General features: G+C 33.7%; 2 non-coding genes across 2 annotated transcripts; one reads left to right on the top strand and one right to left on the bottom strand.

Moving 5' to 3' along the window:
- Positions 1–21205: 21205 nt before the first annotated feature.
- On the top strand, positions 21206–21279 carry TRNAA-GGC (transfer RNA alanine (anticodon GGC)). The gene has a single exon. It is a non-coding gene; the product is annotated as a tRNA-Ala (tRNA).
- A 41427-nt stretch (positions 21280–62706) lies between these two features.
- On the bottom strand, positions 62707–62779 carry TRNAT-CGU (transfer RNA threonine (anticodon CGU)). Its single transcript has one exon. It is a non-coding gene; the product is annotated as a tRNA-Thr (tRNA).
- Between the last annotated feature and the right edge of the window lie 9310 nt (positions 62780–72089).

The raw sequence follows: 72089 nt of genomic DNA, 5'->3' as shown, positions 1-72089 counted from the left end.
TAAATGGCTAAAATAATTTAATTATAGTTTAATTTAAATTTAATTAATAACTAATGTTGAAAAAAAAAAGAATTTTTTTAACCCTTAAATGCATGTACTTGCCATTTGGAAACACACTCATATTTGGTCATGTAAATGAAATCAAAACACAAATTTTAGCTTACTGCATAGTGTAACCAATTGGAGGCATTCTGTTTACGTATATATAGTTTCGAAAGTTTCCGTGTAACACTAACGGAATAACGGTCATTATTGTGAGTGACGTGTAGGGTGTCATTTGTGTTTACAAATTTTTGATTTTGTGTTTGTTGTTATTTTAATGTTTTCAAAGTTTTAAAATTGTTTGAACAAGCTTATAAGGTATGTATTATTACATAAAATTGTCATTACACATTTGCCTAGTATATTTTTTTTGCATAATGTAGCCATTTGGCAACAATAATATTTTTTTAAACATTGGAATAAAAACTTAGTTTAGATTTTTTTAGTATTTTCCCTGTTTTACTTGATGTCAATTCTAATGTATTTTTTGACTTGAAAATTTTTTTTTTAAATCATGCATTTAAGGGCTATTTTTTTTAAAACACTACCTAAAACATTTCATAATAGTAACAATGCGAGTAAGGGAAAGAACCGATATTTGTTTTTCAAATGAAATATTAGCGGTAAATATCTCTCAGACGGAGTATATACAAAGAGCATAACGGAAATTTTCAGATGAGGACCTTAGATTTTAAAGCATTTTAAGTTTAGATCTCGCTGCATGTGGAGGAATAGAAAGTACAATTTCCCTTTCCGCCGATGTGAAAGTATTCGAAACATCTAATTACGTAGAAGAAGACCGTTGGAGCAATAAATTTTTATCCTCTGAAGAGGTATAATATTTTAGAAGTAGGGTACTTGCAGGACAAAAAATGGCACGATGTTTATCTTCGACATTATCTACGATCTTATCTCGGTGCAACGTCGTTTCCACCGTCTGCTCTCACTGTTCATATTTCTTTCCCCGCGACATCGAGGGTTGCCCGCTGGCAGAGATTCCTTTTCAGTTTGAGCGAGATTGTTGAAGTGTTAGAAGTACTGAAGATCGTAAACTTACCGTAAATAAACCGGGGAATAAAATTTAAAATAGCCGGAGTTGTTTAATATCTAATGTTTACTAAGAATAAATAGAATCCAATATTATGAGTTCTTATCAATGGGCACTTTCCAGGAAGGGAATTCAGTTTTGCAGATAACTAATACAACGGATTCCCGATTAACCAGGGTAATAATGGGGACCGATGTCTACGGTTAATCCAACAGCAGTAAACAAAACACAGAAAAAAGGAGTGACTTATATTATAAATAATAAAAAGAATATTGTTAGCAACTTACCTGTACTTTTTAAACAGTTTAATTTGAAGAATAACTTTAACGTAAATTAAAACAGAATTCAGAACAAGAGCACACATAAACCAGAAAGAACTATGCTTTTGTTTATATTAGACTTGTATTTCTATGGAAAATAGAAGATTAATAGCTTGTAGAGACATCAGGTTATTTTGAAGCAAGAGGCAGATGAAAAAGGAGCAATGCCTTCGCCGGGACTCGAACCACGGCCCTCTCGAATACGCTTCGAGCGTGCTGGCCTCTACATCCCGAAGGCATGCTAAGAAGGCGGGAGAAATACCTTATATACTCCTCCTTTTAAAGGGCGACTGGGGTTTTAGGGGACCCAATCGCCAAATCCTGGCGGTGGAGAATCATCATCCACCACCTTTTTTAGTTCGGGCGCCACTGCACAGACATTAGGATTTTTGGAAGCAGATGATGTGAAATGAGCAGTGCCCTCGCAGGGACTCGAACTACGGACCTCTCGAATACGCGTGCTGACCACTACATTAAACGTAAGAGTAGGGAACCACTTAAAGCATTTCATCAGTTATCACTGAAACGTGAATTTTAACATTATTATTTTATGATTAATTAAGAAAAATGAGCAAATCCTCATTTTTCTTAATTATCAAATCAAATCTTGAAAAACAAATGCTCAAAATTACATAAAAAATCTGATGTGACTAGCACATGACGTCCCACCAATTACATGTTTTAAAGAGCAACAACCTTTAAGTAAAGGGTCACTTCCGATTAATTATTAGTAAACGAAATCTACTTATTGTTCCACTAAATAGAAAGTCTGTAATACGAAATTTTGGATTATATACTTTTAAGTATAATTGGCCATGTATAAAAATTGGTTTCTAAATTTATATCAACATAATCAATGGTGTCTTCCTGTTTCCGCAGTTTTCAAAAGTTTTTCTTCTTCTGCGAAATTTTCAATCTTCATTACACTCCCCTTTCTTCAGAAGCTATGTAAGGTTAGCCGATGGAACCTTGACCAATCCCGAAATGTGAGAAAAACCATAAATTATAGATGAAGAAAAGCTAATCAGCATTTTCTGAAATTTTACATTATAAGTTGTATTATTTCACCATTTTTAGTATATGTTTTCCCTTCTAACTTTACGTAATAGAGAACAATAAAAAATCGCTTTGTATAGCTGCGTGTTTCAAACATTATACGAGCTCTAGAGTTTCAAGATGCATTTTTCTGACAAAGGAATTTAATCTATGATGCCATCCTTTTGCAATATTATTTGTCCTGTGTATAGTAGTTCCTCATTCGTATCGTTACGATGTCATTTTCAAGCCAATAATTTCCAAGTAATTATAAAATCCCTCTAATCTTGTAGCACATGCTGAATTTTTTTGTATAGAACGCCAACGTGTAAGGGGCGCTGATGTGAGTTTTAATTTGTTCACCCATGTTGCTAATACTCGTTTATAAATCCAAGTCCTAAACCTTTCATTTCCATGGAAGGAAAACGCTTCGTTAGCTTAATGATAACTGCAACTTCAAAATCAGTCAGAATTTCTTTGGGATTCAAGCCAATAAGTTTTAATCAAACGAAATAATTTCTCATAATTCTGCTTTCGTTTATGGGGGAGTAAGCAAAATAGCGCAGGAAAAACATCATTCTCATTGCAGGTGCTACCAGTATTAATATGGATAATGTAAATTTGAGAAAAAAGCTCGAACCATAAGCAAAGAAGGTAACTTTCCTTGTGATTTAAAAAAGCTTAATTATATAGTGCAATTTTAAAAACTAGAATATCAGTTAATATATCAATGCCTTGATTGTATAGTTTTTCTTTTTACATTTTTATTGTGAATTTGGGAAAGTGCAGTATTTTATTCTGTTGAAGAACAACAGAAGAAAATAATATTGCTTTTGTCTGAAATATTTATTTTTTACTAAAGAATTTGCCGTGTCAGATTGGTCTGATTGAAATGTTTCTTCTAAAGTGATTTCATCGTTGGTTTTAAGTGTGCTCTTGCACTTCTTAGTTCCTTCATTTATGCATATCCAATAATCTGCATTTTCCTTACTTCTATGCTGAATCCGATACTGATAGCCTTTATAAAGAGCTAATGATTTTTTTTCTTTTAGGGACAACATCTGCGTCTAAAACATCTGTCTAAAACATCTGTCTAAAACATCTGCGTTCATTAAAACAAGAAAGGAAAATAGCAGATAATATTATAACAAAATTACAAATAGAAGGAAGCTAAAAGTTTCGAGAAGCAGTCTAAACTCAAACACGTCTTCAACCTAACAATATCGAGGTAAAGACTCACTTATTCACAAAGAAACAGTCCAACTCATCTTAATGACTAATTGTGACATCTCCAGAGTAGAAGGTTGAACGGGTGTAGTCGTCACCATCGATGGTGATGGTATAGTGCGCTCTCCGATTTCGCGGCAACAGGAATAATTTTGAAAACTGCAGAAACAGGACTAACTGCCAAAGTATGAGGAATGACTCAGCAGTGGTTTATGAATAATTTTTGATAACGTGCGATAACTTCTGATATAATAATTATATTTATATGTATATATATGTGTACATATACACATACTTATATATGATTATTGATAACATAAATAAGAACTTATATTAGTATATTTTTAATTAATTTAAATACTTATAACTAACTACAATGATATTTTCTTAAACTGCTGAAAACAAATTTCATGTACAGCTAATTTTGTCCTACTTTTGTTTTTTGTTTTTTATTTTCTTCCCTCCCCCCCAAAAAAAATTTCTGCTGTTTTATTGCATAGCTATACAATTGACGCTATTATCTTTCTCCGCTACCATTATTTCTTTTTAAAAATGTTTCTTCTACATGATTTTGCTTCTTTCTTTTATCTATCGCTGTGGAATAAAATGTAATAAATATGGTTACAGGTCAAAACAACGCAAGGCGAAAACGTCGTGGTACGAGACACCGTAGGAGAAGAGAAACCAAGGAGAAAACACCGTAGCTCTAACACCGTGGTAGGCCCACCAGCGGCCGAGCGGTAAAGTCGCTGAACACTGGTAGTTCGGTCCGAGGTTCGAATCCCGCGAACGGGCTGGCTGTATGGGCGTTTTCGTGGTTTTCCCCATGTATAACGTGTATACGAGACAGTTTCCCTTAGAAAGTCCTCCACGAAGGCATCCCTCCTCTCAGGCAGATAGCCCTAGTGTGCTTTGCCATAATTAAATACACGAAACACTAACACCGTGGTATAAAACATCGTCATCGAAAATAAAGTAGAGCCATAAGGTTTTTCGAAGCAGGAAACATAAAAATATGTAATGCCCTCGTCTGGTCTGTAATTCTGAACCTTCGATTGCCAGCCGGACATGCTTTGTGAGACAGTTATGATACTAAATTAATGGAATCAGATAAACGCTTTATAAAAATACTTCTAAAATGAAATATCATATGACAGTATAAGAAAAAGTTTTAATTGCTCTATCATTTTTTCATTTTCTATACAAACTAGTTTTTAATATCGGAAAGATACTAATTTATATTGATGCGCTAAAATATTTTTAAGATACCAAAGCGAATTCTTTAATATCTTTCTTTCTTCCAAAATGAGGTAAAATATCTAATCTTTCGAATATTTTTCTTTACACAAGCGAGCCATTACTCGCTCAAACACAATCTCCGGTAATGATTTCTTGATTTTATAAAGTTGATAAATTAGCCAAATCTTGCAACTCGTGTCTTCAAGACCCGTGTAAGGTATTTTAAGATCGTGAAATGCTTGGAACTCTTAAGTCTGTCAGCTTTTGGTAACTTTGTTCGAGGAAGGAAAACATTTAACCGCGGAAGTCGCATACCGAAATAACTCAAGTAACCTGATCTCTGGTTGCAGCAATGTGTGGAAAACGAGAGCAACATGTTACCGCATATTTGAACTAAAGTATGATTGGGATGCATTAGTCACGGAATGTATTCTCATTTATAAATAGAGAAGTAGATTTTGAAGTTTTATATCTTGGTAAGTGATGTTTTACATTCCTCTTCTGCTCTGAGATTGCGATGCAAGCTCCGATTAAAAAAAAATGGAATATAGTACATTTATCTCTAACAGAAAAGTAAAATTTTCACACTTTTTAAAAAAATTATTAATTACTGTTTTTTTCTAAAACTTCAGAGAATATGCAAATCTTAGTTTTGTGAGCAGATGAATTTTGAATAATTAAATTCTTACTTTAATACTTTAATTAATACTTTAGTTGTCATTCAAAGCACAGATGGAAGACAATATTTCAAAAGCCCAACGCTTAGGGCTTCATAAATGCAGCATTTCTTATAGATAGATTGCTTTAATTCTATAAAGACACTGCTAGCAATTAAGAACACCTGATTTCAGGGGGAGAAAAAAAGAAGAAGGATTAAAAAGGCTAGAATGATTGGCTTTGGGTCTTAAATTCATAAATAGAAAGAATTAATAGACAGTCTATGAACAATATTATGTTTGCTGAAAAGGAGCACTTAATATCCATGGATCTAATAATGTCTAGAGCAGAGATTCCGAAACGTTTTTGTCCCATAGACGACTTGCCAATTTTTTTTGTGTGTGTTTTTCGTATACCTCTTTTTAGGGGGTCGTACCAAACAGACAGGCAGTCTATTTATTCACGAGCGTTCCAAAACAAAGGGAAACCGAGGATAAAGTTTCACCCAAGATGTTTTAAAACAGTTAGGTGAAACTAAAATGTATGCAAATGTCACATGACAAGTGCGAAATTTACCTGAAAGCTATAGCTGTTAGGTGAAATTTTATACTGGCTGAGTGGTTTTGGAATGCTAATACTGAACTTTTAAAAATTCATCAACATCAAACGTATTTTTGACAGGTGACACAGAGCTACTGACTTTCATGGTGTTTACTGTAGAATGTAAATATTTTCAATAAAAAACGTGTTACGTTTTTATTTATACCCCTTATTAATCAAAACGGCGGAAAATACAAATTGAGTAAAATTCTTATATAAAATAAGTATAAAAAAAGTCAGTGCTTTTAATGGGAGGGATGAACCTGATGCTTAATAGCAGCTTTTTATTATTTGGCCTCAAATTTATTAGGCTTAACCTTAAATCTCCTAGGAAAGGGATTTTTTGTTTGTTTGTTTGTAACAAGACTGGAAGTGGCGTTTAAGCTCATTTTCACGAGATGGTACGAAGATAGAAATGCTATTAGAAACTTTCTTGCGGTAATTCATAATGCAGGATAAGTGCTGATATCCCTTTCTTACCTGCACATTAAGCTCTTTCGTCGTTCCAATCAGTTGTTATAACATGTCATCTGATTCTTCAGTGACACCGTATGAATTGATTATACCCTGTGGTATTTCCATAGTCAAAACATCCTCTACGTCTGTGTGAAGTCTAAGTCTATCTAAGTCTACGTCTAAGTCTGTGTGAAGAGAATTTAAATGCTGAACGTAGGCCGAAAAGTCATCATCCTGGTAGTTTGTCTGTAATCAATTTGGAAAATGGGAAAATTCCCATCATCCAGTGTCTTGATTCGTTACTCTAATTCTGGCAAGAAAATTTACAGTGACGGTTTTTATTAAATTTAGATTCTCACCTTGTAACTGCAAGTTAACCTCCTTGAATTTAGTAAACAAACCTGTTAAATAAGCATTATCTTGCTTCATTTGATTAACTTTTCTTTTAAAGTGAGATCTTTAGCATCCAAAATCTCTAAAATAGTCTCAAAAAGTCAAAACAAATCTTGTCAAAGGAGAGCCAGCGTACTTCAGTACGAAGAAGCGAAACGACAGTTCGATGACAGTTCTGATCATTTCTTCCCACAACTGTGCAAGTAAACTAGAACATATCGTGCTGCTCCGAATTTTGTTTGTTGCTTTTAGGTCAAACTGAAGAGATTGATGCAATCTGCCGCTCACATTTTTAGCGCTAACATGTTGTCGATGGATGACGCAGTAAATTCCACACCCCGTATATATTTTGTTTTAAATGGCTCATAAAACCCGAAGGCTCCCAAGCATGGCAGGTGCTCCATCTACTGTTGCAATTATATTTAACAAAGGTGTAAGGTTCTTATTTAAAATAAACAGTTATTTATAATTTCAGCCTTTATTTTAACTTTTCCTTTCCGTTTCCTCACCAGAATACAAATGAGGTAGAAAATATTTAAACTGAGGGTTTGGGGTTTTAAGACCAAGCGTGTTTCTGGCTGCGAGTCCACTCTACGTTTAAATCCTGTCAACTCTGATAGTTGTAATTATTCGCTTTTGTGTTAGTTCTCTTCCGACACTTTAACGACCTGGTTAAGTTACTGAGCCAGCTGATAATAATATTTAATTAAGCAGTCATTCTCTGCTGTTCCAATTTAGCTTAAATTTGATTGTTCTGTTTACTTTCATCACCACAAGCTGTGGCTGATACTGTTAGAAAAAGGAAGTGCGTTTATGTTCAAAATTCAGTTTTAATAAAAAGGTTATTTAAAACATTCTAACGACTTGTAAGCGATAATTCGCTTCATGTCTGGTGGGGTTATTACATTAATTACCAGTTTTGCATCAAATAAAACCCCTGAAGTTGCGCCAGAGCAAATAAAGGAACACGTGGGAAGACAAGGCAGCATTTATTCTGATCCTCTCCCTAAGATTATAGGCTCCATCAGCACCAGGAGATCCAGTGGCAGATTTTGGGTTCGTTGTAAATATGATGCGAGCGCTTATGAAACCAAAAACTATTTTTGATGGAAGAAGTTCGGTAGTGACCTTTCTGGAACAACCAGATTCTTACTTTCTACTTTATCCGGTTCTGGAAGTACAGAAGGTCACCATAGCAACCGCTGTTCTTCGGAGGCAGGCTATGAGCTGGTACAAAGCCATCGGTAAATTTTTATTGGGTGAGATTATAAATTCCAAGTATTTAACACCGCCTTCTGAAAGTATTCCTCATTCCCTTTGGTGAAAGATAGGATGAAATTAGGAGCAGAACTGTTTGGTAGATATTAAACTAAGATCGAAGAGTTGACGGAGTTTATATTGAGGAAAATAAAGGTAATAAACTCATATGGGAAAAAATATCGATGTGTAAGTTATCCAAATAATACAGCCTAGGTTGTGGCCTCAAATAAGGGTTTTTGTGGAACTACAAAACTCGAGTACATTAGAATAGTTCTTTGAGCTCGCGGTGAAGTTCGGAAGTAGGTGAGTATCAATGAGTACACCAGCAGTGGGATGCGGCAAGAGATTGAACGCACATTTTCGTAGATCTGTAGCAGAAGGAAGCCCACGTGTTGATGGCAGAAGATGTTATGACAATCAGAAGAAATTTTTTCCCGCTAATGGCGACAGCCAAGATAAATCACATAAGAGGAATCTTGGGAAAAATTATAAGAATTTAAACAAGTCAGAGGGATTGAAACACAAAGAGTAATGTCAGCCCAGAAAGCAAAAAATCCATCCCAGATTCAATTAAATCTAGTGTTGATAAAAAATGTGTCCCTTTCAGTAATTAAAATTTTATTAATAATGTACCAGCATTAATTCATACACAAAGTAGCAAAACAGTTTCCTGGCAGAAAATTTTTAAGAGAAAAATGTTAAATGGTATAAATTGTTTGGTGTTGAAGGAACGAGAGTGATCGCAAGGCAAACACTGAAAAATGCGTAGGGAAAGTGACCTTACATGTGCAGGTAAAGAACGAACACCAGAAGATGGTCTTCCTTTTAGTGAAAATTCTACAGGCGCAGGTAACATTGGGGATGGATTCTTAAAAGCTGTGGGGGCGAAAATTAATTTTCAGCATGCTACTGTGCAATTGGACATGAATAAGGTGGTGAAGAAAGAAGTCCAGCCCCCGGCTTTAGACTTGAAGGAATTGAAAACGGACGAGGAAGCGAGCAGTCAGTAAGAAAATTTTCAGATTGATTTGATGAGGAGCCTGGGTTGACTGAAGTAGTAAATCACAGTATAAAAACGAGACATCTCAACCCTTCCGAGCAAAACTCTAAAGCTATGATAAGGTCAAAGAAGAAATAATTGAGCAACATATTGCAGAAATGCTGAAGTATAATTTTATATTCTCTATAAGTAGTCCCTTCAGTTTTGTATCGCATGCTCTGAGACGACGCCCCTGATAATTAAATAATGTAATACTGCCTTGGATTTAAAAAAAAAATATGACAACAAAAAATACAGTAAAAGTTTTCAAAGTAAAACGAAAGCTATTATAAAGCTTAAGCGTTCAGTAGACTAATTACATTTAAGAAATACACTTTTGAGCGTCTATTTATTCAATTTTAGTATAACCAGAAGCTACTGAAGCAAAATACCCCTTTCAAAATTTCAATATATTCTATAACAAACTTCTAAAGGTGTGATACTTCTAAAGGTGATATTATATAACGAACTTCTAAGTAGCGATACGCAACGCGAACGATATTATACATAATAGGTGAATATGTGAAGTATTAAGTGAAACCAGGTCCAAAAGTACTTTAACCTTTTGACCAGTTATTATCAGTTTTCTGTTTTCACAATGACTAGATTTCATTTACTCTCAGCACTTCAGCAGATCGTAAGAATGCCTACATTATTGACTGCATACAACTGAGAAAGGAAGAAGCATTAATGTGATTTGACTTAATATATGATTTAGTTATATGGCATTCAGTGATTGGCAATCGCATACTTTCTTGCAGTATCTGGTCAATGTTTGGATAGTTGTTTCAACGCCGGATAGAGTAGCCAGTGTGAATACCTTAAAATTAACGGCCAGAAAAATTAATTTTTGCTTCGGAAGGTTATGTTGAAAGTTCAAGCAGGACAACAGAATTCTAGTGCCGTCCTTTAGCTATAAATTTTTATTTTATTTTTATTCTCCATTTTTATTCTATTTTTTATTCTATAGTATGGCTATTTAGCTCAAAATCCAACTTCTTCATAAAACGGAATTTCGGTAAAGTAGCAGGCTAGTTATTTAGGTTTGTAATAGAAATAAATTACTTTACAGCTTTTACAATATGAATGACGCGAAGAAATCATTCAAAATAAAATAAAACGATATTGAAAAAGGTATTTCTTTAAAATAATTTTCTAATTACGGTATTCTTGTTACTCTGGATAAATGAATTTCCAAAATTATTACTTGCAAGTAGACATTGAAAGCTAAGACACAGTATTATTAAACACATATCTCTTCGACATTTTTGAAATTTTTACTGTCGTTAGACAAGTATGCATCCCTCAAACAATTTTTGTTCCCCGCCTGAAACAGCATTTCAATTATTGGAAGGCATGCAATATTTCAGTGCTTTGGCTTTTAAGGTACTAGATTACGTCAAAAAGATGTTTTTACTTTTTATTACAGGAGTATCCAGAGATACTGTTATCTAGGCTTCGGAATGCAGAACCACCCACATAATTCGTTTGTCTTTCGCACTACAGATAATTATCAAGCCCAACAAATAATAAGCTGATACAGGTTGTAATTCTGAAGTTTTATTTTATATGCGTTCAAAATTATTGATATCAAATTTTATATGACTCTTTTTCTCCTTCTATTGAAGATTTAAGTAAAGAATTCAATAAATAAAAGGAAACTGCCTTATTCTCCATTGTCAAAAAGATAAAGATTGAAATATTGCAAGATATTTAGAGTGAAATGTTTCAGAAATATGTTTAAATATAAAATTTTCTAGGTTTTTAGATTTTAATCTTATGTATCATTTTACAAAAAGTCAGAGAAAGGAAAAATAAAATATTCAAATAACGAAGTGAAGTTTAAATTGCACGGAATTATCCCCACAATCGTTGCTAAATTAAACACGAATCAGCTTAAGTAGCGCTAATTCGTCCCAAAGACGTACAATTAACAACGCGAATTAATTTCATATAACTCAGGCACTTAGGTATAAAAGAAGAACCACCATTTCTCCCAGCCAGAAAACTCTGGAGAAAGGGGGAAGAGATAAAAAAATAAAGAAAGACTTCTGAGGGATAAACACCATCTACGTTTTCTTAACTGAGCTTGATTAGATAAAACCGATAAAACGGAAAAACATCCTGCAATTCGCCTTCGATGTTTTAAAGGCTCTTTCAAGGGACGTATCATTACGGTAAGAACCTTCGCTACGTAAAAATTTACGCCTTCGGAGCGTAATAGGTTTCAATTGAAGAGCAGGCACAAAGTAGCCACTAGAGTTTCCCAATCCGATCGTTTTGGGCCTGCTTTCTTTTTTCTTTGCCCTTCAATTTACGCGACCCCCCGTAAAAGACAAGCACATTGCGAGTATTACGGTCTTATTTACGGCAATTAGGTTAAGGCCTGCAAACAAGGGAAACCGATGTATCGAGGGTGTATAGCCTCTCTCTTTATATAAGCCCCTTGCAGAAGACTCGCCCCCACCCCAGGAAGGGCTTATCGACCTAAATAGGGAGGGAGGTGGTTAAAGGGAAAATTGAAGCAAGTGTTTGTGGCAAGGGAGGGAATCACTGCTGTGTAGCGCAGGTGGTCAGCATAGGAGAATGGGCTACAACTTGGTTCGCTATTATAAGCCATTGAGGAGCGGTGAGATGTGGGAAGGAGGTAAGGGGATGGAGTGGCATTTGGACATCGAAAAGTGAAGCGAAACTTTTTCCACTGAAATATCAGACTCTGAAACATTTCCGGGTTGCGGAAAAATTGGAATATGGGGAAATAGGCATTGGAGTAAATTTCTTCAATGCAAACAACTTCTGTACGAGAGAAAACTTTAAACGTCAATCATGACTTTTTCTGCTGACACTTAATTTTAAAAATCAATAGATAAGTGACACCTTTTGTTACATACGTGGGTAAGAAGTTTATCTCGAAATCCCGTTTTTCAATTTTCTCTAAATTTTATCAGCGTAATAATCATAGTATTTTTTTCAAATATTAGCGGATTGAAATAAAGATATTCTGGATTATACATTTATTGAGCAATTATATATTGTGCGCCAAGATACAAAATTTCGCAAGTATCTAAACTTTCAGCATGAAGCATCGAAGGATATTTTTTTTAAAAAAGTAAAATATAAGAATTTAACAATATTGTTTTTGCTGGAAGATAAAATGAACAAATTGAATTTAAAATTTGAATGAGGCACGAAAAACCATTTTTGAACACTGCAGAAAGCTGTCTTTAAGTTTAAAATTTGCAATGATCACATTTTTGTTTATTTATTCCATCCTTATAAGTGTCTTTTGTTCCAAGACAGCTTTCTGGAGTACTAAATCAGTGATTCCCAACGTGATTCTTGCGGACCCGCCCAGGAGTCCTTGTGACTGCTGAAGGGATCTGTGACAAATTAAAATTAATTTGGGGGTGCGCGGACAAAGTCGGGATGTCCGCAAAAGGTTTAATATAAAATAAAATAACTGTGACGTCTTGAGAAAAATAAATTGTGTCCCTCTTCCTAAAGATAACAGTATGAGTGAGCTGAAGAAAAAATGCAGACAATAGACATGAATAGCGCTGAATATTTAAAATATGCTTTATTCCAATAGTAGGATATAATTACCTAAATGCCTTATATTTAATAAAACTTTGTCAAACGATTCAATGAAGCTTAAGGAATGTTTGACAAGACTCCATATCGACAAAAAAGAAAAAGACTTAATACTTTTTAAAACTATCAAAGAAAAATATTTGAAAATAACGTTTTTGCGAAAAGAACCAGATGACGATGGACTGCGTGCTTCTTAACATTTCTTTACTGATTGCAAAGTCAGAAAGCCACACATCATTGGGGAAGACCTTGTTCTATCAGCTGTAAATGAGGTATTACGCACTGTGCTGCACAAACCAGCTTCGAAGCCAGCTTTTTGAAGTTTCATGTATTTTTGCGTTGCCACGAACTGAGAACAGAATTAATTGAATGAGAAATATATCTCTAATGAAATTCAAGGAAATAATTTTAAATGAACAGCAAGAAGTGCGTATAATTTAATATTCCGTACAAGAAAATTATGTCGTGTACACATCAGATTTTTTTACTTTGCAGTTATGTAGGGTTAATTTCACCTAGGGGTCATGGTCAGGTTTCTGCTATAAGGTTTGGTTTATTTGCCAAGCATTCTAGGGCTATCTGCCTTAGGGAAGGGATGCTTTTGTGGAGTACCTTTTTAAAGGAAACTGGCTCGCGTACACGTTACACATGGAGAAAACCACGAAAACTATCATGCACTGCAGAATATATGCTGTTTTGTTGACTAAAGTGAGGATAGCTTAGTGAGTAAAGTCTTATATGACCTGGCAGTTGTCCTGTCCCAGTGTGTAATAAAGCGCCTGTGACTTCCCTTGGGCATATAGCATATAGCCGTTATGTACTCTATTGCCACAATCAAATAAACCAAACCAAACCATTCTCGCCTTAAGAAAAAATTCGTCAACAATCTGGCGTACAAACATTTGAAGACTTAACATAATGTCAATAATGCCATTGGCAGTGAGTGAAAAATGAAGATAAACCAAAAATTTAACTGTAGTACATATTTGTACTACTGTAATTATACTATTCTCGTTTAGTATGAGAGAGCTCAAGTATCATGAATACTTATTCAACTGCATGGTGTTGCTATTTGTCAACATAAACTTAGATTACATGTTACTGGCGACTATCTCTTTAATTGAAAACCTCACGCATCTAGGTAATGTTTACATGTGTTCTTAGTTACATGCTTTATTTGTATAGAAGCAGCAGAGAGTATTACTACATCGTATGCATGGTATTCGTAATACAGAGGCTGTTCCCACATTTTTTAGACGATTTTGGTAAGCGGTAATAAAAACTCGTTTGCTGCAAAAGAAGTAATTGCAATTATACTGTATTTTTAAAAGTCAAAATTATCGTATGTGGCTTGAAAGTTTTGTTTTTATTCAAAATGGCGAATTTAACAAAGCAGTGGTTCGAAGGCTACATTTACGCTCTTTCCAAAGAGAAATATGCATACTCCGTTATCTAAATACGATGTGAGAGTCATGGATTTTGTGATATCTAAAGCGTCGATAGGTAATATTATCAACAAAAAAGGAAAAAAACGTCAAATTGGAGCCTCAAGTGGAACAAAAATTCAAGTAAGTATACAAAGAAAAAACGGACATCTTCGACTATTGCAAAGGTACGTTGTTTAATGTTAAAAGAAAATCCCTCTAGTCAAAGGACAGTTGCAAAATCATTGAAATGCTCGGTGTCCACTGTAAACAAAATGATAAACGTTGATTTAAATCTTAAGAAAGCGAAAAAACGCAATGTGCATCATCTTCTTCCAAGGCATATCGCTCAACGCAGGACACGCTACAGAATTCTATATGAGAAACATTTATCCGAAGAAAAATGAAAACCAATTGTCACAATAGATGAAGCATGGGTGTATTTAAATGATTGTAACAAAAATATAGCCATTTATTATCATAAAAAGGAAGAAAAAATTCAAGTACATGGTTCAAAGAATCGAAAGAAAGTTTTTCTAAGGGATTCATGATTGCTGCTGGTTTTTCTTATAATGGCAAGTTAAAAATAAAGAGAGTGCCAAAAAATGTCAAGATTAACTCCAAATACTATCAGGAACATATTTTATTGCCAATTTTTCTGAATGAAATACCATCGCTTTACCCACAGTGCCATCAATCTTTGAAACTCCATCAGGACAAAGCTAGCAGTCACACATCAAAATCCACTGTAAATTTCTTAAAAGAAATGGAACAAAAAACTGGTATCAAGGCCATACCCTTCATTGTTATTCCTACTAAATCTCCCGATATGTCACCTATGGATTTTTATGCTTTCAGACTTTTAAAAATTGCATTATCCAAACCTTGTCCCAAAACCCTAACAGGACTCTGGAAAACTGTTCGGGAGGAATGGGATAGAATACCACTTCTGCCTCTTCAAAAGGCATTATTATCCTGGAAATTGCACTGTCGAAAGATAGTTCAGGATAAGAGGTGTCAAATAGAACATTTAAAACACAAGAATTTTATGTAATTTAGTTTTGTGACTACAATATACATTGTCTAAAAAAATGTGTGAACAGCCTCTGTATTTGATAAAAATACCGCTTTGTAACACTAAAAAGAGTAATTTCAGGTTATCTGAATGAGGACGAATTTCCGAAATCTGATATAGCCACATTTATTGAAAATTTCGGGTAAAATTATTTATACGAAAAGGACAATTCATGCATGCCTGTGAGAATTTCAGATTCTGCAAAAATACAATATTTTCCACATACAATGAAACCGTACTTTTATGTAAGTAAAAATGCTAAAAATATTTATTTAAATTTGTATTTTCAGTTTACTTTGATTACTTATAATTATTAATAATTAAATTCAGTGTCAGATTTTTCAAACACGAAATTGAATATCGATAACATTATAAGTTTAAAAATATGGAAGAATCATTATTGTGGAGTATTTATTTCAGTTTCATACCCTAAATTCAGTCCTTCAGTTATTAATTTGAAAAAGAATTAGATTCTTTCAAACGACAGAAAGTATTCTGCATTTTTTTATAATGTTCACGAATCATTATTGCTGGAATGGATAATAAAGACAGTTGATTATTTTCAATTAGTTACTTAGTTAACTAATATTCAGTTCTGTCGCTGAAAATTCGCATCGTGTTTTTTCTTCAATGCCGAGTAGCAAACGAAAATTTATTTATGTCAACGTGCTTCTATAGCAATGAATGATTTATTCATTAAGTTCGGATTCCTTTAATGTGGATTGAGATCGGTATTGTCCAGAACAGCTGGATATTTTAATTAGCCTTTCCTACGAAAAACCTTTAGCTTAATATTATTCACATTCTGATGATAAGTATAATTATTTTTAAAGACTTTTCTTAAAAATAATGTTAGGAATGAATGTATAAAACAAGAGTGTGGTTACTTAGAACCCAGTAGAAATAATACTGCTAAGATTTATAAATAATTAAAAGGGTCTCTGAATTACAAATACATCACTTGTAGTACACTTGAATTACAAATACATCACTTGATCTTTAAATATTTATTGCCTGCAGTAACAGGTCTGTTCCTTAAAGCTTGCGTCGGCATATTTAAAAATTTCCACTACATTTTACATTAAAAAATTTTAACAAAATAAACACACACACACACACACACACACACAAAAAAAAAAAAAAACTGAAAGCTTTCAGATCTTATATTACGCCCACAGGGACGTTTTTTAACGTTTTCTGTGTTACCTTTATTTATTAAATATCATGTTCTTCGCACTTAAGCATAAAATTCAATTCAAGAGCAAAGTCGCAAAATAATTGTAAAATGAGCATATCTTTAGAATTTCCGATACACAGTCTCGCGCGCTAGAGATCTTTTTTTTTTTTTTTTTTTTTTCCGTACAGTGCTGCTATTGCTCGCTTTGAAACCGTTGAGTTTCTTGTTCAAAAATTCGTTAAAAGTGTTACAAAATATGAAATAGATAAAAAAACAAATTCCAAATTCCAAATTTGGGTTTTCATATGCCCATATTCGGAGGAAGATTACGTTATTTAAAATTTGATGGCTCTAGGTACCGTTGTTTTATCACAGTGCGAGAAACATACATTTATGCAGATCCTTCATTATTTAATTTCTTTAAATATAATACATGGCTGTAATATTTGGTGGCAACAGTTTGAAAAGTGAATCAACGCAGAAAGTGAATCGACGCAAAATGCCAAAACGAAATTAATAGCCCTTCTGAGCTAACGCTCCTTTGGGCTAAACAAAGGAAGAACAATTCCATACGTTCAGAACGCAAAGAATAAATCTAATACTAGACATTCTTTTGATTTTTCTCATCTAGTCGTAGATATTATGCGGAGGATTGTTAGAATTTGACTAATTCAGAGTTTTGATCACGACAGAACATGCGAGGGTTATTTTTTAAGGGAAGGGATGTCTTCGTGAAGGACTTTGTAAGGGAATCAGGCTCATATGAGATTGTTAAGTACCTTCCATCAATTTATAACGAAAATTTTCGGTTTCATAAAGTTAAGAGAAAAGTACATTTTAACACAGATAAATAACCATTTGGAAAAAGCATCATTATAGCAGGGATGCTATTTGCATACTGTTTTTATGTTTCTTGAACTGTCAACAACAATTCAGTTAGGGATACATCAAATTTGACACTTTGCATCGCTTCCATAATTTAGATTTCCTTCAACATTTCATTCGAATATATTAGAAAATGAAGATAACTGTTTCGAATAAATTTTATAATGTCTCTTGTGGAAAAAGGAGGCTAGCTGCACTTTAATTTTAAATACCAGGAAAAAGGGTCTTTGCATTTTCTAACAGCGTGTAGTGATGCAAGATCACAATTTTTTTATCAGAATTCACTCACGTGGATTAAAAGAATGTCGAGGAGGTGAAGGAAGAATTTTAGTGCTTAGAAGTGTTTTCAGACGGGTGAACGAAAACTAATCACTATACATATTTATACTGTTTATTACATCTATTCATTTCTTCCGATGAAGTTTAGTAGTCCGATGAATCTTTAACTGCTTCTTTTCTGATTAATAGTTAGATTGCGCAGAAAAAGGAAGAAATACTTTTCTTTAAGATTGTTTGAAATTCAGATTTAAAGAGTAAAATAAATTGAAAGTAGAAAGTAGTGAGGCACATGTACATGGTGGGGCGGCGAAGAATACTCCCTGGAGGGGCGTAGCATTCGGGAATGGTTTTAAGGTCATAAGCATCGGTGCTCACATTAGGAGGGCCACAGCTGTCGCGCCGCCGATTAGTAGTGCTTGGTTGACCGTTCATGTCGAATTTTATCTCTTGGGAAAGTAGCGCCTAATAGGTGCCACGCGCTCCCACCCACATTGATCTGCAGGCCCAAGCACCTCTTTTTTCGATACACGGTATCAAGGGGTAACAGCTCCGCCCCCTAGTAACCTTTCTTTCCGATCGCAAGGGGCTTGTAAAAGTTCTCGAGTGATTTAGCATGTTCCTTGTAATCGCTGTTCTTTCTTTCGATGTGAGACTCAACATATTTCAAAGAACTTGAATTGCAGCACGAAAGAAGAGGGAAGAGAAACATTATAATGCTTATGAATGCAAATAAAGGAGATAAATTACTCTAGGATTCCAAAAATTATTTTTGTGTATAATAATTATTTCTTTTGTAGACAAAAATTTAATTATTTAAAATTTTATTTTTTTCAACTTTTCAGTTAGGTGCTACTAAATTTTTGTGTTTCTTTCTTATCAATACTACAAAATAATAAGCTTAGAAGCCTAGCTGCATAAAGATTAGGAACCGCTAAATTGATCTTGGGGAAAAAGTCAGACATGTAATAGTAGAGAGATTTTAACTTTAAGCTATACTTTTTAATATTAATTTGTGTACAAAGCAGAAACAAATAGGAAATTTTTTGGTATGATTTAGACAACTCTTCCCTACTTAGAGTGTGACGAATTGAGCTAATATTAGTTGAGAATTCGAAATTATAAAGAAAGCGTACAGCAAAATCCTTGGATTCTACGGCTAAAACAGGTATCTTAAATCACGAAGATAGTGATTTTGATTGCAACTTAGAATACGCTTTAAAATAAAATTGATCTATATGAATGTAACAAAAATACCGTTGAAAGTAAAACGTAGGCTATGAAAACGCAGAGGGCCACACTAATCAGTTTCTACAACAAATCTTTAGTTTCTTTAATTTGTTAACCTGTGCATCACATGTAGTTGATCAACTTCGTATTAAATAAATAAATAATTAATTATTATTAATTTAAGTTTTCCATGCACGAAATTGAAAAAAAAAACTGATCGTTGTTTGGGATCTTTTAAACTGTTTATAGATTATCTGCAAACTGGCACTGTCATTTTCTCTATTGAATGATTCAAATACCTTATGGAACATATATATTTGCACTTTGCATCTTTGTTTTGTGTTACACTCCGGTTTTAACTGATATATGCTGATAATAATTAAGCGTCACTTTATAAAAGTTTACGTCAATTACGACATTGTATTATTAATACAGGAATTTAAATTAGGTGCCGCAAAACAGGATTTCAAATAATCTAAAATTCTTTCGTAGCTGAATACTCGGTACTAACAACATAATTTTCACTGATTAGAGCAAGTTATTGATGATATATTTTCTGTGATTCATCGAAATTCAAATCAGATTACGTATTATTTCTGGAGTAACAAGGAAAATAGGTGTAGGTATTAAAAAGCTTACAAGCTTCACTCAGTCCTTTCAGCAAGCCGCCTTTTTCTTCAGATTTAATATGAATCTAAGTTTATTTGGCATTTTCAAAATGCTAAAGGAAATACTCCGATTCATATAGGTGTAAGTAAGAATCAAGGTTTTTATACAGGGAATATATTAAACACTGTAAATATGATGACAAACCTTTATTCATTTCAAGTGCTTAAACCCGTAAGGTTCCTTTATGTTAATTAACCATTTATTTTATGTTTTGGATCTTTACTGTTATTTATCAATTCAGTTTTTCCGCCGGAATGCAAATCATTTCGCGTGTATTTAAGGTGAGGTCTTTAGAGTTTTAGGCAAAGCATGTTCTGCCTCTAAAGACCACGTTGCTAAGCAGCTAGATCAGATAAGATCTGTAGTCTTCGGCCTTGCATTATTATTGCAAATAGTTGAATATCCACGCTGGTTAAGTTTTGAGCCAATTTCGTGTTAACTTATCTACGTAGCCTTTGGCTACTAGCTTATTTAAATTAAATTTTAGATTTGACGTACTATTACTTTAAATTATCTCGTCACAAGTGGTTGGCTGAATTGTAAGCACCAAGTGTGCCTTCTGTTCTTATTTAGTTTTAAATAAAGGATCTTTCATACCCTTCTCAATTTTCAGTTGTTACATTAGACTTAGCAACAATTCGCTGCCAGTCCATTTGAAGTTTGGTTTAAACTTTATGATACCAGAGAAAATTACTAAACTTTAACTTTATAAACTCTTTATTGGAAAATTATATTGACCATGCGTATTTTGATGTATATTGTCCTTATTGATTTGTAAAGCATTAATTTAGTTTCTAAAAATATATTACGCCTTAAATCTCTAAAAGATGAAAAGAGTGTAGAGTACACAATGTTCTGAATTTTCACAATGAGAGAGCGAGAGAGATTAGTTCTCGACTGCTTGTCCCAGCAGTCACTTGGACGGATGTTATTTCGGCCCTATAGCTAGTGAACCGAAAGTTAAAGTGACCTTAAAAGGTTTATTTTAGCTAGCAAATTATTTTTGTGTTAAATTTTCCCTATCAGTTCTATTTCTCCATCATTTATCCATTTATAATGCAAATTAGGTTGAGTTTAAATATCAAAAGAATGATTAATTTAGGGACAGTGATTTAGTGAATTAAGTAATTTAGTAATTTAGGGGTTTTGTGAATAGTTTCTTGTATTTTGTAGCAATTAAGTCTGGAAGTCGAAGACAGCTGGAACTATGTTGATTAGCATTTCGCTTTACTGTTGTATTCTAAATATTTAAATATTGTTATTTTAGTTACCTTGCAAAAAACAGTCGCAATTTGCTAAATTTTAGTTTTAAGACGCACTCTTAATAAATTAGTTTTACTAAGACGTACTCTTAATAAAGTCTTTAATTAAAGTCTTACGTCTTTTCTCCTTGCCTCTCTCGCCTCTGTTCTAATCTTCTAGACACGAATTAATCGGAACAATGCTGAGGGAAGAATGGCTTTTAACAACACGTGAATATAGGTTAATTCAAAGCGCTTATCAACAATATCATGTTCAACAGCACATAAGAGTATAAGGTATTTCTCCCGCCTTCCTAGCATGCCTTCGTGGTGTAGTGGTTCTGCACGCTGGGCCGGCATTCCAGAGGCCCGTGGTTCGATTCCCGGCAAAGGCGTTGCTAATTTTTCATCTTGCCTGTTTCCAAAAAATACCTAATGTCTCTACAGTGGGGCCCGAACTAAAAGAGTGTTGGATGATGATTCTCCTCACCCAGGATTTGGCGATTGGGTTCCCTAAAAACCCCAGTCGCCCTTTAAAATGGGGAGTATATAAGGTATTTCTCCCGCCTTCCTAGCGTGCCTTCGTGGTGTAGTGGTTCTGTACGCTGCGCCGGTATTCCAGAGGTCCGTAGTTCGATTCCCGGCGAAGGCGATTATTAATTTTTCATCTTGCCTGCTTCCGGCCCACCAGCGGCCGAGCGGTAAAGTCGCTGAACACTGGTAGTTCTGTCCGAGGTTCGAATCCCGCGAACGGGCTGGCTGCATGGGCGTTTTCGTGGTTTTCCCCATGTGTAACGTGTATACGAGCCAGTTTCCCTTAGAAAGTCCTCCACGAAAGGCATCCCTCCCCTTAGGCAGATAGCCCTCGTGTGCTTTGCCATAATTAAATACACACCATCTTGCCTGCTTCCAAAAAATACCTAATGTCTCTACAAGAAGATTTTCCACCAGTCTCGGGTAATTGATTGATCACTCCTTTTTAATTTAAGTGACCTGACTTATTTTTGTCAGCACACGCTTTACTCTTATTAGCAATATTCTGTTTACTTCCATCTTAGCAATCGCAGCTTCTTCTATGCTTCCAAATGCCACGTTGACCCAAACCACTCAAATTTCGAAAACTGAATTTATCATTTCGATTCTGAGTAACCTTCCAGCCTGCATATTTTACTGCTAACTCAAAATACTCCTCCAACTTCTTTGGGGTACTTAACTTGACAAAATCATGAACTTGTGTAAAATATCTGGGGGCTGTGAAATGAGTATTTTACATCTCACCTTCAGGTACTTCCAGGCACCAGTGTGGCCCAAGAATGTTAATAAAACAGTTCTTATCATTAAATCGGGAGTTAATGTTTTTTGTGGATTATCATTCAGACTCTGTTGAGTTTTCGTTCCATTCATAAGAAATAAGCAATGCAATCAAAGGGATTTAAATATTTACAGATATTTACAACAATATTTATGATCAAATGAACAACAACTGTCGGTTGTAGAAAATAGTTCGAAGTCATTCTCTAGGAAAATATATTAATTGCATTTTCAAGAAGAGAAATTATTAACTGAATTAAGCATGATAAAAATGAACCAATTTTGAAAGAGTTATGATGAATAAAAGGTGGTTTGAATCCTTAAGTAGCAAAAAAAAAAAAAAATGAAGAGCCACGAAGTCTAAAATTAATCAGGAGTTATTTGCCTTGAGGTTTTAAATATAGTAGCGCATTTTGGTGAATATAATAAAAAGTGTAGTATTGGAGATAAAATTATTATACATACCTACAAAAATGCTTTCTTCTTTAAATTTAGTGCAATTTATGAAGCAGATCATCATTTGGAAAGATTACATGCACGGGAATAATTACGATTTCAAAATAGAAGCTGATTAAATATAACTTAACTAAGAATAAATGTATTTACTAATAAGTTTTCTCACTACATAAGTTTGCAAAATTGCTATGTACATTTTTCATTCTTTTATAGGCATTTGAAAACCCGAAAAGAATCGTTTTGAGAAAATATATAATTATAGTCCGATAATCTGGCATATTTGATAATGCAGCTTTTCTAATACCCTGAAAGCGTGCGATTATTGGATTTTTGCTGAATGCCCTTCAGTTATAGAAACTATTAACTGAATATCAGAACCTCTGTAGCATGTCAACTTCTTAATGACAAATTTGTCTTGTATCTAGATAGCACAAAACCCATTTTTCCTGATGAAATATACTGAAATTTTCGATCTGAGACGTTATCCGAAAAGCATAACATTTAATACTGATTTCTTTTAGTAGTAGTTGATCATTTTATTGGTTTGAGTTCGGATGATTCCATTACCTCGACCTCCACTGAAACAGTTTTAGATTTTTTTAATAAATTTATTTTAAGATATAAAGCCCGACTAAGAATTATTTTTGGTAATGGTCCAAAATTTATTAACCAATAATTGAGGATATGTGCACAAACCTTGATACTGAACATCGAAAAATAGCTTCATATCGGCCTCAGTCCAGTACTGAACAGTGTGTGATTCAAAATTTAGTTGAAATTATTAGCATATATGTTAAAAAGTATAATCAATGCTAGGATAACTATATAGAATAGCTGGCGTACACCTAGAGGACTGCAAAACATAATACTACAGGGAAAACACCGGATGAATAATTCTTGAGCAGGAAAATTATTTTACCATTAGATAAGCTTTTCTTTGTGTCCCCCCCCAAAAAAAAAACAAGAGCAAGTGTTTAATAAAAAAGGCTTTCGGAAACTCCTCGATGAGGCAATGTACAACTCACATAAACTTCTCTAAGCATGAATCGAGTTGCTATAAGAGAAGGAGTGGACAAAACTGTAAGGTAGAGAATAAATGCTGAAAATTAAATATTTCGTGTTTTTTCCATCATCAGAATAAAGTCAGTAAATTTTGAGCTAAATTTGAAGGCCGTTATTAAGGAGAACACTTACGTACAATTATTGCATATTAAAAAAGAGGGCGGTGGAGCAGAAGGCACCACAAATGTTGATAAAATTGTAAGGTATTTCTCCCGCTTTCTTAGCGAGCCTTCGTGTTGTAGTGGTCTGCATGCTCAGCGCGTAATTGAGAGGTCAGTGGTTCGATTCCCGGCAAGGGTGTTGCACATTTTTCACTTCTCTTGCTTCCAGAAAAAAATCCTAAAAAAAAATCCTATTAACTGAATATCAGAGTCTCTGCAGCATTTCAACTTCTCAATAAGAAATATAGCTTTGTCTTGTATCTAGATAACATAAAACCCATTTTTGTCTTGTATCTAGATAGCACAAAATCCCTTTTTGTTTTGTATCTATATAGCACAAAATCCTTTTAGTTCGGGCGCTACTACAGTGGCGCCCGAACTAAAAGAGTGTTGGACGATGATTCTCCTCACCCAGGTTTTGGCGATTGGGTTCCCTTAAAAACCACAGTCCCCTTTTAAAAAGGCGAGTATATAAGGTATTTCTCCCGCCTTCTTAGCGAGCCTTCGTGGTGTAGCGGTCTGCACGCTTAGCGCGTAATTGAGAGGTCCGTGGTTTGATTCCCGTCGAGGGCGTCGCACATTTTTCACTTCTCTTGCTTCCAAAAAAAATTCGAATGTCTCTACAAAATTAAAATACTTTATGAAAGAGAAGGTATGATTTTGTTAAGTAATATCATAGCCACTCTCATTTAGTCTAGTTTTAAGAGGAGTAATTTGAGTAAAGTAATAGTTACAATATTCTGAATTTATCCTCTAGACGATTTGGCAAGTGATACTGTTGCCCAAACCATAAGATTATGAATTTATCTTTCACCTGACCTCTCAAATAGCTGCTTCTCATTGTACTGCTGTTCAGCATATCATAAGCTCCTTAACTCTGTAAGGTATTTCTCCCGCCTTTTTGGCGAGCCTTCGTGGTGTGCAGGCTGGACCGGTATTCCAGAGGTCCGTGGTTCGATTCCCGGCGAAGGCGTTTGCTCATTTTTCATGTCTCCAGCTTCCAAAAAATCCTAATGTCTCTACAACTCATTTAAAAAATTTAATCAATATGTCACTGCTTGGAAAAATTTTCTAGACGTTAGGTTTTTCTCAGAGCAGAAAACGTGAACAATCGGATATGCTGTCGCAGGGATTTGAAATACGGAACATCCGTTAGCTGGACGCGCTACCAGTTACACTACGAGAGCACGCACAAGGAATGCGATATTCCCTCTGCTATCCTTCATTTAAAGGGCTTTTGGGAAAAGGAGGGACCTAGCCTATAAAATCTAGCTGGTGACTTATTATATGACTAAAAATCCAGAATTATCGTTTACTACAATTTAGTTCGGTCGCTCCTGTAGGGGTATTAGGATTTTCTTTCAGCAGGATAAATGTGAAGAATCAACAGCTGGCGTTCGACATACGGGTTTTTCAGTTACTAATTCGACATGCTACCAATTATGCAACAACAGCACTCACAGAAGAACGCCATAATTCCTTATAAGTTGAGAGATTTTAAAGCAATAAATAAACTACTTAATAATTTATATCTTTCTTTATTTTTTCATGATTTATCTAATTGATATAATTTATAATGCTTTAAAATACTTTTACATATTACGAGTTGGGCATATTGCTATTTAAAATAATTTAAATTTTAATATGCCCAAGTAATAATTTTTGTGAACAATCGCAGTGCTATTATGTAAAGCATTTTTAATGAATGCCTATGTGGTGCAAGAATAAACACATCCAGCTAATAACTGGAAAACTGAAAGATAAATGGTTTGATTCGAAGCGAAAGTATAGTACTACAATGTATAGTCTAATGTGCAGTACAATTATTTAATGAACTAAGACATTGTTCTAATGAGGGCCCTTTCGGTGCAGTCGTTAACACATCCAACTAGCAACTGGACGATATATGGCTTGATTAGAGGCGAGAGTCTAGTTGTTGTATCTTTTTTCTTGTTCCGAAAACCTAATAGTCTCTACAAATGTAATTAAAGGAACATTACCTCGATGCTTAATAATTTGTTTTCCCCCAGTCTCAGAAGAAATTTTTTAGCTGCTTACTACTTACACAAATTTCATGTAATTTAAAATGTATTATTTAATGCTTTTTATTTGCATCGCAGTGTTTTTTAGCTTTCATTTATGGTATCTGTTTCAACAGTTAAAACTGATAATTGCAATAAAATTAATACAGTAACATTTTTTGTGACTGATTTTTTTATATGACTCAAAGGAAAAAAATTAAAAAAAAGAAAACTTTAATTTAATTGTATGCGAAATTTAAATAATAACATTATTGTTGAAAACAATATGCACATATAGGAACTTCTTTAACGGAAATGAGTCTGACTTAGAAGATCATAAATGACTGTATGATTTTATCAATTATACTTTGTGCAATCAAGTGTTCTAACGACAAGATGGAAATGGACTGTAATGAAGCCAAGCTTGATTTGATGGAAACAGAAGACGTGTTTTAAACATTAAAGGATATGTGATTCCATAATAATATTTTGTTTAAATATTGTATAGATTTCATCAAAAATATTTTACTGCACTACTGTATACTATTATATTATAAATACAAAAAAAAGTTAATTTACTGTTTCACGTCACACTATGGTTTATTAGACTAAAGGATGAATTCAAGCAAACTAATTATGCACTTAAAAATGGAGCCATATAGCTGTAAGAGAAAAACCTATAACGTTTTTAATAACGTAGATACATAAATGTATTACAATATAGATTATGAGAATGTGTTGCAGCACGCACTTTTGATAACATTGATATGTTTAGCTTTACTTTACCAAAACATTTCGTATGACTTATTGGAGAAAAAGCAACACAATCGTCTCTGTCTCTTAGTTTCTTCAAACTGAGCTCGACTGTACAAGCTTTCGTTTTTTTTTTTTTTTTTTTTTTTTTTTTTTTTTTTTTTTTTTAACATTTACTAAATTATACCATGCTTATAGGTCTTAAACTGCCTTCAAACATTACAGAACTGATTATCAAGAGAAGTTCTAATTCAGGATGAATGTGGGAGTCTTTTAACAAGCTAGAATTAGCTTTAATAAGTTTTTTTAACCAATGAAAACTGTACATTGTGCGGGGCCGAAATATATTCACGTGTATTATTTGTGAGTGTTACTAAAGCCCTTTTTCTTTATTTAAAATCTCAAGAGCTTTTACTCGAGAGTGATTTCTTTCTTAAGAAGTACATGCTTCTTCAAAAAAATAAATAACTTAGAAAAATTTTAAACTAATAATTTTATTAAAAGTTTCAAAAATAAAATGATAAAATTGCAAGTTTAAATTGATTAAAATTTAGTTCTTGACGCAAATTCCTTTTCAGTTGCCTGTATGATTGAAAAATATATTTCTCCATACAAGTCATCCTTATACATAAGTAAAGTAAGTAATCGTGAGGATGAGATTCAGTTATTTTATTTAACTCTGTTATAGTTTCATGCATGAAAACACTGTGAAAGTATGAGAAAGTATAAAAACCAAAAATTCGTATGATAATGATATTGATGACTTCTGAAAGTCGCTTCACACTGGAATTTATCTGAGCTAACGGAGACAGAAGACAGAGGAAGTAGACTCGACAGGACGCATAATTCGTAAGTGCATATTGGTAACGCAACCGAGGGGAGGGCTTATAGAACAGACCAATGAGTTTTAAGCAGGATTTTCTGTCACGCTAGCTTCGCTGCGCTTAACGCAAAGTGGTAGAAAATGTTTGCCATCTGATTTCCTCTTAAAAATAAATTAAAATATTGTAGTTTTCTTGCGAAAATTTCCAACGTAAAACTAGAACATATGTAAGTAATTGTGATCACTTCATCCTCTAGTTGAACGAATATAAAAAGGGTAAAAATACATGCTGGATACTGTATATGACTGAGAAACAAAGCGATATAATTGTAAAGAACAGTTTTTAAAGCTTCGGCGTCAGAAGAGAAATAGAAACTCATTGGTTCCTTCCTACTGGAAGTCCCTCTCTCGGTTGTGATACCGATGTGCGCTTAGGAATTATGCCGCCGGGACGGACAAAAAAGTTTGAGAAACGTAAACAAGATTGTCTTCCTGAAAATTCTCAATTTATGTACAGCAAAGTCAGTAAACACACCGAACAGACCAATCACGAAAGAAAAATCTTATTCAGCTAGCCAAGTTTTAGTAAGCATCATGACTGATGATCTAAACCAGAGTTTTTTAATCGGACAAGGATGGCTAAAGAAGACAATCGTCATAAATATGTTGTTTTTGCTAAACATATTGTTATACGCGCAAAGTGGTAATGTTATTGTACGATGTGAGGAAAAATTCAAGAGAGAAGATTACTAGGTGGAAGTAAAAGTTACAGGTAAGAAAAAATTAACAAATTTACTTAGTCGAAAAACTGTACCGCTGAGAGATTTATAAAGAGCAAAATTTTATCTGAAAAATGTTAAATGCAAAATTTTATTTCTTAAGATTAAAATTAATGTTTTTTAAATAAACGAATTTTCAGAAAAGACTGTACGTATATTGTTATATGAAAGACAAACAAACAATAAATAAGTATAACAATAAAATAAAATAAATAAAAATAAAAAATATATTGTAAACAGATATTGTGAAAATATCAATACAAATTTTTTGTTCAAGTATCATTTTTTTATATTTTATGAATGATATAAACTTATTTATAATTTTTGATAGTAATTTAAAAAAATCTAGCTCCCTCATTTAAGATAGGCAGCATTATTTTATAATTCCTTTTAAGATTACACATGTTGTTATTATTTTTAATTATTACCTCGTTTTTTAGGCAGATTATTTTTCCATTACGATTTGCAGAAGCAAATCCATCACATCTCATAAATGCAGAATGCAAAGCTTGGATTATTTTATAAGATTTCGTATCATTTTCCATATTAATTACTTATTCTTATATTATTTTCCTTTTTAATTGCTTTACTTTCACGTAGATTAAAATTTACCACCTAAAATTCATCATGCTGCATTAATTTTATTTTCTAGCATATGAATAAAACAAATCTCAAATTAAGTTAAATGAAAGTAGAAGCACTTCGCAGAAAAGATATTATATACAAAACATTTATCTATAAAATTACAAGCTGTGCTGATTATTTGACGTATTTAAGGGGCCGCAAGTTTTAATTCATCTGTTTAGAGGACCGTAAGTTATAATTCTTGTGTTTAGGAGGACACGACTAAGTGACGATTACAGTATAATTTCACACCGCAACATCTCATTTTTTCTTAGTTAATCGGCCCCAAAAATATGTGTTTGGATGTTTTGGGGGCTTCGTTAAATTAATAAGCTTATTTCGTTCTTCATTATTATTACTTCTGAGCTAATATTATGAAAAGATAGGTGAACTAAACAATTGACATTGTTACCTGAACTGAAATTCTTCTCAGAAAGAAGTAAAGCAACAGTATAAAGATAAAAACTTAAGAATAATATAAAGTGATTAATATTTAAGTAAAATATAAACAAATGAATAAATATAGATTTTTTCTCCTTCTAAATTTCTTATTTTTATTAAATCATTCTTAATAAAATTAGATGTATGAAATGTTATTTAAAAAACTGTTAATCAAGGACTAATTTTTAGTGCTCGATTAAAAATTTTTTAATAAAAAAATGCTCTAAACATTTAAATAGTGCACAATTTTGCTGTATTACATAACTAAATATTACACAATGCAATAGAACTCACGGCTCAGCATTCGCAGCAAGTAAACTATTCGAAACGAAATGCAAGCAGAGGAAAGATCTTCAGCTTTTCAAATGTACGGCAGTCAGAAGTTAACGCTTTGTCGTATTTCATGCAGATGTGAATGAGCTAGTTTAGTTAGGCTGGAGCTCCGCACATCACATAACTACGTTAAGGATGTTGCACATGGAGTGTTGAACAGACCTTTTAAGTGCTTGTAGTTTTAGTTCAATGTAAAACGGTTTCCTCTGCGATTGCATGCTTAAGGCAGTGAAGACCGCTACACAGAAATAAACGTTCTCGTAAGTACAGTTACTAACGGTTAAAAAAAATGGAATCATTAGAGAAAAAGGAATGTCCCACTCATTCTCCGGCAGTTGCTAACCCATTACTTCACCATGCGAAACATTTCTTTAATAACGATCTTTCAAAACAAAATTTAATGTTATGCACGAATAAAAAATCACGTCATATTCTTCACGTCATATCTCATATTCTTCTGTATGTCCGTTGTCTTTAATATAAGTACTCATAAAACGTATCTCTGCATCAAATTTTGAGTCATATTTTCACTCAATTTAATTTTATACGTAATAATTAAAGAATCCACTAAAATTATGGATTGAAGATTATTATTAGTAGTTTTGTAATCTTTCATTTCTCTTTCAATCATTAATTCTATAGTATGTCCGAAGTGAGGAAAACAAAAGGAGTAGAAAAAAAACTGAAATTCTAAATAACTGGTTAATTTAAATAATAACCTTCCGGATAATGACTTCTTAATGCACAGGGGAGCGTTCTGTTTAAATCTTTCGTTTCACAAAGTTAGGCTAACTGCTGCTGACTGAGATCATATAGTTCAATAGTTTAAATTCGGATCTTCAAAATTAGCATTTTGAATTACCATTGTTCACAAGTTTTGTAGCTGTTAAAAATAAGTAGTCTGCCTTACTCTCCAGACTGTTTTCCTTACTTCGAGATGGCCTGAAATTGGCGCATTTTGCAATTCCTGAAAAATGTTTCTTGATCGCAAACTCGCTGGAATAATGGGTCTTAATTCATTATTATTATTTGCTACTTTGGAAAGAAACAAAAGGTTTTCAATAATTTCATAGTTTGCAGTTTTCTTTTTCTAATACCCATCATAGCATAGTGAAGTGGTCAGTTACTTTACTACGATACGATATTCAAATACACATAAATATTTTTAAATAATAGTGCCTATGCCTATCAAGTAAACTACTTAATAAATTTTACCCTTTTAGTGCACTATTTTAGGGGAAGGTTTCAATTTCCTATTTTGAATTTATTTATATATGATACCATTTTTCCTTTGTAATGTCTCTAGTATTCATAGCTTTGAAATACTTGTTTATTTTGCTCTTTACCAAGTAAACACTTAATGAAAGAAATTTGGGGAAACTATGTGTTCAGTTTATCATGATTTAACGTTTCGTTTTAGATTTTTCTATTGGCTTAGTAAAACTGAGGACATACGTGAAACAGTTACCAAATTCATGCCCCTTAAATCTTTCTTTTAATAATTAAAAAGGAAAAGATTTAATGTATGTTGAATTCATAGTCTTATCTTTTCTAGTCAGGAATAAATTTCTAATTTGTTAAGTTCAATAAGAAGTGTAAAAGAGACTGTCAGTTTTAAAGTTAAACAAAATTCAAACTTACATTGCACATAAAAATATTTGCATGAGTAAAATCAAAAGATTGTGATCATTGAAATGGGGCTATCTACTCCGAGAGAATATTGTTCCAGAAAAGGAAGACAGAAGTTTGTCTTTAAGTTTCTGATTTGATATCAAAGTCATTGGAAGTTTTATTTTTGCCTTATTTCAAAACAACTTTCAACTTGCAGAAAAGTATATTGAAGCTATTTTCCTTTAATTCATGACTTCGCAACTCTACTATTTCATGGTAAAATGTGTATTAAAAGCTAAATCTGAATCTTTTGCGAGAATTTCTTCCTACGACAGGGATTTAAAAAATATATAAAACTACATTTTGCAAGGGCATGCATTTTTAAAAATAGTTAATGTAATGATAATTTAAATAATTTAGTCTATTTATGTGATCATTAAATAAATTAAATAATTTTTATTATTGTCGAAAATATGAAAAATATATCTTAAATATTGAATGTGACTGGCAAGTTAATTCCAGATCGGAACATGTAGAGTCATTAGGTTATTTTGAAGCATGAGACATGAAAAATGAGCCATGCCCTCTCCGGGATTCGAACCTGGTCCTCTCAAAATACACTCGCCAAGTGTGCTACCGTTACAGGACGACCCATGCTTGAAGGAGGGAGGAAATACCTTATATACTCTCCCTTTTAAAGGGGGTTTGGGGATTAGGGGATCCCAATCGTCAAATCCTGGTGGTGATGAATTATACTCCACCACATTTTATTTCAGGCACAACTGTAGAGTCGTTAGATTATTTCGAAGCAGGAGACGTGGAAAATGAGCATTTCTCTCGCTGGGACTCAAACCAGGACCTCTCGAATACGCGCTGAGTGTGCGACCGTTACTCCCCGAAGGCATGCTGGAAATGCGGGAGAAAATACCTTATAAACTAAAACCTCTGTCTTAAGCAATGAAAATGAAATGTTTTATATGTATTAATTCGTATTAAAATATTTACATAATGAATGTTCATGATAATTTTAACTTCTACACATGGTCACTGTTGATGTGAAGTAAATTTTATTTAAATTGATGTGCATTTGTACCATTTCGGAAAAACCAATGAATAGCAATATTAGATGACATCCATTTATGTGAACACCCAATCAGCACGAAGAATGGATTTTCCATTTAAATTCAAGAAGGTTTCAAGTGAGATAAGAATCTGTGTAATATTGCCGAAAAGTTAGAGTTTTTTTAATGTGGTCTCTGTGTTTTATCCGAAAATATCAAAAACTAAATGTTAACTTATCTTATGCAAAGCAGCAGAATTATATCTACTTAATCTAAGTTAACTTTAATGTACTTAATGTTATTTATATTAAACTGTAAAGCAAGAGGCAACTCATACATTAATTTTCAAATATCTAACACAGAAATAAATGGTTTTATTTAAAGAATTTTTCTTAAGCATAATTGATGACAATGAAAAATCAACTTTTACACACTGCATTACTTATTTCTTTCAGATCTTTTTATATATGGTAGTAGGTAATGTCAAGTTCCCCTTGATTTGTAATATATCTTTAAATTTTTTATTATCGATTTTTTCTTAAGGCAAGCAATTTTGGATTGCTAAATAATAATTGCATGTCTGAGATTTTCCTGGAAACGTTAGCTTTATTTTGAAAATATAAAGAGCAATATGCAAAGAGAAGAGTTATTAACTCCTCAGAGATAAAAATATTTCAGAAGCCTAAACTTTAAGGGAAAAAAACGTTGCGAAATCTTTAAGAGGTTCTGAATGAATTCGTGATCCATCAAACTTCGCAATAAAGTGCTATTGTAAAGAGAAAATGGTTGGAAAAGGAAAGTGTTTTGTTGTTTGCCCTTTTGAAAGGGAGAAGTGTGAGACTCAGATCTTTAAATAAACAGAAATTGAATTTAATTCATTCAAGTTTAAGAACTGACAATAAAAGAAAATAAAACTCCCCTAGAGAAAATTGCGGGGAAAAAAGTTTAGAAATGGCATGGAAAAACGCCGCCTTTATTCGATTTATTAGAGCGTAATTAGCTATAATATGAATGAGTGAAACGATATAGACGATTCATTCTTTTCGTCCAGTCACATTGAATCTAAAAATAAATAGAAAACGCAACGCGTTAGTCCCCAAAAGGCAGTAAGCCGCTAAGTGTGCCAAAGACTTTAAGTAATTGGCGTCGCTTCAGCTTCCTATCAGAAAGAAACAGCAGGCACAAGAGATGAGATGCGAAAGAGAAGATCCATTGTACTAACTCCGACCGAATGGAGCAATGCAAGTCGGAGACGATCGAAGATTGGAGTTTCTGGGGTTGGAGGGTCTCTGAATGCTTCCCCTCTGTGAAGGCCGTGAAGTTTTCCCCCGGATCGGAAGTCTTACTTAGTGATAGCACCACCAAAATGAATCAATTCCTTCCATACGGCGAAGTTGCCTCTTCAACAAAGAAGGGACAATTAAGTCAGCCATCTGCGAGCATAAATGGACCACTGTTTGGTTAGAGGAGATAAGTCCCAAGTCGCTTCATCCTTTCCTTGTATATATACCTCCCTTCTCCCTCCGCCTCCTCTGTCCGAGAACTGTTCCATCTAAAGACGACTGAAAACCTGAACATGCAACACTCGCCATTTTTGCCTACGTAACCTATTAACAATATCAATTTTTCAGGAGAATATGCGATGATGGTAAAAATAAGAACCGCGAAGAAAAGCTTGTCCTTGACCCTAAAAGAACGACAGATAAGGGCAGAATATTTGAGACGTCGTAACCGAAACAGATCTAATTAACCTAATTTAAGAAAAACAAGTGTAAAGGAAACCGACTTTTGTATAAAAACAGTGAATTATAATATTTAATTATGAGCCAGAAAACCTTAATAATGTTTATACGTATCAACATCAATCGCTAGTCAAATAAAGAAATGAGATCATACAATAAAGTTGTGCTAAAAGTAATAGGAAATAAATTAATTAGTCGCAAAAATGCAGGTAAATAAAATAATTCGAATTGGTAAAAAATTTGTACAAAATGATGATAGTAAAGATACATCTAGTTTAACTGTTTTTCACATATTTTTAATCTTTTTACAAATCGAAAGTTTCTAGCAAACTTGCATCGAACCCGTCTATTGGCTTTATTTTGCCAGTCACATCTGCTCGCTTCGTGTCTCCTACCCACAATCTGGTAATTCTTAAAATATTTCATTGTTTTTCATCTTATTTAAATTGAAAATAGGATCAGTGAAAGTCAAAGACAGTCTTCTTACAGTGTTCTGTGACTATTATTGGACTTACAAGAAAAACCCGCTTAATGCGAATTCGATATTGAGTTAGTGCAATGAAGTATAGTCATTTCACGCAAAGTCAGATAAATGGTACTATTTATGACTTTGCGAGAATGAATAATGTATTAAACCTATTTCCTTTTTACATTATGCAACGTTTTTGTTACCAGTTTGAAAAGATAATTTTAAATTCAGCAATATTGTTAAAATAGATAAAAATTAGTTATTGCGTTGGAAACATTCTGACATCATCTATATTCCCGATCTATAATTGAAATTTTCAGTAACATGTTAAACCTTTCTAAATTTGAAGATCAGTTAAGTTTCATAGATTAGTATATTTACTAATAAGAATTAGTAAACATCATGAAATTTTTGTGCATATGGAAGGGGACGGAACATGAGAATGAGCGTGTTCAGAAACGGGAGGAATGCCGCTTGTCGTTAAAAGAATATTTTTTATTTGGATTCTGTGTTCTAATATCAGCCTAAAAACAGCCTGAAAATAACTGACAGACTAAGAATCATAATAATTAAAATACATTTGTTAGTTGAATCACATTGAGCATGCTGACAAAATATTGTTTGATGCTGATCTTGATATGGATGGAACCTGAAATATAAGAAAAGCTATAAAATTTTCGGGTGAGACGACATTTTTGTGTGCTATTCAAAATTTTCTATGCTATTTTTTTAACTTTAAAATTTAGCTTCATCAAAAGTTAATGCCTAAACTTTTGGCGGAGGACAAGAGTAAAAGTAAACCTTCGTCAGAATTACAGACATTAAGAAATTGAATTTAATTAACTCTGAGGATTTATCCTCTTATATAGCTTCAAACTTTCTCCATATTTACGCTGATGACTTATAATTATTCATGCGGTTTGCGCGGTCACTTAATGCGCATTAATCAGTAGCCTAATTAATTGCGTTAATGAGTTTTTTCTGCATCGCGATTCAATAATGAATACAGTATAGTCTTGAAATGTCATATTTTATCAAATACTATATAAGGCATTTCTCCCGCCTTCGTGGCGTAGTGGTCAGCACACTGAGCCGGTATTTCAGAGGTCTGTGTTTCGATTCCCGGCAAAGGCGGTTGCTAATTTTTCATCTTGCCTGCTTCCGAAATAAACCCAATGTCTCTACAGTGGCGCCCGAACTAAAAGGGTCGTGGATGATGAATCTCCACACCTAGGATTTGGCGATTGGGTCCCCTAAAAAACTCCAGTCGCCCTTTAATAGGGGGAGTATATAAGGTATTTTTCCCGCCTTTCTAGCGTGCCTTCGTGGTGTAGTGGTACTGCACGCTGGGCCGGTATTCCAGAGGTCCATGGTTCGATTCCCGGAGAAGGCGATTGCTCATTTTTCCTCTCTCCGGCCTCCAAAAAAAAAAACCTAATGTCTCTACAACTATAATTGTCCATTTCTCGAATCTGTCAGTTTTCAGATTATTTCCAGTAAAAATTTCGCATGCTTAATTATCATTAATATTAAACTGAAATTAAGACTCTTAATAATCGTTAAATAAAATCAAGAATCATAAAGCTCTCACTTTAAATCAAAAGCTTAAAAAGTTTAATTCTAGAGTAAAATATCGAAAATCGCGAGAGGCTGTAAACATGCTTCGAGTATCAAATAGTTACCTTAATTACGAACACAAAGGAAAAGCTCCAGAGAGTTTTGTGTACACCAGAAAGTACACAGAAAAAAAATTAAATATCTTCATTGATTTATCGAAAGAGGAAATTAAGGCATTCATATGATTTATTTTATATTCACCTTATTATTGTGAACTTAAACAGAATCAAGAACATCTCGAAGAATGTACATGTAGAAATGTTTAAAATATAATTTATACTTTGTGAAATGCCACACCGGAACTAGGTTTTTCGAAATGTTTTCTCTCTAGAAAGAAGTTTTTGAAAAGATCCGTCCCCATTGAAAAGATTCATTTTGAAGTATGAAATAATTCTATAGATCGTGGTTCATTTTGCATATTTGTAGGCTAATATGCATTGTAGCTTTGCATATTCGGATGCTAATATGCATTTTAGCTCTTTTATATTTTCTTTACACCAGATATTTCACTACATGATTCTACTTGCTTTAATAACTGAAGAAAATCGTACATATTAACGTGTGCGTGAGAGAAACAGAGAAAGAGATTCCCGCTGTATTTGGTAATTTGCAGATGGCATCCAGAAAGTAAATTCCGTTTACAAGTGAAAAAATCACTAACTCTACTAAAACAAAAAACTTCATTGCCGCGCGATGTTTGCTGTACAATTCGGCAAAATATTCACCATCGTTAAAGCAATGGTCATAACGAAACACAGGTTTTATTTTATCTCTTCCCTAGCAGAAGTACCCGATGCCAGTTAAGTTAGATTGAGAGTAATGTATCTAACAACAGAGAGAACGATACCGCTGTAATCCTTCTCTAATAACCATCGTTATTCATCACCATCGTTATCAAAAGATACGATTCATAGTCATACATTTTTCACGCTGAGGCGATATGGAACCCACATAAAAAATTTCCATAGAAAAGTAAGCTAATTCTCTCTCATTATATCAGAAACAAAAGAGGAAAATCATTAAAAACTGCGCAGTTTCTAATGATTTTCCTCTTTCTAATTAAATGGTCATAAAAGCTCAAGTTCCATCCAATATTTCACCTATATTCAATTTTAGTCGATTAAATGTGGCAACAAATTCGTCAGAAATTAGTTACGCGAACAAACAAACAAACGCACAATCACACAGGCATTCTTCTTTATATAGAGAGAGAGAAAAAGAGAGAGATTTTGTAAGAATCACAAATTTTCGATTAACAAGCTCTATAATTTGAAAGCGAGCAGTAACAACCTTTTCGAAATAAAGCATTCCAATCTCCAACGCCCTAGACTGTTGCCACTCGGATAAATGAGTGCGAAAATTAGCGCTTTCAGAGTTTTCAATTAATATTTCGGCTGATTAAAGTCGTGCGAAGATGGAAATAGTCGAAATAGCTTCCTTTATTTTGGAATCGGGAATAATGTATTTAATGTCTGGCAATGCTACTTTTATTTCATCATAAAACTTGAAAAATTTTTATTAACAAACTTTAGGATTTGAAAGCGAGCAGCGGCATCAATCATTGAAATAAACCAGATTTTCATGTCCAGCTTGCGAGACTGTTGCACTCGGAAAAATGAGAGCGAAAATTATCGTTTTTTCCGAGTTTTTAAATAATATCTCTGATTTTAGCTAATTTGTTTTGGAAAAAAGTCGACGTCAACCTTTTCCAGGACCCAGAAAAGAACTGTAGAAAGTTTGGTGACGATAGCTATAACAGTGAATGAGTTACTAGATGACAAACAAACATACTTTCTTCTTTATATATATATAGATTATAGATAGATATCCCTCGTGATGAAAGTAAATTGAGAGAATGAGCTAAACTTCATCCTCTAACCACCGAAGAAAGACTTGCTTATGCCAAAGTACGAACTATGCTGAGGGATGTCCGCCGATAACATCGCGGCAAAAACATCGCGGACGAAAACGTCGCGGAGAAAACAACGCAAGGCGAAAACGTCGTTCTACAAAACATCGTGGGTGAAAACATCGCAAAGAGAAAACATTGCAGTTCTAAAACATCGTGGTAAAAAACATCGTCGTCGAAAATAAAGCGGTTCAAAAACTTCGCAGTTTAAAAACATCGTCGTCGAAAATATCGTGGTAAAATATAAAGTATCTACAAATCATCGCATGACGATAACATCGCAGACATACTTTTTTCAGGTTTTAATAATTGTAACTGGATATTCCCATAATGATTTGTGAGCGCAAGATGGAAAGAAGGATAATTTTTACTTTCACATTTTTTTATTAACTAATAATTTTTTTTCTGAGAAAGTAAAAAGGAAACTTTAGCATAGAAAATTAAATGCAACTTATAGATTACACTTTTCAATAAAAATTACCAGTAAAACTTTATAAAAAATCATTTATTAATGGCCTTTGTTGATTAATTATGTCGGTTTAAAATTCTATTAAGTGCTATAAGCTGCATTAATTTTCTATGCTTAAGTTTCCTTGTTATTTTCTCAGCAAAAATTTATTAGTTAATAAAAAATATGAAAGTAAAAATTATCCTTCTTTCCATCTTGCGCTCACAAATATTATGGGAATATCCATTTACAGTTATTATTAAAACATGTCTGCGAAAAGCATGTCTGCGATGTTATCGTCATGCGATGATTTGTAGATACTTTATTTTTTACCACGATATTTTCGACAGCGATGTTTTGTACCACGATGTTTTAGGAATGCGATGTTTTCTCTTTGCGATGTTTTCTCCCACGATATTTTGTAGCACGACGTTTTTGCCTTGCGTTGTTTCCTCCGCGACGTTTTCGTCCGCGATGTTTTTGCCGCGATGTTTTCGGCTGTAACCATGCTGAGGATAAAGAAATGGTTTATAGGCGTCACCATGTTGTGAAATGCCCATACACAAAACAGCTAATTTGTCCCAAAACACTGTGTGCAGGAATTTCTAAGTTTGTTAAGTTATTAGGTTTATTTTGTTGTATGAAAGGTGAGACAATTCGCTGTGCGCTTGCGGCATTCGAATTGTGGGCCTCCCGATTGCTTTCTAGTTACACAACGGAGACATGCGATAGGGAGGCATTTTTACATTATCCTCCACTTAAAGGGCGACTGGGAAAGCAGGGCCTCAATCACCAGAATCTAGTGGTAACGAATTATCGTCCACCACATTTTAGTTCGGGCGCTCTGTAGATTCATTAGGCATTATAGAGAAAGAAACATAAAAAATGGGTAATTACGGGATTCGAAAGGATTCAATGCGCGGGATTCGAACTTTGGACCTCGTGATCGCTAAGCGGGTGTGTTTTCCAATTACACCATGAACCCCTGCAGTAAAAAGGGAGAAAATATCTTACAAGTTCTCATAAGCATTTTAGTTTCTTCCTTCGTCGTTTTAACGATAATGAATGTTTCCAGTCAACTGACTGCCTTTTTTTCAGCGGTCTGAAATAATCCACATATCTCATGACAATACGACTTAAAATCACATCAAAATCCTCACAGTGTTATATTAAAAACTTCATTTCAATAGCTTGACACTTGAATTGATCATTTATTGTAAACATGTGTAGTAAACAGCAGGCATACTATAAGGTATTTCCTCATTTCGTCCCGCATGTCTTCGTGGTGTAATGGTGGTATACTCGGGGGCAATTTGAGAAGTCCACGTTCGAGTCCCGGCGAGCGCATTGCTCATTTTTCCTGCACGCGTGCTTCAAAATAACCTAATGACTCTACAGTATAATTTGCGGAATTGCATTCCATCAGACATAGTATTATAAAACAATGACCAAGAAATGGTTGAAAATGAGCTGCATGTTTCGACAGGGGAAACTGTCAATGAAGCACACATAACTTATTCATCATATACCTAAAATTTTCGACTGTGGATTTCATATGCTGACACGTTCCTCGCTTTTAAAGCATCGAATTATGAACCTCATTTCGTAGACGATGGACTGATAGTCTTTCTTGGAAACTATCACGGACCACGACGAAGCGTACACGAAACCAACCTGTATCCAGCAGTGCCTCTGCCTTGCCAGCGGAACGCTGAATTTAAGGTTCGGCCGAATCTATAAACAAAACTTTCTTTTTTAAACGTGCTTTATACTGCGTTTTGTTTCTTGTTGGGGATATATGAATATTTGGTTATTATAGACTAACTTGACCTTTTCTTAACTTTTTCTTTTTACTATTCATAGTTACATATTTGACGTAAACAAAACTTTTACTCAATATTTCGTCAATACTGCACGTGTATGCATACTGTATATACATGGTATAATGCTCTTAATTCACATTGCAATATTTCGTTTTATACTAACTATAAAGGTAAAACAGCTAATTCAAGCAGCCGTGTTTTTTATGTCAAAGAAAAGAATAATCTCAGAGTACATAGTCTAAGCATTTATTTTGAACAAACAATAAAACCATTCGTTATGCAATTTCTTCTTCATTATACCCATAGTAACTGTAGCTGAAAAATAAAAAAACTCATTCTTAACCTAAACAATCGGCTCAATTTTAAAATACAGCATCTTGCTGATATAGACACTTACGTATTTTAAAATGAAGGAAAGCCGCCCAATCAGTATAGTTGCTTACTGCCGTGCCGAAGAGCCCGGGCCGAACGGCATTATCAAAAGGCGTATATGCCGTACTTTGCAATAAATGCGGTTTACGGGACATCTTCAGGCTTTACGCCAATTTGAAATTTGTCATGAATAGTGTTGTTTAATTTTCCGAATAATCTCTTCAATTATGGGGAGGGGATAGCTAGTTCACTTAGTTATACAGTTAAGTTTTCTATAACCGACAGCGAAACGCCATGCTTTAGTTAGTTGATAGGATATCATTTTTCTTTTTACACAATACCACCGGGCTAGCATTAGAACTGCTTATGGGTATTATAACTTTATTCTTAAGCATTTCTTGGATGTGCTTCTCGATTATCTTTTCATTTATCTTATCGTAGTGATAAAGTTTTGATTTCACCGGGGCTGCGATTCTCGTATCTATACTTTGGCTGACAATATGTGTGTAACCTGGACAATCGTCAAACGAATTTGAAAACCGGCCGACCAAATTTTATAGTTTTTCATCCGCACTCAGGTGGTTTAATTCAGTTTCCAGTGGCTGCATCCACCTCTCCTCCAGCTTATTCATATAAAGCTATAAAAGAGAACCTTGAAAATCCTCTTGCGGATCCTGCCTTTGTGGCAGTAACCTAGGCAAAACAATTTGAATAATCTCTTCATCCGGTCTCTTGCCGTACACCAAATTAGAAATTTGGTCTTTCCGTATAATAAAATCCGTTAAATCTTCAACTTTAAATAAAAATTTACTAAGTAGCTTTGACTCGAGCTTGGCTCTATTTTTCACAATGGGAAACCCTTTAATGAGGGAATTTTAAAATTTTCAAAAGTCTAGGTATCGCTCCCTGGCTCAGGCTACACAAATTTTCCAATGCACTTATACCAAGTGGACGCCTGGCTTCTAAGTGTAACCTTTGCGATAGTAACTTTTGTGACTCTGGCAAGGGATAGAGTAGAAAATGGGAATTGAACTGTTCAATAAAATTGACTAAAGTTTTCCCATCGAAGGTAACATCAGCCCTTAACTGAAGCCGATGGAACTTATGACGTTGAAGGAGGGAAAGTAAAAGTTTAATCTTCTTGTGACATGGTTTTAGTCAAAATTTGGGCGCCAGTATTAAGTCTCACATTCTTTGGAAACATCAAATTCACGAAACTTCTAAGACCTTGAGTGAATTATCACTAAGTCTTGTAATGTATCACAGAGATTGAGAAAGGATGTAAAGGACTCTTTTATTGAACTTAAGTAAAACCTAACTGAAGGCAATATTCCTGCTTACAGACTAGACAGGATTTATAGCTCAAATAAAAAATAATGAACTTGACTTAACTAAGTAAGTATAAGTTAGTTCAACGGCTACACAGTTAGAGAAACGCTTAAGTTGGCTCTGACCTAAGTCGGCGTGACCTAATGGCGAGAATAACGCAACGCCGCAGAATACTGCTCTCAAGAGAATCATATTAGCAACGTGGCTTTCAACAGGCGGAACATGCTGTGATTCTACCCTCTATAACATTCTTTAAATAATATCTCCTTTCTACCTGATTTGAAGGCACATGAGCTGGAAATTTACATTCTGGCAAGAAAATGGGAAACGAAAAGGACAGAAAAGCAAATTAACATAAAATAACTAGTTAGTGAAACTAAATGAAATTTATAATCTTTTATATAATTATGAACCGTAGATGAGAATTACAGCGAGTTTTAGATGACTAGATTCTTAAAAAACTAGATGACAGCAGTAAATCATTGATTAACCTTTCTAAAGGTTTAAAGGATAATCTGGTCAGCATCTACAGTTTCGGGAATGAATAAAGAGAAGAACTACAGTTTCGGGAATGAATAAGAGAAAACTCAAGATAAAAATGGGGATTAAAGTGTTCTATTAATTGAAACTGTGAATCGCGTATAAACTTACCTGCATGAAAAAGCTGTATATAGAAATGTCTTTTACTATTTTTCGCATTTGAATTTGCTAAATTTGTTGTGTGCTCTATTTTCTTACAAGAAATCTACACATTTTTATATATATTGCTCTCCAGTTAAATAGCTCCGTTAAAAGTTAATAGTTGTTTTACAGGAAAGAAGTTTCTGAAGCTGTCGCTAACTTAAAGTAATTGCCAAGAATGGGTATTCGTGACAGCTTATAGTTACAGAGTGTAACATAAAAGACGACTGTGAGGAAACCCAGTATATGAGATTTTATTTTGCTCAAACAAATCAGATACATAAAGTGAATTGACTGTCAGTTAGTGTCTAATGTTGTTGCGCGAGTACATGCTCGTAATGGACTGAATGCACGCAGAACAGATAATAGCTTGGTAGAAATTTTTTTTCCAAACGGAGAACTTTACAAATCTGAAACTTTCCACAAAAGCAGCTCTTCTCAGAATTCTCAGAATCTACAGCTCTTCTCAGAATAACAGAGCGCTATCGGTAGTTCCCACTTGAAATTACTAAGAATGTTAAATTACTAAGCGCTATCGGTAGTTCCCACTTGAAATTACTAAGAATGTTAAACAAGCGCAATGCAAAGCGCATCTAAAGATCGAAGTTCGCACGGAAATTTCTCAATATTCCGAAGTCTACTCTGAAATGAAAAACTGAAAACTGGCGCTCTTTTCGGTCTAAAATAATTACCCCCAGGGGCTTCAGTAACTTCTGTTTCTTGAAATTACTGCAAGGTATACACGGTTAAAGTTACATATAAGGATCGGCTATGATCACAGTTACATATAGGAATCAATTTCAGTTATTCAATTACAGTACCAATTACAGTTATACATGGACTGGACCCAAATTCCACTAAATGGTAGCCAAATTTGACGATAAAAATGAGTCTCCCAAACCATCGCTAGGCGATATTTCGCCAATTTAGAGAGATATCAATACATTTACCTCAATGTTAGCTAGAACTGCCCGTGTAACCTTATTTTTCCGGGAGAGCTTGACTCTCTTCAGCGTTTTCATGTTATATTATACAAATTAGTAACAATATGCTTGAAAGTTGGAGTCTTCCCAACCTTTCATCACATATTTCGACCTTTTGTTCCAAGTACATCAACTTTATTTTTACTTCGTCGTACGAAGTAAAGGAAGTATTGCAATCGCGGAAAATTTAGAATATGATAATTCAACGAAAATATCCCTTTTGATCGTTCCAGAATCAATTTGAACGATTTTTTCCCATGACGTCTGCACGTACGGGTAACATTAACTGTTATGTGAATAGTTAAGTTCAATAATACAAAGTTTGGTAACCTTCGTAATACTCATGACGTAAAATGCCTTTCCTTTCAATCAGAAGTTAAATAAAATAAAATCTAGAACCCTTTACTAATGGAATGCCACAACAATTCCTCATATATTAATTAAAATATAAATATCTCTCCATTCCGACAAACAGCTTTGATTTAATTAAATAAAAAAAAGTTCTATACCTTTGCTCCAAAATTCGAAAAGTTAAAACATTCTTTTATAATTCATTCATTTAGTAGACGCCAAGGCTTAAATTAAGCCAGAATACAGCTATGGTCTCAGTTTCTGAGCTATATCGTAATAATAGTTGGAGACGGAAGTATTTTCGAGCTTTTTTGCTTTGTTGTTTAACTGAATCATAATATATGCAGAAAATTCTCTCATTAATTCAATATATCTTTCAGTAAGCTTGTGACGATATTTACTGAATGTCTTTACTCTCCCTCGGAAAAGCAAAATATGGGGGAAAAACTTGACCACGTTGAGGAAAAAATTCCCTTTTCCAAATGTTTTCACTTCAAGAAAAGGAATATTTATGGGTTCTCCCTATTTGTTAAAGACGGTTTTAAATAAAATAGACTCCTAAATAATGAGGCATTTTTACCTGATAATGAAGACTAGTGCTCAAAAACCTTTCTTATGCTCGGTGTGTTGTGTTTCATTACCATTAATTTAGTCACCACTAATTTATTTTTTAATTTGCTTTTATTTAAAAAAAATTAGTTTAATTTAATTTATTATCCCTCTACTTAACATTAATTTTCATTACTTTAGATACTTCTCTGTTTATCGTTTTGCGTTTTATTTAATTTTAATTATTATTTGGTTGTTTTTCATATATTATTATTATAGTACTTATTTCTGTTCACTTTCCTTGAATGCTTTTCTTAGTTCTATCGCACTTCTGAATTTAGAAAATAAATCCTGATCATGCTAAAATTTGTCACTAGGCAACACACGTAAACATGATAGATCTAGTGATTGCATACAAAACGACTAGACGCGAAACTGCTTTCAGTAAACCTCAGAGTTCACCAATAGAATTCAGAATCATTAATGTCCAGCTGAAACATTATCATTATAATGAAAAGACATACTGGATAAGTCTCATTATTATTATTATAGTCATGATTCCGGTGTGACTACAAAGTAATACAAATTCCGTTTTCCTGTTGAAGGAATGCTATCAAGCTGTCAAGAATTCTGAATAAAGTGAAATTTCGTTGTTGAAAATTACACTCAAAATCTTCTCTCTTGGAAGCTATTAATATTAGACCGCAAAACGAAAATTAGCTTAGAAATAGCATGCGAGAAAAACAGATCTACACCTTCGTCTGATCGCACAGTAAAAACAAAATAGTATTATATTCTAGGCGGCGTCTCCAAAGTAAAATAGTAGTTAGATACTAGAATAGGTATATATATTCCAAGCAGCACACGACGTTGCAGACTGGTCCGAGAGGTTGCAAAGTGGTCGTGGTAACTTTTACGAAGTCTTTACAACGTTGCGAAGACGCAAAATATTTGCCGTTGCATCTTGGCAATTTGTCGACGTCGTTGAAACGTCATGATATGACCGCTTTTAGACGTGGTCGTTTTAGCACCTTTTTCAGAGCTCCTCAGCGTAACTTTTAGAATGAAAAGAGACTAAATCTGCCCTTTCAAGAATCTGAAGTCCGCATAAAATTTATTTTGCAATGCTACATTACTTTATTTCATCTAAATATATTAATCTAAGGTAGATTCATATAATGAAATATAAATACTTGAATTATTAAATTTAATTAGTACTAAAAATACGTGCTAAATTATTGTTTAAAATTTTGAAAAATAATTAATACTTCAAATATTTTTTATAAATATTATAGCAAAATATTTTAAAAATGAAACTAATCTATAAAGTAAGTTGCATTTTATGTTCTATAAGTAGTTATGCATTTTATATATTTAAAAAATTGTATTTCCGAAATTAATGCAAATGGCATGTTAGCACTTATTTCGCTGCTAAAATATGACTTGATTTATTATTTTTGAAGTAAGGACGAATTTATTTGAATTAATATGCTGACATAATATGAAACATTTTACCGCATACAAAGCAAAAAGTACAACTTTCGCGAAGATGTACGAGGGCCATCCAGGAAGTAGATTACGTTTTCGTCTGTGTCCGCTAGGGGCGGGGCTAGCGCGGCCATCTTGGGGTCAGAGCGTTGCGCAGCTCAGTCTGCATCTAGCCGTGCTAGTGAGAGGTTCGTGCTGTGCTCCGTTCAGATACTGTGATGGTTTGAAATGTCTGCGTTAATTGAAAATCCCGCGAGGTGCGCTCAGTAATAAGGTTTCTGACTGCAAAAAACTGTAAACCGATAGAAATCTATCGGCAGCTTCGTGAAGTGTATGGGGACAACATTATCACTGAAGGTGGAGTGCGTCAGTGGGTCATAAGATTTCAAAATGGCCGAACCAATGTTCACGACGAAGATCGAAGTGGGAGACCCAGCATAGTGACCGCCGAACTTCTCGAAAAAGTCGATGCTAAAGTCCGTGAAAATCGAAATTTCACAATAACGGAACTTTCTTTGAGTTTTCCACAAATTTCGCGAAGTTTGTTGCACGAAATCATCAGCGAAAAGCTTGGTTACCACAAGTTTTGTGCAAGATGGATTCCAAAAATCTTGACAGAGGACCACAAAAATCAGCGAATGGCTGCAGCGTTGAACTTTTTGGACGCTTACCATAAGGATGGTGACTCTTTACTCGATCGCATCGTTACTGGTGACGAAACATGGGTGAAACATGTGAACTGTGAAACGAAATTGCAATCAATGCAGTGGGGGCACACAAGTTCTCCCCAAAAACCCAAGAAATGCATGCAAACAATGTCGGCAAGGAAGATGATGGCGACTGTTTTTTGGGACAGAAAAGGTGTAATTTTGGTGGACTTCCTGGAAAGAGGCACTACAATAAAGTCTCAAAGGTATTGCCAAACTCTCCAAAAACTCAGAAGAGCAATTCAAAACAAGCGCAGAGGAATGTTGAGATCTTGTTGATTCACGACAACGCCCGGCCCCACACGGCAAATGTCACTCGTAAAGTTCTTGAATCTTTTAAGTGGGAGTTGTTTCCTCATCCGCCGTACAGTCCCGACCTGGCACCGAGCGACTTCCACCTATTCCCAGCAATGAAGAAGTGGCTGGCTATGCAGCGTTTTGATGACGACGCACAGCTGCAAGAAGAGGTAACGAAGTGGTTGAAGGCGCAGGCGGCCGAATTTTTCGACGAAGGAATTTCCAAGCTCGTACATCGCTACGATAAATGCCTTAATTTGTATGGTGACTATGTAGAAAAGTAGTATTTGAGTGTGGCTTTCATCTGTATATAATAAAATTTGTTTCCTATACTTTGTTTATTTTTTTATTCCAAAACGTAATCTACTTTCTGGATAGCCCTCGTATACACGGATAAAAATGGAGCAATTTTAAGAATTCCGAGAAAACGTCTAATGTTAAAAGACGATGCATATCCATGCACTTTTAACGTCTGTCCAATATATATGACGGTCAGGAATCGACAGTCAGGAGAAGCAGAACGGAAAAATTAATGCGAAAGGAGAAAGAAATATTAACACTTTTAATGGAAAACGACAAAATTAAAATAAAATACTAATAAATTACTAATAAATGACAAAATAAATTACTAATAAATGTTGACTTCAAAATTAGAGAAACTGTAAACAAAAATACGAAATTAATTACCTATAAAAGTTCTGATGAACTGTTTGTTACGTTTTTGTCCATCTCCATGCATTTAAAAATGCTTGGTTAAATCCTAGCATACGGTACACTCGGGATTTGGCGACAATGGCATTACAAATGTTTTAGCGAGCCCAATAAATATTTTTTTTTGTAAATATAATCTTGTGAACATTGTTCGTAATCCTGATCAGTTGAAATATTTATTCTATGCCATTTAAAAAGGATTCTATTAAATTATCAGAAGAACCGTCGAAAGGTTTAATGGATGAATCGTATAAATCGCTGAAAAGTTTAGACTGAACTGCTGTTCGGGCGATTGACATTCCATGTACATATTACCAATAGCTGGTTTATTTACTGGATGATTATATAAACGATCATCTGAGCTCGAGGCTTACGCTCTTTGGCTAGCTGCCAAATTCCGAGAAGTTAGTTAACGGCGCAATAATTTCAGACTCCATCTTATTTTCAGAAATATTTTCTTCACGGTTTTGTGATTCACCACCGGAATTAAATACTGGAGAGCTTCAATACAGAAAGAGAACGACGTGCAAAAACATATAATGATGGCAGTTTATTTTGAATTGAGGAGAAATCTTCGTGGTAATGCCGAATTTCTGCTTATTTTGTTTGTGAATATCTGCTTGCAACGTGCTAAAATCGTCCATACTAGTAGTTATAAATAGTGTTAAATCGTCTAGTTAAATAGTGTTCTGTTTTGGTGTTTTATGACTTTCCGGTGATTAAAATTATATTGCGGTTTTCCAATCTTCAGTGGCTCCAACAGTGCAATATTTGGATACACGGATTCGGTTATAATGTCGTGCAATATTTGGATACATGGATTCGGTTATAACGTCCTAAGTGCTATATCGTATATCATTCATATTAATCGATTATTGTGTTTATGATACAGGTGTGTTTATGATACAAGTTGGTGCTGATACAGGTGATACAGGACTTTGCTCATATGATCGAAAAAACAATGTTAAGGAAACATTAGTATTAATATGAAATATTGTAATCTATAATTATGCCATACTTAATTGTGTAATATTTAAAAAGCGCTAAATATTTTTTATTGATTGCAAATTGCAGTTTTATTACTTGTTGTTTGGTATCTATTCTTCCAAACACTGTGTAATTCGCGTTTTTTTAAATATTGCCGTTATGTATGTCTATTAGATTATATCAATAAATAAATGTTGGAAATTAGGTTTTGTTCTTTCTAAATTTAAGTACATTTAAAAAGGATTCTATTAAATTATCAGAAGAACCGTCGAAAGGTTTAATGGATGAATCGTATAAATCGCTGAAAAGTTTAGACTGAACTGCTGTTCGGGCGATTGACATTCCATGTACATATTACCAATAGCTGGTTTATTTACTGGATGATTATATAAACGATCATCTGAGCTCGAGGCTTACGCTCTTTGGCTAGCTGCCAAATTCCGAGAAGTTAGTTAACGGCGCAATAATTTCAGACTCCATCTTATTTTCAGAAATATTTTCTTCACGGTCATTTAAGTATAGTATATTCATAATTTAAGTATATTCGTTAAGTATATTCTTCGCTTATATTTTATGTGTTTGTGATAACAAAGAAATTCATAATAAATAGAAACAAAAAGTTTCATCGTGTGCTATTTAACGAAGAGCTTACTTTAACGTACTTAGCTTACTATCGCATACTATATTATTTAAATTATTTCTATACAGTATCAAAAGGAAAGTTATTGATTATAAAAAGTGCCTGAAATGATCATTGAAATCTAGCACTATTCTAAAATGTAGAAACTAAAAATAGGTAAATACATTTACGTATGATCGAAAGAAATAGTGTTAAGAAACAACAGCATTACGAGTAAATACTGCAATCCATAATTATTGCAATTTTAATTGCTTACTATTTAAAAAACACAAATATTTGTTTATTAATTAGAAATTTTAGTTCTGTTACCTTCCTGCTGATATTTATACTTTCAAACACTGCTAGTTCATGTTTTTTCTTAAATAGTGCTGTCATGCATGTTGTTTATTAGGTTATTATTTCATTTTAGATATGAATATGGGAAGTTATTAGATTTAGGTATATTTTTGTATGAAATATTTTTAATCACATTTATTAACTACTTTATACTGTCTTTCATTTGAATATCTTGGAGATATAGAAGTTAATGGTTATATATTTTACTGTGAAACGCTAATAAATTTATACTTGATTTCAGGTAAAATATTGATTATGTTACCTTAAGAACCGCTTCCTAATTTATCATGACAGGGGCAATTTTCAATGTCTCGGAGATTTAACAGAAATAAATGTGATAATGCTGTTATCAGAAACACCTTTTTTTTACCAACATATAGATCTTTACTTTTATTTATGTTTATCTTAGTTACTTAAAACCACTATTAATGTTATATATTTATAATAACCACTTTCATAATTACTCTCACTTAAAGGAAAAAAAATGATGAAATCTTAAACAGTCGTAACTTAGAATTTTAGTTATTTAAAATATATAGTTTAAAATATTGAAAATAATTAAGGCTGTTATTAATTATACATATTTAGTCTAAAGAGAAATTTAAAAACTATAGTTTAAAGTACTGAAAATAATTAAAGCTATTATTAGTTATGCATATTTAGTCTAAAGAGAAAAAATTGTATTATCTTCTGGTTTTCAGGAAATGATAAAATATTTAAGCTTTAGATAAATACAAGGAATACAAAATTTAAAAAAAGAAGAAAAATATATTAATTATTAAGCTTATTTTTCTGCATAAATCAATATGTAACACAAGGACATAATAACGACATTTTCACAACTGTTGCAAAAAGGTGGAATTTCGCGAGCATTTAGGCGTCGTTAAGACGTCATGATACAATGCTTTCACAATCAAAATATCACCTGCGAAAGACGTAATAACGACGTCTATGCGACAAAAAAACCTCATCTGCACAGACGTAATAAAGACGTCTTTGCAACGGTTGCAAAACAGTGGAGTTTCGCGGACATCTGGGCGTCTTAAAGACGACATATTGCAAAGACATCCGCGACGAGTTTGCAACGTCGTTACGACGTTGCTGTGCTACTTGGGGTAGATGATAAAGTATCGTGTCAAAATTTAGTATCGCGTAAAGTATAACGTATAGTGTCAAACTGGAGGGGGAGTCATTCATTCTAACATGTACACTGCTGGCCATTAAAATTGCAACACCAGGAAGGAATGATCTGATGAACTTCAAAATCACATGAAAGGAATAAGAAGTTAGGATATACAAAGTATTAGTATTTCAGCTTATTTAGACGAAGCCAGGGGGAGAAACGACATCTGAAGCACTGCATAAAAGAAAACTTGTGTAGTGGATTTCTCGTTCGGAAAGTGCTTTGTAAGGTTGTAGTTTGCTCAGAATATCGTGCTATGCCTCGAATAAGAAAAGGAAATGCTTACCAGTGAGTTTAGAAATTCGACAGATGTAGGATTGAGTGTGGAGTATCGTTTCCTGATATCGCCCGTCGCACAGGTGGGCAGCCAACCACTCTCATGCGAATATGGAATCAGTCGGTTGCTGAAGATCATGAGTTGCCCATTTCTGTCATTTCAGCCCACTTAGACTCCATTCCTAACCGGGTAAGGACCGTTTTTGCTGCCAGGGGTGGTAGATGTTTCTACTAATTTCGCACTCCCTGTAAACCTCCGAAATGCTTACAAATTTAATCATTTCGTCTTCACGCCATACTGTTTGCGTGCAATAAATATCTTTTTTTGTATTTGCTTTCATTCATGGTTTTGCAATTTTAATGGCCAGCAGTGTAGGTTGGCTCTTCTGTTTTAGGTGCTTTTATCAGTCATTGCTGACAACATCCTGAAAAACATTGCATAGTGAGATAATTTGTTGCATAAGCAGTTTAGCTTCTAAACGTATCACATTACAGTCTGTTGGAAAAATATATTACTTCATAACTGATTAGGCTACAGTTACATCATAAACGTTGTTTTGCTTGTACATTACTCGCTTTCTTACTTAAACTGTTTGAGGAAATCTATTTCATAGAATTAAATGGATTCAGACTTTACCTCTAAATGCGCTGAAGCTCGTGAATCCGTACTCAGGTAATGTTAAGTAACCGCAAGGCTTTGAATACAAATAAATAACACTATGTGGAAATAACTGCATAACGCAAAGAGAAAATAACTGACTGCAATATGAGATCGTCGTGACTTTCGGTTATTTTACAGAAGTTTTTGTATCTTACGCATGCTACTTATGCGTCCATGCAACCGTTACAGTAAAAAAATAACCCAGAGGTATAGAACATTTGATTTATCATAAAGCCACAAAATAAACACTTGCTTTTTAAATTTTTTCTGAACAGTCTAAAATTTGCCTAAATTTTCTGTTGATAATAGTTCATTTTTGGTTCATCGCATTTGATTCATGCGTTATTTCCGGCTACATGAAGTTTCTAGCATTTTAATCGCTAAGTGTAAATACTATTGCTGAATGTAAAATAAATGCTTTATTCTAAATGTATATATTTTATAAGAAAAATTAACATTATCATTTACTTACACGGTTGTTGCTTTTTCTAATGTAAAATAATTCTTCGTTAGGATCTCGTCCAATAGAAGGCTGCTCAGCTTTGCTGAGATAAACCCATTTCTCCTTCCATTTCTTTATTATTCCGACACTGTAGTTCATTACATTACATTTAAATTATTAAACATTACATTTAAATGTTTGCACTGAAGCAGGATTACTTCAGAAGACATAAATTATGATTTGAATATCTTTACATAGGAATGCATGCCATTGTAATTTTGTAACTTTTTAATTCGTGTTAAATAAATCAGTGACGAAACCTTATAACCTTGCATAAGTATTTATTTTACTTTTGCAGTAGTGCGACACATAAATGATAGCCTTTTTATATTAGGAAATTAAACATATTTATGCAACTTAAACAAAAATTTCTGCAAAGTTAGCATTATGAATATTACAGTGATAATTTCTACTTAAACAAACAAACAAATAAACAAACAAAAAGCTAGAAATCTTACAATTAAATCCCAATTGTGAACATTGCAAATGCATTAATTTTCTATTAAAGCGACAAGACTGGTTTACTGTGCCATAAATATGAATAAAAAATCATGTTTGTAATGCTATATATTATGCAGATTCGTTATAGAATTATATTAACTCGCTGATCTTCTGTGAGTCACCTAGAAATGAATTTATCTCTTCGCCTACCTTACCTCTACGCTATCTCTTTTTACCACTGGATTGAATTTTGCTGTTGCAACGAATACTAATAAATATAAACACAAAGTTTTAAAAAAACAATAAATTAGAAATAAAATAAGAAAAATGTATTATTGTTTTGTTTATAACAATACATATACCAATCGTTTAAAATTTTCTAGTCCAATACATGTAATATAACGCTTTCTTACGGTAAAAATGTTTTTATTGAATAATGTTGTAAGTAGTTTATCTAAGGAAAATAAGTTCTGGCTGTTCCACAAAATCAAATTTTCGATTGAAAAAACTAGATTTGTAGTTCATTTATTTTCAGATTAGATGGTGTCTAGTTTTGCAATAAAATAATTTGCCATTTTTCACATTTTTCAATCAACTATCATGCAGAATTTAGTTTTTCAATTAATAGTTCTGTAAATTTTTAAATTATTTTAACAGTTATGCGAATTTAGTGACGTAATCTACAGTAATATATATTTTGCTCATTAACAAAAGTAGCTTATTGTTCTGAAGTTAGTTGCGTAGTTTTTAATTTCGCAACCAAAACTTTTGCCAGTAATACAAAGGGCATCCTTTATTATGAAAGATAAAACTTCAAAGAAAAATATTCATTATTTTTACTGTAAGTTTATCGATGATTATATCAAATATGGTGTTTCAGCGAATGTATATATTTCATGTAGTAATACGTTAAACCGCATAAGCAGCTTAGAGTAGCACAGATCATTAATGTTTTCTGAAAAACTGTTGCAGGTTCCAAGAGAAATTGTATGAATAGACAAATCATGAGTAATATTAAAACAAAAGAGTCTGCAGAAAATACAAAGAAAAAGGAAAAAAATGCAATGAAAACAGCAGTGATAAAAGCAGAAATTACCAATCGGCATTTTTAAGAGAATTTGAAATCAACGGCATTTTCCATATCCTGTTGTAAATATAGTTTTCTAATGCCATGTGTAGCTTAGTTTCTTTATTTTTAATGACGTTATTTATGGGGTGTTCTTTTTGTTTTTAATACTGTTTTCATTTAAGTAACCAAATTCTCCAGATTAAACTATTTGAAATCATAAATGAGTTGTTAATAGTACCTTTCTATTAAACTCGGGTTATTCCTCTTTTCCGTACTGACCTTGTATTAACAGTGATTTTGACTTAATTTTTGACATCATGCCCGGTAATTATACCGGTTAATAGGGAGCCGAATACATTTATATGCATGAATTCCAATACTCAGACACAATTATATACCAAAATTCTTAATGGAATGAATAATATGTCGGTTATAATAAAAGGAATATTATTAAGCAGTTATTAAGCAAACTATAAATAAAATAGTTTTCTTTTTATTAAAAATATTTTGCTCTTAAAAACTAAAATCACTTTCCATTTTATTTGAAAAAACTTTAATATAATTTCTGAATCAGAGAAAATTCTACAAAATATTCTGAAAGAATTCCAAAACATGGAATTATAGATCTTGGCAATCTTGGTATTGGAGACAAGTTCTGTTTCTGCAAAAGTGTAACTACTGACAAAAATTTATAGAATTACTAGAAAGCCTTATGTTTTGATGGAGATGTCTCCTTAGCATCAAAAGGGTAAAATATTTCACATGGCTAAAAGTTGCAAGTTAAGTCATTCTGTAGGCTAAAGTATTGAGTTCAGTTCTTAATAGCTAAAACGTTATGCAAATTTCTTTGCTTTTCAAAAGTTTATGTTCATTGTGATTATCATTAACTTATTCAAACCAATAAACTTATTTCAAACCCCTCTTTTTTCCCCCTTTTCATGAATTGGATTTTAGATATGTGACCAGAGATGGCGATTGTTGTAGCGGATGTCTTTAGTTTCGATACTCCAGATGGAAGAAGGTGGTGGTCCGGGAAGTGAGGGAGGCTTTTCCCAATCCAGGATTAGTCAGAATTATTCTGCCGGAGAGGCGTCTATTGTGGGGAGGCCTTTTACTGCATAATAGGAGCGTAGCGCTGGTGTGGCCAAAACAGATTAGTGGCTATGGCCTGCGCCGATTATACCCGCAAAAGAATGCGCCTATTTTCTCTCCTGGACGACCATGACGATTTTGGAGAAGTGTCCCGCGCTGATTGCGAGGAAATTAAAGGCGGTTGGCAGTTACCGCCTGTTAACCCCTCTTTTATCAACACAATTCTAATAGAAGCATATCCCCGGCTCGCCAAAGTCTAGCCAACTGAGCTTAGATTCTGTCTGGTTGGCTACACTTGGCGAGTGCTCCCAACAAGGGAGGAATGCTGTTGGGGTCAATGGGGCTAGAAGTATTTCGTTCCAGTGCTTCAAAAACTGTTCTAGCGTATTCAGCTGGGTAAATGAAAGGCGTTAAAGAACGAAAGAGGTCTGTGCTCGTTCAGCAGCTAAGGAGAGAGCGCTAATCTTTGGAAACAATTTTCCTGAATTGCCCGGAGTGAATTATTTTCTGCATCAACAGATGGAGAGGAAAATTCATTAATAATTTAATAAAGGATTATTCATACATAAACAGAAGGAAAAATTCGCAGAGCTTCATTTCATATAAAAAAAGTTATTTATTGAAATAATTTCAGTAAATGTGTGTCGAAGATAATCGTTAATAAAGAGGATTCTGGAATACGAGTTGAATTAAACAGAAAACGTGCAGTAATTTTTCTTTAAGGCTTGCAATTAGAAGTGTTATATATACAAGGCTTAATAACTGTAAAATCAATAACTAAATTATCGGAGTTTTTCTATGCGATATAAGTAAATAACTAATATTTATGTAGTTAGGAAAATCCTCGAATATTTCTGGATGTGTGAAATGTCACAACTGCACCTCGACTAGATAATTCAAATAAGCAATATACAAATTTTCATCTTAAGTAATATGCACGTAGTCTCTTAGGCCATACTGTATTTAAAAACACTGTAGAGTCATTAGGATTTTATAAGTAGGAAACACGAAAATGAGAAATGTCTTTGCTAGGTTTCGAACATGGACCTCTCGAATACGCGCCGAGTGTGCTAACCATTATACCACAAAGGCATGCTGTAAGAAGGAGAAAATACCTTATACACTCCCCTGTTTTAAAAAGTTACTGAAGATTAGGGGGCCCGATCGCCAAATCCTTGTGGTGAAGAATCATCATCCGCGATCTTTTAGTTCGGGCGCCACTGTACAGTCATTACGTTATTATTTTGAAGCAGGAGACGTGAAAAATGAGCAATCCCCTTGTCAGGACTTGAACCTGGACCTCTTGAATATACACCGAGTGTGATGTGAGGGGCGCAGCCCGACCCTCCAGGCATATTTCACGTCTATGGTCTTTTACGCTCCCAGTGTAGTAAGATTTAACTTTAGACAACGAATTAGCCCGACGGCAAACACGGGCCACTAAGAACTCGTAAGCTCTTCTGCTGGAGTAAGCGAAACCTTCTCCTTAAAGTACTTGCAAAGCAATACTAAAAATTTATTCTGGTAGGGAATAGAATGTGAAAAACGAGAATAGATAGTAAAGCATATTTAAAAATTAAAATAACTGTTAGAAACTTAAAGTAACCCCTATAACAAGAATCAGTTACCTTTTGTTTAGTTTTTCCCGTCGCCTTGAGGAAAATTTTAAACAGTTCTAAATTTCAGTGAATAAAACAGGCTTGTAAAATAGAGGGGAAAAAATCTGAAAGGTTTCAGATTTTAAATTACTGAAATTCGAAAAATTCTCTGAAATTCGAAAACGGATTAACGACATAGTGGTGGTATTTTCTAACCATCGTAAAGATCTGAGGGGTAAAGTTTAATATTGTTTTAGTCTGTCACTGCAGCAGATATATATTCAAAATATAAAATATGAAAAATTATTCTTACTTTTTCATATTTTATATTTATATAAGGATATATAAGGATGTAATATCACCGCTATCATTAAATAAAATATTTTCAAATTTAAGGTGAGAAAGAGCTATAGAACTATTGATCAATGAAAAATAATTAAAGTTTGCAATCAAATGATATTACAAGCACACTTATGTCTATTTAAAATTTTAAAATGGAAAACGTACGATGAGCAAAGCATTTAAGAAAAAACAAACAATAATAAAAAAAATAAGGGAAAAAGGAAAGAAAAGGAAAAAGTACGGGAGAAAAGAAAAGAAATCAATAAAAATATCTTATTCTTTAAACTGCATAATAAAATGCTGCGAGCAATGCTTTAAAAATAAGAAGAGAAAATAACGCAATCTTTGAAAAAATTAAGATCAAAGAATAAAAAAATCTAAACTTTACTTAATGAAAAAATTCCTTGATTAATTATGACTTTCTCCCAAAATGCGACGTTTACCCCTTTTCCATTATCGATTAACCATTCCACCCTTCTTGCCAAAGACGTCAACATAGAAATAAGGAGAAAGTATTTATTTCTAGATATTTCAATTGAGGTTTCATTTATAATGCGAAGAAACGGTAAAATATTTACATTCTGAATTGACAATCAAGAGTTTATTAAAGTGTCAAAAGAAACTTAAGGGAAATGCTTTCCAGAACGTCCCGGATGGTGATTATAGGGTACGACGGCATTTAATGATCATTCAAATTTGTCATCGCAAACGACGCATGGAAACCGGAAGTGTCGATTGCCCCCTTAAATATGATGCTACCCCCTTCTCCCTCCTGACATTCAGAGGGTAGCCACTCGCAACAGCTAGAGAGACAAACCAATACAACAGTGGTTTCAGCAATGATAAAAATCGATGACAGAATGCGCCTGCACAATTTTTTAACACCCGCTCTCAGTCAAGCTGTGCAATTAAGAACTGTCCTCTTTTAAACTGGGGTAGTAGGCAGGGGTTTAAATCAATCCCTTTTCTCTTTCCTCACCCCTTCGAGGCATAATCTTTCTCATGTTTTTTCCACTCAATGGTCTAATACTAGTGATTGATCAAAACGCCATCTGAACGATAAATTAACAGCGTATTCGGCCTCCATTTTTAGAATGAGATATTTGTTTTAGAGGCAACTCACATAAACAAATCAATTACCAAAAAGCACATCTTGAAAGAGACTGGGGAGTTTTCTCCGCATGGTCTGTAATTAAAATGCACATAGCTGAGAAAAGAAATGAGTTTGATGAAGTTAGATCGTTACTCCAGTTTTTGCGAGAAGCGGGCAACTATTTCCGATTACAACCTTCCTAATTATCCCGTTCTTTTGGGCGGAACGCTCATTTTTTCTTTTGGAATTATGCTAAGAATGATGAGGTATTTTTTGGACTTGTTTTGGATATGCAGCTTTTTTAAGTTTTTTTTAATCCATCCGGCTCTAAGATATAATAGTTCACTTGATTACACAAGTTTCCTTTCGTGTGTAATTACCGACTATTTTATAAGCGAAAGAACGCAGTCCCAGAGAGTCTCTTTTTTATTCATTTATTTTAAATTCCGTTAACTATCCATTTCGTGGTGATTAAACGGGATATAATATTATTCTGTGTGAGATTTTAGTTAAGAAATCAGTAACTGCGTACTTTAATGTATTGCAAACACAGCAAAATTTCGCCTCTTGGGCCTTTCTTTGCGAACGTACTTTGGCCTTAGAATCTAATTAAATATACAAAATGTTCATTTTTTTACATTTTATGAAAATGAACCAGCATTAAAATTCACAGCCATATGAAACATAAAAATATCTGTTGACATATAACAGAATACTATGGTTTAACATGATGTCCGCGTTTAAAAGGCTTTAAATTATCTCTCACTCTCTCTCTTAGAAAGCAAGGCTGATTAAAAATTTGACTTACTTTCATTGGTTTATTTAATAATAAAAATTAATGAAACAAAGTCAACATAATACAAAAAAGAGCGTGATATAGTTGATCATATTTTAATGCAATGTAGTAGAAAAAGCACACTTTAAATAAGGATTTTATTACTAACATACCTAGAATGTAGTAATAATGCATTACAGTAAAATATAAAAATTTTACTTTTTATATTTGTTCTGTAACTAGAATATGTGTATATATGCATGTATTTAATAAAAGTCAATGAAACAAAAACATCCACATGAACTTAATGAAAATTAATACAAAATGTTCAAGCTTTTTGAAAATAAAAACATTTATTGTGTTTTTGGAAAATAATCTGTTATTTTCTTTGCATTGTCATTTTTAGCATCAAATTGTTAACAAATTGCTCCATGTCGTCCATTTTGTTATTCATTTCACCACTGGAAATGTGCGCTTAAATAACTGCGCATACTTTTAATGATGTGCCTCATTTCGGATGACGTGACGTTCGTTTTCGTCATCGGAATATGCATCAATGATATTTTTTAGCATTGAACAAACTGCAAAATGTCTTTGTCTTCCATAGTTAGGGCTGTACACACATTATCATCAACTACTGCAGCGAATTCTTCCGATAGTACAGTAGGACAGTCCAATAATACAGAAACTTTCTCAAACAATTTCATTAAGTGTCAATATCCTCCTCCATTTCTTTTGACGCCAAAGAATCTGATACTCTTGAGAATCGTGCATGACCGAAAATAATTTTCAGTCGTCCTCGGAGTCACTAAGTTACACTCAGAGTGCGAGATATAAAGAGACAGAGACATGCAGAGTGCAACATATGAACCAAACTCACAGATTTTTACTCACACTGCGATGTACTCGTCACCGAATTCCAAATTCAACTCATGAAAGATGAGATGTTTGTAGGAGTGGAAGGTGGAAGTAACTTAGATAAACAAAACTGGCTCGTATCACAAGCTATTCCGAGGGTATTTCAAAGCCAAGTTAGCCTTCTTTCTACGAAACATGTGAAATCACTCATTTCACACCTTCTTAAATCTCGCCTACGAGGCCGGTGTTTACTTACCGCATTTTGTTCACTCCCAGAAAGGATATCCTTTCGTGTTAAGTGATTTTTTTTTTCGTGTTAAGAGAAACAAAATGCATGAAAATATATACTAGTTTGCCGGGACCGTTGCATTATTTCTAATTAACCGATATTTCGTTTTAAGCGTTTTCGCGTTAAACGTCTTAAGTGTTATTTGCAACTATTTGGCTCAGATTTGAACCATTAGTGCCTAGCTTCACCGCAGACTAGTGATGGTGTCAACTGTATAGCTCTTTTCTCCACTTGCCATATTTCTCTAAACCTAACAATTAAGGTACGTAAATGTCAGGGCGATTTCACGAGTGCAAGAATGAATAACTTGGAAAAACCGACGTTGACACTAACTAATAGTTGAACCATAACATGCGATTTAGCTTAAGATAATATACAATAAAAAAACTTGAATATTCGTTAGCTTGCGACACAAGTGACCTAAAGCCGGTAGCAGTTCAAAAATCTAAGCAGGCATCTTGATGTCGTCTAGATTTCGAAACTAAATTTTCACTTACCTCTCAAAAGATTGTTACTATCATGATCGACAATCAGTCTAAGAGCATATTTCCAAAAGCAGAAAAAAAAAACTTTCTCACTATAATTAAGCATCAGTTATTGTTAAGAAACCGCAGGATTGAACTTAACACCGCGTAGCTGTGATGGTTACAGTGAAAACATCGCGGACGAAAATGTCACTAAGAAAACAACGCAAGCTGAAAACATCGTCCTATGAAACGTTGTGAGAGAAAAGAAAGCATGGAGAAAGCATCGCATTCATGGAAGAAAATAAAATGATACAAAGGTTTCTCAGTTTTAAAACATCGTCATACAAAATATCATGGTAAAAATAAAGCACTTTTAAAACATCGTCATACAAAATATCATGGCAAAAATAAAGCACATACAAACCATCGCATGATGATAACATCGCAGACATGCGTTTTTAACTATAAGAATTTCAAGTGAACTTTGGCATAATGATTTGTGAGTACAAGAAGAAATAAAGAATATTTTTATCTTTGAATTTCATATATGTGTATTTTTATCTTTGAATTTCATATATGTGTATAAATTAACGTACGTTTCTAATACGAATATTACGAATTTTAAACGTAGGTTTCTAACCATTAAAAGCGACTATTTAATTAAACCCTTAATTTAATTAAAGGTAATTTAATTAACCCTTATTATTTAATTAAAGGTGTATTCGGAGTATTTTATGAAAAACTATAGTATGAAAAAGATTAGAAAAAGAAAGAAACGTAAGTTTAAAATTCTATTAACTAATATACTTAGCATTAGTTTTTACTAATTTCTAGATTTTGTGTGTTTAATTTTCTTGCTTGCTGTGTCAATAAATATATATTTAATTAGTTAATGCAAAAATATGGAACATAAATGTAAAATATTATTTCTTTATTTCTTCTTATACTCATTCAAGTCATACTTATACTTATTTAAGTCATTATACGAAAATTCACTTAAATTTTTTATCGTCAGAAAGCACATATCTGCGATGTTATCATCATGTCATGATTTATAGGTGCTTTGTTTTTTACCACGATATTTTGTACCCCTTTGTTTTAAAACTGCGAAGTTTCCGCACCGCATCATTTTCTATTGCAATGTTTCATACCACGTTGTCTTAGATTTGGGTTGTTTTTTTTTTTCCTAAATTTCTTTCCTCCTAGGATGTCTTGTATGACGACGTTTTCCCCTTGTGATGTTTTCTTCCATGGTATTTTCAGCTGATACTACTGCGATTTGCATAAAATTTCTAAATGGGAATAATTAGTGTGACAAAAGAGACGTAGCCATAAGGCATTGTAAAAGTTTGAAACGTAATTGTTACTGTAATAACTGAGCTGTTAACAAGTGTCATTAACAAGCTCTGTATAGTTTCAATTTAGATAAGAGACTCGAGTGATTTGATTTTGTCTTATTGATCAGACCAGATACACTATTTACATACTTTTAAAAATTATCAGGTATAGGCAGTTGAAGATATCAACCTCAAAATAGAATTTTTACGAGCGTAACATTTCCTTTACCTTAAAAATAGGAGAGTTTCTTACACTTTGTCTCGATAACACATAAAAACTGCAGGTTTATAAAACATGTAGTCTCTGTTTATGGAATCTTCTTATTAAATTAAAGCAATCCAGGTGTGGTTAATTTGCCCACACAATGACGTGTCGTACTGCAAAATACGAAGTTTATGAGCATTAAAAGAAAGTTTATATTGCTTCTTTTAATGTTCATAAACTTAATATAACTTCTTTGATCTTTCGAAAAATTCTCAAAAATTTCAAAAATTCAAGATAATTTCTGCTTCGGCATTCCTTATTAAAAGCAGCAAAATGTAATTTAGAATAAAAAAACTTTCGTTTTTATTTTACAAAAAATTAATTATTATATAAATATGCCTTTATTAACTATTCCAATGTTGCGACCGACCAGTGGCCAAACGATAAAGTCGCTGAACACTGGTGTTTCGGGCCGAATTTCGAATCCCGGCGATCGAGCTGGTTGCATGGGTGTTTTCGTGGTTTTCCCCTTGTGTAACGTATATATGAGCCAGTTTCCCATAGAAACTCCTCCATGGAGGCCATCCCTCATCTTAGGCAGATAGCCGATAGCCTCGTTTGCTTTGCTATGACTGAATATACCATTACTAATGTTTTGTTCAGGGTATAATGAGAACCATATTTTTATTTCTCATATTTATAAAATAACTTGTAGAGTCATTAGGTTATTTCGAAGGAGGAGAGATGAAATATGAGCAATGCCCTCGCCGGGACTCGAACCCCGGACCTCTCGAATACGTGTCGAGTGTGCTGACCACTACACCACGAAGGCATGCTAAGAAGGTGGGAGAAATACCTTATAAACTTATGTTTAATCTTCCCGCTATCAAGCTCACTGAAAAGTTTTAATACAATTTCTCACTGTATCAGCATATAAACATGCCTTTAATCATTGTAAAATTAGAGTTTTAACTATTTTTAATGAAATCTTTTATGAAATTTCATTAAGCGAAGTTCCTATCTTATGCAGGTTGTTACAGCTTCATGCATAGCAAACGTTTAAAGAAGAACATAATTAACGCATTTCTTTCCGTTTCTAATGATAAAGACATTGTCGTTGTACTTAAAAGAATAAATTAAAAATATACTCTCAATGAAATTAAGAGAAAATTAAGAAGTGATTTTTGCGGTAAGAAAACGTTAAATAAAATAAAAGATAAAACGGCTCTCTCATAAATATACGCATTAACTTAGCACCTTTCTTAAAGCATTTCTAGCATGAGAGTTTTACAAGTTTTCAAAAATCTTATTAAATCTAACATGAATACTTCATTTCGTTAGACACGATTACAAATGTCAGATGTAAAATGGTCAGAGCTAACTTTATCTCATTTCATTTGATAACTGGAACTGGGAGCTTCAACCTGAAATTCTAAATCCCATTCCGAAAAGAACGGCGCCTTAATTTCCTTAATCGCCAAAACCGTTACTCTAGAAAGGGCGCAAAATTAAAGTCAGCGCCTCGGTTTGTCCTGTCCAAGAGTTGAATACTTCCCGTCTCCGAAATTAAGTCCGAAAGTGGAATGAATTCTTCCCCTTGATCGTGTGGGAAAGAAAATGGAAGCCGGCGATCAAAGTTTCATGAAGGTTGATGGAACGGACTCGTAATAAGGACGTTCCAAAATTCTGATCCATGATTATTGTTTCATCGCCAGCGCCGTCCTCAAATCCTGGAAACAAAATGGGGGCTTCGTTGCATAATTGATGCCTCTTGATTCCGGAAGAGGCTTCTGAGATTGCAACGGCCGCCATGATAAACGCTGCTGCGTTGACGTGTTATTACGCCGACCCCGAGATGCCTATATAGCGGTTTGAATATTTCATGATGGTTCTGCGGTAGGATTCGCAATAAAATTGCCAGCCTTTGGCAAGCAGGGTGAAATTGCCTGCTCCACGAGTAATTGAGAAATACGGCCCTAGACACCAAAGGTGAAGACACCAGGCCGGTTGAGCAACACTTCATCACGGCCGGTAATTCTCCGCAGCGCTCGCACTTAAGTCCTTTATGATGTCTCGCTTGCTTCTAAAGTAGGATGGATGACAATTCTAGCGCGGTGACTTAAAAGGATGCCCGCTTCTCCGCTCATAATAAAAGAGACCCGCGAAAAAATGCCAACTAGTTTTATATTCCGGTTAATACACTGTTTGCATAGAAAAGATTTTGAATCGGAATGGCTTTATTTTTCTGTGTCGTGACACTTAGTTCTGTGCTATTTTTCAAATAGTCTAGATTCATAGACAATGAAACACAAGTAACTGAAGAGTTGTAATTTTGTTTTATATTTAGAAAAAATAGCAAAACAAAGGATTGATACTTTGCACAATAGTTATTGCAGCAGGTTACCTTATTTTTGTGGTCACAGTTTCAGACAAATTCCTTTCATTCTCTGTTTAAAAATACTAATATGAGAAATAGTGAACATGAGACGTATTTTCTCGAGCAAGATTTAAAGATTACTTGGTACGATCCCACTTAACTTAAGTATATTGAAAATTACTGTTACGTAGTTCTATTAAGCCTACCACACATAAGGTCATTAAACAGTAGTAGAATAATATTCGAATTCTGGTAGGTGAATGAACTGGCTGTATGAGTGTTTTCGTGGTTTCTTTCACATAAAATGTATATATGAGATAGTTTCCCTTAGAAATTTCTTTGCAAATTTCTCTACAATTTCTGCATCCCTCCTTTAGCAAGTAGCCGTTGTAAGCTTTGCTATGTTCAATTAAACCAAAACAAACAAAATAAAAAGCCTAATTCTGCCAGTTGTTCATTAATTTCTAAGAAATTAAGGGTATTCTCCCTATGTTCCATTGTAAGGTAGTGGTCAACACACCCAATCAGCAATTGGCAACTCTTGTTTTCGATTCCAGGCAAAGGCCCAGTCGATGCTTTCTGCTCATATTAAATGCTTTACAAGTTTTTCCAACCTCAAAATTTCTTAAAATTAACCCATAATCAAACAGCAGTTTTTTTTAGGTAACTTTATAGAATAGCAGTTGCTTTAGAATTTTATTAAAATTAATAAACTTCTAATTTGCATTTCGCATTGCTGGATTTTCATGATTCTAATTACTAAAAGTACATTTATATTGCTGTTCTTTCTGATATAAATTGTGCAAAATTATTCGTATTGTAGTATGGGCCTAGAAGCTATAGAGGTTAGTGACGCTGACTGCTGTACCAGAGGGACAGGGTTCGAATACTGGAGAAAACATGAAAATTTGTAAATATTTTGTTTCTCTGAAGCATGGTGGCCTTCAAAATATGCGGTGAGCCAAAAGCTCTCTTGACACAATCGGACCTGTCCCTGGGATTTTCGCCTTCACATTTGGAGCAGAACTGGGCACAGTCTAACTCCTACCTCCACAGTGTTGCAGGCTTATGCCAACGAAAGACGAGTCTTACACTTCTTGTCATTATAAAATATGTTATGCAAGGGAGATTAGCCACAGCAAAACAACAAAAATATTAAAGAGTTCAGAAAAGAGCATATTTAAATTTATTTAATTTATTTTTATTTATTATAAAAATTCCGCGATGATTAGTTTGATCGTTATGAAAGCATAAGAAAAGGGAAAAAAATCAACATTAAATAAAAATGTCTTGAATTTTGAAAAACAAAAGGTCTTTGTGTACTGAGTTTCAATCGCAAATACTTACATGGGTAAAATTTCAGGAAACTAGCTAATAAAATGGTCTAAAATTTATTTCTAGGTTTGACTTTAACAAACAAACAACCTGTAACGTCTGAACACCCGTGTTGGGTGAAAGAAAAGGATAGTTGTCTTTTAAATATTAATTTAAAAAAACTTAATAAGAATTTCTTGATTACTATTAATTAACATAATCAACAATTACAGCCATAATTCACACAATGCTCGCTGGATGCAGCCACGACGTTGGATTTGCGTCTTCTTCCGAGTCTTTCACTACATAAAAAGCTCACACAAAAAGCCTCATCGGAAATACCTGGAATGGAGTCATTACTAAGTCCCTATGTCCGGAAACTGCACCAGGGGATTTCCGTAACATCTTTCCTCAAAGTTCTAACTGACGATTAGTCTCTGAACAAAAACAGGAAGTTCTTCTCATTAAGCACCTGTGTGTCAGAGGTGTGTATATGTTACAAACCAATTAAATCAAGCTAAATAAAAACTGATAAAACACTACTCTGCGCAGTAGGAAAGTATGGGGATACCAAATTGATCTTATTGAGAGCGCTGCAGCATGCTTACTGGGCATCCTTATCATTGGAAAAAAAGTAATGTAAATCAATCTAAAATGAAATTAACTTTAGTGTTGCTTTAAACCCCAATCTTCGTATATGAAGTAATTTTTTCAAACCTAATTTTCATCCAAACTTAGTGAAATTTACATTACTAAAAGATAAAAGAATATACTGTGTCAAATTTCTTAGTTAATGACGCTTAACGTAAATTTGTGTTGTTTCTGTTTTTAAGATTCCCCTGATATATATATTAAGTCAACATTTAAAAACATTATCGAAACAAGAGGATATAAATAAAAAGAAATTGATTTATAAATGTGAAATCTATTTTGAATAGAACATAATGTTGTGTTACATAATAACAGTAATAAGAAAATCAACTTTTAAAATGAAATGCTAAAAATATAGAAAATGCTAAAATAATAGCGCACGCTAAATTTCCTTGCAAATAAACATCATTTCTTAAGCTACACATGCATTAAATCAAAAATAAAGAATGCAGCAAGGAAAGAAAACGAGACTAACAAAAGGAAATGAACTCTAAATAAAAAAATCTGTCTTGGAAAAAAGGGAAATATCGTTACGTATAATAATAAAGCAAAGAAAATCAGAGATAATTGATTTACAAAGTAACACATGAATGGGTAGCTTAAATTCCTTCCGAATGGGTACAAAAAGAATATCAGATGATACATGTTTCCTTGGAAAGAATCATTTGATTTCGAAACTTTTTCATTAAAAAGCAAAACAATCAAAAAACAAAAATAATTAACTGACAATATTTTAAAAACATGGTGAAAATCGCCTGATTAATATGTTTTTATAACGGAATGATAGGTTGGTGATATTATTTGCAAAAACTTTAAAATAGTGTTCATCCAAGATTTTTCAATACAGGAATTCAAAACTCGTCAATGAAATTCGTCGAATATTAGTTCATTCGTGAAGCCAAGATATGTGGAAAAGAAACGCTAATAGAAACTATATAGAAATTAATTCTGAATCAAGTTTTGAAACAATCACTTCGAGGTGCGCAACTTAACCATCCGGACAACATGTTTGACAATTTCGTAGCTATAGATCTCCTTTACGTCGTAAATGTTTTCAATAGTATCCTCTAACCTGTGTGAACATTTTAGTGAATATCTTTCTAAAAGTTCACCAGTAATAATTCCCCAGTAACGACCTTAAAGAAATTTAAGTCACTAAAATCTACACACAGTTCAGTTATCATTTGAAGATAGCTAATTGAGCAGTTGAATTAATTAGTAAAGTTAAAAACTAAATCTTACAGAAATATAAGCAAACTATATAAATATTTGATCCTCTTCTGCTTGTTCAAGGCGTGTAGCATGCGAGCAGAAGTACTAACTTTTATATAAAGACAGCGTAGTCAGTTCTATGCTGTTGAGTTTGTAAAGATTTTATCAGCAAGGGGAAAAAAAAAAAAAAAACGCTGAGACTGTGCGTTTTCAAAAGTCTACTGCAATTTCTAACCTATCAAATTCATTGGCTATGAATTATTTTGACGCCTTCCCCAATTTAGTGCGAAATGTGTTCCATTTCATACACAATTTCACTGGCACACCTGACCAAATCTTCCAAGTGTTTTCCTTTAGAAGTGCTTAATTGTGAAAATTTACTTTAGTGGGAAGCTGAATCTGAGTTTTTATCGATTTGCAGAAAAATAAATACTAAGCTGCGGAAGCTGTTATATACTCATCTTATTGATTTTTTCAGTTCTAATCAATTTCATTCAATTTAAGCTTGAGAAGGTCCCCCTAATTTCAGAAAAAATTAAAGCTTTGCGTAAACTTGTAGTCTCATTAGGTTATTTTGAAGCAGGAGAGATGAAAAATGTGCAATGCCCTTGCCGGGACGCGAAGGTGGACCTCTCGAATAATCGCCGAGTGTGCAGCCGTTACACAACGAAGGCCCGCTGAAAAGAGGGAGAAAATATCTTATATATTCCCCCTTTTAAAGGACGACTGGGATTAGGGGACTTATTCCCCAAATTCTGGTGGTGATGAATTATTGACCACAAGCTTTTGGTTCGGGCGCCATCTGTAGAGGCATTAGGTTATTTTGAAGCAGGAGAGGTGAAAAATGTGCAATACTCTCGTCGGTACTCGAATCGGACGCGCCGAATATGCTACCGTTACACTAAGAAGGCACGCTGGAAAAAGGGAGAAAATACCTCATAAACTTGCTTAACAAGATATTTGAAAAGATAAATAACATCAATAAAAATCAAATAAACACTTATAAGAGTTTGTATCGAAGGATGTTTGTTTTAGGAGACATTTCATCAGATTAATCTGGCCACCAACGGCTGAGCAGTAAAGTTGCTAAACACTGGTAGTTCAGTCGGAAGTTGGAATGCCGCGAACGGGCTGGTTGGATGGGCATTTTCGTGGTTTTACCCCATGTGTAACATATATACCAAACAGTTTCCCTTAGAATGTCCTCCACGAAGGCATCCCTCCTCTTCGGCAGATATCCCTGGAGACTTTTCCGTAATCACATAAACCCAAAACTTCAGATTAATTTTGCCGAATGATCAATGTCGAAGAATAATTTATGATTTTTGTTTGTAAATTTATTGCAAATGACGCATCAAAAACCTATTCTTAGCATTTAGAACTAAAAACTGCATTGAAGTGTTTTTCTGATATCAAAATCGAGAAAGAGTACCGAAATTCTGGCATGAAAAAGAAATAATGCGAAATATTCCAGAAGTCCATCATCTTTCTAAAAATAACTATAGTTATTTCAAGATTATATTTATAAAGATAACTTTCTCAATAATACACATTGGTAATAAAGATGGCTTACACCTTCAACTTAATTAATGAAATGTCAAAGTAAAGAGGATATCCTTCCTATTATCCAATCAGCAATTAACCATGCAATCTTCCCAAATTATTTTTCATGGTCTCTCTTCTAAAGCCTGAGAATATCTGCCTCGAGATAAATGAGATTTAGAATTTATATGAAATATTTTCTGAAATATTCTTAAAGTAATGAGCCTTAATTTCACTCATTAAGACAAATGGCTGATGTCGCATCAAGATTATGTGGCATATTTTGTTACTTCTTCAGCGTATCTCTTTATCCTCTGAATTATCGGAATATTTGAGTGGTAGATTTGCTATTCCGCCTATAAATTTTGGAAAAAATATATTGCACTTAGAATGTTCTTTTTACATAAGCTGTTTTCTGTTATGTTTTTTTGCTTACTTTTTATTTGCTTTGTAAGTGCTTTCCGATATCCGTTGACGCAATCACTCTTGAAGCTCTGGTTGTTCAGTTAATTATTTTAACAGCTGTTTTGTCCAGCTTTTTATTTTGATGAGATAAAAGATCTTTCATAATTAAATTGATTGTGACTACATCGTTAGTTAAATATGAGAGGTAGAACATTTAAGGATTTATCAGAGTAGGAAGAAGAAAATATAAGCGTTGCTCTTACCGAGATTTTCCAACTCCGGACTATCTGATGCTATCCGAACGTGCTTAAAATTACACCACGAAGGCACGCAGTGAAGGGGAATTGTTTATGTAATTTTCCTAATCAAAGAGTGACTGGAGAGGAGGGGGGGGGATTACTTCGCCGCCAAATCCAGGTGGTGATGAATTATCGTCCACTACATTTTAGTGAGGCTGGGGCCACTGTAGAGCAAATTTGATTCTTTAATCCTGGAAGAGATGCGAGGGTGCATAGTGCAGTTGGAAAGTACGTCCTAACCGGACGTACTTTCCAACTGCACTATGAAAGTAAAGTAAGGAAGAAGAAAAAACCTTAAGACGTAAGCCTAGTTACATATCTCTTGCATAAATGTTCTGCTCCTTCTGGTATGTAAGTGTAGTATGTATTCAAAAGTGACATGCAAGAAACCTTATACGCTTAAATACCTTTCAAAGATTTATTTCTATCGGAATTTAGCTAAAGTTTTCTCCATCTGCAGATGAGATCACTTCTATTGCAGCTCAAAACTGCTGACTGTTAGTTTCTTTCATGAAATTGCAGTGTTTATTTGATTAATAATTATTTCAATAATGTTTCTGCCATTAGATGTTTCATGACGGCACGTTCAGTTTCCGAAATTTAAAACTTTAAAACATTTAAGAGGCTTATTAAAAATGAAAACAAAAGCAATGTTAGATTACATTTGATTCATCGGAAATTATCAAACATCTAATTTGTTACATTTTTATCCTAATTTTTCCAACAAATTCAGAATTATTACCGAGCACTTTAAAACTAAAATTGAAAGACCACTAAATGGTAACCCAAAATTCAATAATTACAAGTTAACTGATAAATAATTTTGGCTTAAGGTAACGTAAAAGGAAGGGAAGACTTTAGCTAACTTACAAAAAAGGGAGAAAAGGCTCGCTCAATAAAATTTTTCTCGATAATTTTTAACTTATATATTTAAAAGCGTAGGTGTCAAGGATTAGAAGTAGAAAGCTTTTATATACCTTATTATTAAAAGTCTTATAATCTTGCATTATCGGTTTTGCCTAGAAATCAGCCGACCAAAAGTTTTCAGAAATTAATAAACTGTTCGAACTATGCGCCCTACCACATTATAAATAATTAAATAGATAAAATAAGAAACCCTAATTCTGCTTGGAAATGGAATTTCCTTATAGAATAATAACTCTGTAACGGTCATCGGGGGAAACATTTTAGCGTTTGTGTTACATTTAGACAGTATCATTTGAGTAATGAAGAAAAAGGATTACCTTGAAAAGAAATTGCTTATTGATCTCTGTAAATATTTACAGTATTTTGTGCATTTTGTTGCAGTAGCTGAAATTAATAATGATCTTTGGCCCTCTCAGTCACATTCCCCGTTTGAAAATTGTCTCTTTTATCTAAAAATCAAAGAGATGGAAGTCTCAGTAAAACGGAACTTTTATCCCCGATTTTCCCGTAGGAGCCTAAATATTGTAAATCCATCAATATGTTGACGGTTTCCCCGCAAAAGCATAAAATATGTATCATCGTGAAAGTAGGATTCAGAATAGCCTAAGCGAAAATCTACGTTGCACCTTACTGTGTTTAGACGTTTCGAAGGGAGCAACTTTCAGTATTTTATATACAGTAATACTATTATGGTGCTTTGCTTGAGATATGTTTTTTAGCAGATGCAATGTTTGTATTTATTAACATCTAATGCATTTAACACACATTACATTAATATCTAATGCAAATCCCAAATGCATTGCTTTTAAACAACTATATACAAAATAGTGACGCTGAAATCAGAATGCGTCATCTGGGAAGAGAACACAAATGCACATTCGAGAGTAAGACTGCAGGTTTCCCTGCGTTCAGAAGCTAAGAAGTCTGAGATAGCCAATTTATTAATGACTTCGAGACATCATTTATCAGAAGAACTGCGATGAAGAGCCTTTAGTAAAGTAGATGCAGTTCAAAATCAGAAAGTTGTGGCCAGATGATTAAATGCGAGTCTTTCTGTAGTTCGCATACTTTGGCAACGATTTTGAAACATAAATTAGGCATCCAGAAGTTTCAGCCAAGGATGGTCAAGCGCTATGCCCAGCGTTGATGACTGATACTTATAATTACGCGCACTTAGGAATAGAATCGCCATCCCAATTCAACTTAGATCTTCCTTTGCTGGAGCCACCGGAAGGATGGTGTTAACGGCTAATGTAAGCAGAAAACTTCATCAGAGAGGTCTTGACATAAGGTGACCAACTGCTTATATGCCGCTCACTCTGCGTGGGCCCATCACAATGCCCATTGAAAGTTTGGACAACAAAAACTGTTCTCTGCACTTATAAGCCCAGATACAGCCTACAAAGCGTCTCCAG

The sequence above is a fragment of the Stegodyphus dumicola genome, chromosome X1, assembly GCF_044657685.1.
Source record: "Stegodyphus dumicola isolate Sdum_Otavi_A_Nest chromosome X1, ASM4465768v1".
Taxonomy (NCBI): domain Eukaryota; kingdom Metazoa; phylum Arthropoda; class Arachnida; order Araneae; family Eresidae; genus Stegodyphus; species Stegodyphus dumicola.
Note: the sequence above shows the minus strand (reverse complement) of the source record. Positions and strands in the feature narration are given on the sequence as shown.